Source organism: Dermacentor andersoni, chromosome 8 (genome assembly GCF_023375885.2).
Source record: "Dermacentor andersoni chromosome 8, qqDerAnde1_hic_scaffold, whole genome shotgun sequence".
Classification (NCBI taxonomy): Eukaryota; Metazoa; Arthropoda; class Arachnida; order Ixodida; family Ixodidae; genus Dermacentor; species Dermacentor andersoni.
The window spans coordinates 142,001,222-142,065,847 of record NC_092821.1 but is presented as its reverse complement, the minus strand read 5'-3'; the positions used below and the strand labels follow the sequence as shown (position 1 = coordinate 142,065,847).

General features: G+C 45.4%; 2 protein-coding genes across 2 annotated transcripts; one reads left to right on the top strand and one right to left on the bottom strand.

Moving 5' to 3' along the window:
• Positions 1-16,996: 16,996 nt before the first annotated feature.
• On the bottom strand, positions 16,997-28,848 carry LOC126525881 (uncharacterized). The gene is made up of 3 exons (XM_055067666.2): positions 28,640-28,848; positions 23,099-23,309; positions 16,997-20,136 (listed from the first exon to the last, which is right to left on the bottom strand). The coding sequence occupies exon 3, from the start codon at positions 19,836-19,838 to the stop codon at positions 18,594-18,596; it is 1,245 nt and encodes a 414-aa protein (XP_054923641.1). The 5' UTR covers positions 19,839-20,136; positions 23,099-23,309; positions 28,640-28,848; the 3' UTR covers positions 16,997-18,593.
• Positions 28,849-31,297: 2,449 nt separating this feature from the next.
• Positions 31,298-62,409, top strand: eIF3b (eukaryotic translation initiation factor 3 subunit b). The gene is made up of 13 exons (XM_050173844.3): positions 31,298-31,474; positions 35,681-35,876; positions 36,513-36,632; positions 38,443-38,500; positions 43,647-43,775; positions 45,710-45,867; positions 46,435-46,954; positions 51,093-51,165; positions 51,626-51,827; positions 56,066-56,204; positions 58,773-58,976; positions 60,543-60,651; positions 62,217-62,409. The coding sequence occupies exons 1-13, from the start codon at positions 31,336-31,338 to the stop codon at positions 62,324-62,326; spliced, it is 2,157 nt and encodes a 718-aa protein (XP_050029801.1). The 5' UTR covers positions 31,298-31,335; the 3' UTR covers positions 62,327-62,409.
• The last annotated feature ends 2,217 nt before the right edge of the window (positions 62,410-64,626 follow it).

Sequence of the window (64,626 nt, the reverse complement as noted above, 5' to 3'; positions counted from 1 at the left end):
CCAGTGTTCGCGTGCCCTACATGTGTTTTTTTGCGCCAAATCGCCGATTTCTAGACAGCCGAGTTTTCTGTGGACCACCACGAAGGAATCGCCGGTTGGTAGAGGTAAACAGCTTCGCTGCAAAACAAATGAGAGTTCCGTTTGTTAGTCGAGGCCGCACCTTTCTTCCTATAGTTAGCTGATACCCGTGATAAGGTCGTCTGCGTCCGATGGCTTGCGCTTGTTCGTGCTCGCATTGCGCTTGTTCGTGCTCGCATTGTTCGTGCTTGGGCTCGGGCTTACGATCACGCGCCGCCCGTAGAAATTCTCAAACCTATAGTGAAACGGGCGAAGCGATTATAACTACCAATCGGACCAAGTTTAGTTTCTCCCAACAGGTATCCGAAATTTAGCGAACGTTTTCTTTTGGGCAAGGTCACTTGTATTGGTGTAAATGCATGACTTGGAAATCAACTGAAACCAGTTGTAATGAAATTTAGATGTGTGCACAGTGTCGAAAAGCAAGCTGTGCGCAGGTCGAACGCTCCAAAGCTGAACAAGCGCTGTTTGCCGTCGCCTCTAAATTTCTTGCGAGCAAATCAACTCACAACTCAACGCGTTGAATGAGAAAGCAACGTCTTCCGCTTGAACCGCTAAATTAAAACATGCTATGGAAACGACATGTCTCGCGGAATAGCACGTGTCATTATCAAATTCAGACCTTTCGAGGCAGTTATCATTCTGCTACCGTGCCTGCAGACAAATGTACATTAGCCAGAATATTTCTGCTGCCTACACCATTAGTAACACTAATGCTGGAGCAGGAAGCTTTAAACGAACAAAACGAAATGAAGCTTGAACGTACATCACTGCAATTTATTAAAGCGCCTACCTACATAAAGCACACTCCGTGATTTGAAACGCCAGCACGATACTGAAAGCAGTGTTCTGCCCTTCCGGAGGAAACGAGACCCGAGCGAATTGTTTCGAACAAACCAATATAGCATCAGTCGTCACCTTTTGCTGATGCTATGTTTCTTATCCAAGTCGCTCTCCAATGCGCGTCGTCTGCTTCTTTTTCGAAAAGACGAAATCATACATTGCTGTTTTTCAATCGCGATGACACGCATAATGGTACACGACACGCATAATGGTACACAACAAGTCTAATGGTACGTAATCGCACAAAACAATTTTTTTTTCATTTTCGGACTTGTGCGCGGAAGCATCACGACGATTTGATAATTGCGAGGCATTCAGCGCATGCCGTGACAGGAGGCCCTCTCTCGCTTCAATCTTGAACCTGGATCGACTGCTTCTCAGCAAAGCCGCTAGGGGGCGAGCACTTAGTTGGAACCGCCAGTACTGAAACCCCCTCAAAATTAATGTACCGCCAACTGCGCCCTTTGGCCTCTGCCTCCTCTCCGATGATGATTTATTGGCATCCCCTTTGAAATGGGGTGGTCACAAAAAGTCACCTAGCCTGCTCCAGTTACTAAGTCAGGTATGCTCTACCTGCTTTTCATTCTAGCATTTTTGTATGCATTTCCTTAATCTTTTTTTTTTCTCTCCTTAGAAGACTTCTCTAGTGCCTTGTACCACTACCTATGCCTGTAACAGATAAGGTCGTATCAGTTTCGTATCAGGTCGTACCAGTGATCCAAACAATAAACCCAACAAGCTGCAGCAGCGCCATCTATGGCGTCCACATGAAAACTCCCGCTGCGAGAGCCAGTGAAAGCTGCGGGCACTGCATGTCTCTGGCTGCACATTAACTGTATTAACAATCTACAGAACGCACAAGAGATGAGGAGGTGGCAGCGCACATATGAGGGTGGAGCCAATTTAGTTAATTTTTCAGGGGCGTTGAACTATACAGCTCCGCTGTCCTTGGTGTACGAGTTTCTCGGACTGGCGCAGCGTTTGCCCATTCGAAATATGCCGCAATATATACGGTGTGGTTCTTTCGATGCGGAACACTCTAAAATGAAAGAAAAAAAGAGGTCTCTTATGCAGGCCCCTGCTGTTTTCCCTGATTGGCTCTGTAGCTAGCCGGACATAGCAACGAGAAACATTTCAACAATAATCTCGCTAAACGAATATAAATATATGCTAATTAAATTTTTAATTGCTACCTTTAGGACACGTGTTGTAAGTGCGAAGCAGAAGTCGAGTGGCACAGAAGTAATATCTCCAGGCTCAGCAGAAATCCTAAGACTAGCGCACTTTTGAGACCTTTCGCGACCTTAAAATTTGCTACGTTGCAACAGTTGCCTAAAAGCGTGCATCTAACCGTTCGGGCCGATCTAAAGTGGAACGCTAAGCTACGTTTTAAATCCGATTTTGGGGGCGAATATATCGAAAATTTCTAAACAGACACGACCTCACTCTTTCTCGGCTTCAATTTCGCAATTGTGCACGTGCCTTGCTATAGTTAGTTAAAATTAAAAGAAATTTAATTTCTAACTTCAGGGTGCATATATAATTGCGATATTGAAGCCGAAGAGCCTGTATTAGCACATTTCAGGTAATTAGTTGAATTGTTACCTAAATTATATCTTCGATGCAACAATGTGCGCCCATGGTCACGTAGCCCTTACATCTGGAAAAAAACAACAGCAAAACGGCAGGGGCTTAGAAATGACAGTTTCTCAAGCAGAGCACGATTAATGTGGACGTTAATGCGATCAGCATATTTAGCGACACATCATGCGTATTTCCACCTCGGAAACGTGTCACGTATAAATTCCCAGCACCGGATAAATTTTAGGGGATTTTTTTTATGGCCATTGAGGGGGAGGGGAGGGGAAAAGCATAGTGACCCAAGTTGCCACGAACGAAGTTCATTGAAGAGCGCCACATACTGCAGCGTCATAGAATACTGAGAATACTGAGAGACCCATGTTGGTCCAACGATTGGTTCCGAGCGCGATTCCCTCAGCTCAGCAGCGCGATGCTCTTCCCGTTAGGCCACACACCACCGAGTGGCCCTAGTTAGCGGGGAGGCCGGATAGAGACACAGATATATACAAGGTGTTTCAGCGAACACTTCCAAAAATCTTTAAAGGTTGCCTCTGGCAGATATCACAACTCTAATCCATGAGCTGGTCTACTCGAAGTGGCGGACACTACTTGCACAGGAAATTGAGATGCAAAATCGACTAATTAATAAAAATTCGCTAATTAAGTTATTTAACTAATTACATTATGGCGCATATTGAAATTTACAAATTATAGCCGTGTAGTTCGCAAGGTGGATCCACTTGGAACGAATTTTCAAGATGGCAGCAATTTCGAGATATCAATTCCCGAACTTTGCTGAGAAATGCATTGGCGTTGCAGTTAATTTGTTAACAAAACGACATTTCATGCACTGAAGCACACAAGTAACTGGAACGCCATCCATTTCTCCCGCAAAGTTCGGGAATTTATATCTCGAAACTGGTGTCCTGAGAATTCGTTCCAAGTGGATCCGCCTTGCGAAGTCTACTGCTAGAATTAGCCAATTACAGTATGGTTCATAAGATCATTAGCTAAAAGTTTATTAGTGAATTCTTGTTAATTCGTCGATTTTGCATTTCAATTTTTTTGTGCAAGTAGTGTCCGCCGCTTCGAGTAGACCGGCTCATCAGCTAGAATTGAGCTATCTGCCACAGGCAAGCTTTAAAGATTTTTGAAGGTGTTCGCTGAAACACCCTATATAAACATACATACTGGAAAGTGGTGGTAACAACTTTATTGAGACTCTGCTCAGTTATCATCTGGCAGGCCCGAGTCCTAGGATGGCCCCTCACGAGGAGCGACCCTTTTGGCCCAGGCAACGAGGGCTTTTTGTACTTTTTCATCCGTCGTTCTGAGCAGCTCCTCCCACGTCTGTTGCGAGGGAGCTGGCAGGAGCGACCTGGGAGGGGTAAGCCCTCGCACCCCCAAAGAATGTGATTTTGGGTAGCCAATGTTTGATCTGTGCAGTTTTGACATATTGAGTTCCATTTCCCGTTGGTAATTATGACTAGCCAATGTGGGCTGGGGAATGATTTAGTTTACATTCGACGCAGAATCGAGGCTTGCGCTCGCGTGAGGCTTGCGTTTGGAGGCGGGTAGATTCGCCTTTTCTTGCTTGTAGTAGTTTGTTATCTCGTGGTATGTCGTCGGTGCCTCATCCATGGGATCCGAGTCTGAGGGGCACACCTCCCGGTTGATTAGACCTCGGGCTACTCATTGCGCCACCTCATTCCCTTGATTCCCCGAATGGGCAGGGACCCATACGAGTTCAACAGTATTTTCATTTGTAAAGTCCCGTAGGACTCGCGTTACACAGACGCCTATGCTGCCTCTCGAAAAGTTGACTATTGCCCTTTTGGAGTCGCTTATGATAGTTTGCACGGAGAGATTCATGATGGCCAAAGCAATGGCAGTCTCTTCCGCTTCCACGGTGGACGCTGTTTTTATGGTCGCGGCGTTGAGGATACTTCCCTCTCCGGTCACGACGCTCACTACGAAGTTTGGTGATTTTGCTTTGCTGCATCGACATAAGTGGTGTGCTGGTTGCTTTGGTACCTTTCTTGAAGGGCCTTGGCTCTGGCAGACCGCCTCTTGTCGTGTCTCCCAGGGAACACGTTCTTGGGTAACGGTTTTATAACCAAACGGCGTTTGACCGCACCGAGTAATGTTGTTCTTCCTGCTGAATTCATAACGGGATCCAGCCCGAGTTTTCTTAGAATGACCCTGCCAGTTGCGGTGCGGGAGAGTCGTTCACGTTGGGCTGTTTTATGGGCCTCCACGAGTACGTCTAGGGTATTGCTTATACCTAGCTCAAGTAATCGTTCAGTGTTCGCATACCTCGGGAGACCAAGGGCAGCTTTATGAGCTGTGCGAATGACGCTGTTAACCTTTTCCTTGTCAGAAAGGCGTAGGTGGTAGTAAGGGAAGGAATAGACGACGCGACTGATCAGGAAAGCGTGCGTCAGATGGCAGATATCAGCCTCCTTCATACTACGGTGTCGTGTGGCTACTCGTCTGATTAGGCCACATATTTGGCGGGCTGTCGTCCGTAATCGGGCAATCGCCTCAGAATTATGGGTGTTATGTTGAACTATCATGCCCAGGACTCTTATAGTCAGTACGGGCGGAACTGGGCCGTCTTCCATTACTGACTCGTATAGGTGAGGTGGCGTCCCTTTCGGTGGCGTGTTTGGTTCATTTATCTCGGATGACGAGAAGCTCCGATTTTGTCGGCGAGCACGCTAGACCATTCTGTCGCACAAAATTTTGCACGGTATCCACGGCCGCTTGTAATGCTTCCGTGATTTCTCCATCGGAACCGCTATTGGTCCAGATGGTGATATCATCGGCATAGATGGAGTGTTTGATATGCGGGATCCTTTCCAGTAATGAAGGCAGGTTTCGCATGGTCACATTGAAAAGGAAGGAGGAGAGGACCGCACCCTGAGCGGTGCCCCTTGTGCCTAATTGAAATTGTCCGCTTTTAATGTACCCAAGATGTATTTCTGCAGTGCGATCCTTCAGAAAGCTTGTAATATAGCTATAAGTGCGCTTCCCGACATTTATTTGGGCTAGATTTGTGAGTATTGAAGCATGTGACACATTGTCAAACGCGTTACTCACGTCCAGCCCTAGAATTGTACGGGTGGCTCTTATAGGGCCCGGATGTAGGATATCTTGCTGAATTTGCCACATAATGTCTTGAGTGGACAGATCTGATCTGAAGCCTATCAACGAATGGGGTAGCAGCCAATTGCTTTCAGTGTACTCGTTTAGCCTGTTAAGAATGACGTGTTCCATAACCTTCCCCAGGCAAGAGGTTAAGGAGATGGGGCGGAGATTCTCTAGCTCCAGCTTTTTGCCTGGTTTGGGTATGAAAATTACGTTTGCATGTTTCCACCTGGTGGGTATAGTTCCCTCTTTCCAGTGGACGTTGAAAAGATTGGTGATTTCAGTAACCGACTGATCGTCTAGGTTCCGTAGCACTTTATTCTTGATGCGGTCCTCGCCAGCCGCCGCTGTTGTTTTGGTGTTGTTTAGGACAGCACGTACTTCAGATTCCATAATTTCACTGTCTAGTTCCCTGTTTTCCTTTCCGGTATAAGCTACGGGTAGAGGAATATCGGTGCTTGTGTTAAAGTAGCGGTTTTTAAGAGCATCAAAAAGGGCATCATTATCTCCCGGGAAAGAGTGTATGATCCTCTGATGGTTCTTTTGTGATGCTGTTTTAGTCTGAGTGCGGTCAAGTAGGTGTTTAAGCAGGAACCAGGTGTTTTTGCACCCTAGCTGGCCGTTAAGGCGGTCGCATAGCTGGTGCCAGTGTTCCTGACTACATACTGGAAAGTAAGAGGATTTGATCCTAAATTAAGAATTTTATAATGGCATTAAAAGTGTTCTGCATCATGAAGGAGCACATAGTACAGGCCAGGCTTGCCGTCTTTGTATTTTGCAGTCCGCGAAGTGCGGCTACAATGCCGAAGTTCTCCCCGAATTAATGACCCAGCGGCTTGCCAGAAAGAGCTGTTCATAACCGTCTTCAACTTGCGGAACTTGTGCATGCCGGTATTCAGTTGAAAGGACAGGCATTTTTTTTGTTCTTATTATTTCGAGTACATGTACGAAACGCCAAAAGTTAGCGCCGACCTTCACAGACAGGCGCCATTTCGAAACGCCCTAGATAGCGTTCCATTTCTCATGCGTTTAATTTCACATATGTTGTCTATATTAATACACTGGCATAGAGCATGAGGCTGACGTGACGAATAGATCCATCAGACGCATGCTGCGTCCTTCACGGAGAAAGTTAATGACTCGTCAAACCATCTGTCCGTAAGCGCTCTAACTTCTGCGCACATGTGACGGTGGCAGTGCGTTTGATTTAATTTCAGGTTCGTTCGTGACTCTTCTCTACTGCAGTCTACTGCCGTCTGTCAGTGTCATAAATGCACTCGCAGAGCAATACGTGGCGTGCTCATCCCTGTCCCATATAGTGGCGCCATCTTAGGCACCCTGGACTGAGGGTTCCTCCCACACTGCTCTCGCCATTCAAATACTATTAATAAAGATGTTTTACTCTCTCTCCGTCCTCGTGTCTGGCATACTTACTGGTTAGCTTCCTAGCTCTTTTCCGCCATTGTGAGTCAGCGCTCTTTCTGTATAAGTATTTAAATACCTTAGCTGCCCATCTGTTATCGTCCAATTTCCTCAGGCGCTTTTCGTATAGGATTTTACTCTGAGCTTCCCGTGTTTAGAACGATGCCCAGCCCATATACCCCTGTACTGCTTCGTTTGTGGTTTTCCCGTAGGGCACCTAGTGCTAGTTTTCCAACAGCTCTGTGATTTACTTCTAGCCTCGACTGAACTTCTGCCCTCAAGCACAGGACCGCATTCCCGAAAGTAAGCCCCGACACCATTACTCCCTTCCAAATACCTCTCAGTACCTCAGACCTGTTGTACCCCCCCAATGCCCAGTTCCATTATCCCGACATCTCTTCACCCTTTTGCTATGAGAGACTGTTCGTGCTTTTCCGTGTACATCTGCCCTTTGTTTATCCATACCCCAATATATTTGTATTCGGCCTCTCGGGGTATTTCATGGTCTTGTATTGTAAGCTCCTGATCAGTTGTATCGTTGAAAAACATCCCAGCGAACTTAGCTTCACTAAAACTGAAACATAAACTGTCGCCTGCGTCTCCACAGTAATTAACCAGAGTTTGTAAATCTTCCTGGCTATATGATAACAGTACAATATCATCCGCACACATTAAACCCGGTAGTCGTTGCTCAACAACTTTTCCGCCTAATCTGTACGACAGATTATACCCTAGATTGCTTCCTTGTAGCCTTCTTTCCATACTTATCATATAAAGCATGAACAGCAACGGTCATAGAGGACAACGTTGCCTTAATCCTTTGTGTACCTCGACAGTTGTACTCTTAATTCCTTCCCATGTTATTTCAACACTATTTTCTCGATATATTTCCTGTACAAAATCAATTACCTCATGACCAATACCTTCATCTTTTAATATGTTCCATAAGAGTTTCCTGTTCACGTTGTCGTATGCACCGCTTATGTCCAGGAAGGCTAAATACAGAGGTCTATTTTCCTCCTTAGCTATTTCTACGCACTGGGTAAGAGCGAACAGGCTATCATCTAAGCGCCTACAACTTCTGAACCCGTTCTGAAGTTCTCCGAGTGTTCTATTGCTTTCTATCCCTGACTGCATTTTTAATTTCACCGCCTGCATCGCCAGCCTATAGACCGTTTCATCGGGCGAGAAGGATTGGGCGCGCGGATAGCCTTTCCTCCTCTCTGGCTTGGGCGACCCGGCGCGGCGCTGCTTGAAAGTATTGCTGTCGCGTGCTGCCGAACGATTTCGAGATGTTTTAGATCGTACTTTGTGAAATCTACGCCATGTTCGTTCATATAAGGTCGTCAGGGAAGCCTTTCGGTGCATCGGTAACTACTGTAGGCAGAAATATGTCTTGGGGGCGTAAAAATGTGACGCGCATAATCAGCCGCGGTGTACGCGCATTATCAGTCGCGGTGCGAGTATGTGTTGTTTACTATTTTGCTTATATCGATTCTAATTCAACAAAGAAAACCGGCGTATCTGTATTACTAGCATTAAATGGTAAATCAGCTCACTGTCTGATTGATTAGCGTAGGGAGTAAAACATAAAACATAAGAGCGCATGCTCGTGCACGGCCAACCTAAGGCAACCACGAAACAGCTGAGCGGCAGGCGCTATTAAATATGTGTGATACACTGGCATCGTTCTCACGCATTTCAAGTCTAGTATGCTTGAAATTATGTCTACGCTAGCCTTGCTGCATGAGGCCCATGGCGCTGCTCAACATAGCGATCACTGCGGTTGGTGAGCCAGCACGATACATATATAAGCTGTGTGCTTCGGCATTGCCTTTTTGGCCTGTATACAGCCGTAATATATGAGAGAGTTCGCATAAAAAGAATGCGATGGCTATTTTTGAGCGCAAGATTTCCGTAATAAGTGTCAGTGCGTCGTAGAGAAATGAACGAACACAACCGAAAAAAATATTTCGGTTATCATCCTCTTTCTCTAAAAAGCAAGAGAAGACGGGCTAACGCCGCACAACGTTTGTAAATATATACCCGCTGATGCCGTATGCTTGGACCATGCGCTATATAGAACAGAGATATCTGTAATCCAGCACCTACTACTGCTTAGGACGCTCGCGCAGTTCGTAAACGGTCGCTTTGCTGGACAAGCTTAATTCAGACTGTAAGTATATGCTGCTATTACTAGCCAAAACTATTTTATTCATGGGTGGAAACCTCATCCATCCAACCAAGTAGTCACGCAATGTAACCTGCAGCGAACAGTTTAAACGCTTGTCAAAGTATAACAACACAGCTTCTATGGTAGCAGAACGATCGTCGCGTATGTTTCATGGCTCCTAAACCACCGCTTAGAAATAGAGGATAATACTGCAATAAGGTCACATTAGTGATTGGAACATTCAGAAACACACAATTGATCTCCGACGCTGATTGTAGGCTCATGAATATATGTGCGCACACATCGCGCTGCGTGTTCCGTCCACCTCAGCGCCAGCAGAAATTCCGGCCATGACGCCTTAAACCACTTCAGCACGTCTCACAGAACCGTTTACCACGTAGAAGACGCACGTCATACTAAACAGACCACACGACCGCGAAAACAAACGCCAAAACCTACCGCCGAGCGTATACCTGCCATGCAAAAGACCGCTTTCACCCAAGCCAGTATGGCGCTGCTCATAGGCGGCGCCACTGCGTTCTCAATATGGCGGCGCCTACGAAAAAACGGTCTATATATAACTGATGTTATCGTAATTGGTCGGAAGGATTTTATGTTCTTCTTATCGCCTTTCCCTTTATAGATCAAATTCATTTTACTCTGTTTCCAGCTGTGCGGAATTTGCTTATTTGTTATACTGCCTCCAATGCTTTTATCAGAGTTTCATTGTTTCTTGGGCCAAGTTCATTAACTTGATTGGAATTTCGTCTATCCCTGCGGACGTGCATTTTGGAACATTTGCGTCCGCCTTTTTCCAGTTAAGATTGGTCAGTTCTAAGCTGTTTTCTATTGTGCTATCCTGTGTTGCTCCCTCATTAGGGGCGATTACCCTATCGTCTTTCCTAAATGACTCGGCTATAACTGAACCAATGTAGTTCACAGCGTCATCTCCCTCTAAACAATTTTCCTTGGCATCGTGAATCTGTTCCTGCTTTCTGTGATTCGCTTTACCCAGCCAGCTTATATGGTTCCGGAATTTTCATGACCCCCTTTAGTTGCATCGCGAACTTCAGCCAGCCAGCGATCAGAGGATTGCTTTATTTTAGCCTGGACGAGGACCTGCACTTTTGTTTCTTTTGTCAATAAGATTCCCATTTTTGGCCTATTTCCTCTTTAGATAACTGCGCCCTCTTTGCTCCTCTGTGTTGCCGTGATGCCAACCGTCGTTGTTCGATGGCCTCCCTAATTTCCTTATTCCACCAATTTCTTGGCTTCCTCTTTCCTCTCCAGCGATTTACTCATTTTACTTCTTGGATGGATGGATGGATGGATGTTATGAGCGTCCCCTTTGGAACGGGGCGGTGGGTTGCACCACCAAGCTCTTGCTATCATACTGCCTAATGTCCTACCCAGGTTAAGCAATAAAAAAGATAGAAAAAAACACTATAAACTACCCCACCCAAATTTCCTGATCCCCTATTTCGAACTGTGCTTTTGTACGTCTCCGTTTCTTGCCGTTTCCCTGCTTTTCTTCCACCAATCCTCTAGTCGCCTCTTACTAATGCCTATTGCGGACATGTTTACTTTTCCACTGCTCTCGCTGAAACCTATTGCGATTGTTATGGCGCCTCTAGCGGGAAATGTAGGAACTAACGTAAGCATCCCGAAGTGATTCTACTTTACTGGTTTTGTTAGCAGCAGTGCGTGGTCAATTTTTTCGCCCTCTGTGGCCATTTGTTGAACTTGAGAACGCAAAAAAATAGAGGGTTATTGGCAGAAAGTGAAGCGCCACCTCCTCCGCCGGCTGCATGGTAACTGCACCGCTGCTGGAGTCGCACCTCACATGGCTGTGGTGGTAGCCAATTAAAATGGCCACACGTGCTGCAAAGACTAATTTCTGCTTTGGTTAGAAGCGATCACTGGGCGCTACCCAGTGTGACGGTACATGACAAAGTAATGGAAAATAAAGCGCAGTTTTCTGACCCTTTACTTGTGTATGAATGTTTCCTGGCATTGCTGCGCGCTTACATAGACGGTACGCCCGCGGCGCAGCACTTCCGCGCTAAGCGACGTTCACTTCGTCTTTATGTATAAGCGCGAGCCGCGAGCGATGTTTTGAAAGCCCAGTGCAAAAAGCAGGCGCACACCAGCAAGTCTGTGCGCCTGCAGCAAGCCGCGCCGAATCAATCCAGAGGAAAGGAAAGAAAGTAGCGACAAGCGATTGTATAAAAGCCTAGTGCAGCAGCCAGGCGCACACCAATCTGTGCTCGAAAAAGCGATTGTATTGTTAACAGCCTAGTGTAGCAACCAGGCGCACAACAATCTGCGCTCGGAAATGCGCGCGCAAACACGTAGCGAGCCGCGCCAATCCAATCCAGAAGCAAAAAAAAAAAGGGGGGGGGGAGTAATGTGTGACACTAAGCTCAGTGTTACCGTGTGTGCGCGTCTGTGAATGCGGTTGACTGTTCTCGTGAACCTTGCGACGTCACCATGTATACTTTAATCATGACGCGCATTGTTGTGTCTTTTCGCCTCCGTGCCCCGCTAAAGCCCTTTAAGAATTAGAGGGCCCTTATACGAAACGCACGCGAATTGGCCTAGCTATTACTGCATTGCGTTTTGCTGGCAATCCGTGTATTGCTTTTGGCGTTTTTCTCGTGTTAATTTGCAGTTGTGTTTTTCATCAGTAAATGGCACCGCCGATTACTGAAACATCTTCGAGTGTAAGGGAAACTGGGAAGGAACGAGCTCGCAGCTGTATGTAATGTACTTTGATATATTATATTATACGTTTTATTTCATGGCCAGTAGCAGTGGATATTAGCGGCGAGAATTTGGAGTGGCGCCCTCTCGCGAGTGACGTCACGGCCAGGACGCCGCTCGCTCGGCTGCCGCGCGCGATCGTTTTCTTGGTGCGTGCTTGGGGTATTCGCGGCTTGAGCCGTACTTACAGAAGGAGGTTATTTCGGATTATTTCTGTTGCCGTGCGTGGAACGCAGTTTCTTCTTTGAAACCGCGTGAATCATGAAAATTTGCGACTTGGATACCGCAAGCAATGTAGCGCTGAAGGGTTCTACGGGTCTTTCAATGCATATATGCACCCTGTCTGTTCATAAATCTTGCTTAAAAAGAACGTCTGCAAGTTCAACACGCGAAGATATTTATGATTTTCCTCTAAACACTTAAAATTCCCTTATTAAGTATGAGAGACATAGCATTTTACATGGAAGAAATACCTTGATATTTGGTGTCAACATTATAAATCCGTGTGAGGACACTGCCCAGAGAAGCTTTCATCATAATTATTATCACTCTGGTGAGTTGTTTTAGTCAAATGTGGCAACTGTATTAAAGACTAAATGGAAGAGAGAGGCGCGCATTTTGTGTGAAAAGGTTGGGCACTACTTTCACCGTTCTCTGAAATAGGCACCCAGAAGCGCATTGGCTGTTAACACGATGTCGCATCGTGTATATATATATATATATATATATATATATATATATATATATATATATATATATATATATATATATATATATATATATATATATATATATACACACACTTCACGAATACCATAACAGCAATCACATAAAAGAAAATTTCGTGTTTCGGATCGAGAAGCAATGAAACGCAAGCACTGAAATGTGTCATAGTGCCCCCTACTCGACGATATGGCACAGCCCTCTCGCAATGGAAGCAACCGACTGTCGTTATGGCGAGGCGCGCATTGTTCGCGAAACCCAGCAGTTCATTACAACTTCGAATTGAAAGCATGAAGTAGCTCTTTACAGCTCCAATTGCAATGTCTATAGCATACTCGAGGCACTACAGCGCAGCTTAGGCTGCGTTGAAATGGAAAAAGCACACACATTCTGCCGCAACATGTCTCGATCCTGCGTTGTTTAATTACACAGACTGAAAACTATTTGCTTCGTCAGTGCATAAAAGAAAACCTCGCGTACCCGCCTCTCAAAGAATACACCACAAGTCACATGAACACTTGACCTCCACTGGGGAACAATTATATCTTCAATATGTGCAACACTACTAATGAATGGGCCTTCGGCTTCTTGCTGGCTGCAGCGAACCGGTCCAAAAGGCATATTTCACTCAAATATTTGACCCGAGCAGCCTGTGTCAGTTCTCCAAACAGATTCATCTTGTCTGTTTCTCAAGCAAGAAGCATCAGTAAATTGCTCAAATGAGTTGAACGTGTAGCGCGGAACGGGAATAAATATTGGTACATTCTTTTCTGTGTGCTGCAAACAGCTATAAACCTCAATCAGCTTTGCTTCAAGTTACCGCCACTTAAATTTAACCGGTGAAGAACGGTCTAATTTTGAGGACCAGTTAAAATATCAAGTGGTGCTGGCCGAATGTAAATTGCAGTGGCAGTTAAGCCCTCGTGTTACTTCCGAGGGCTTGTGTGAACAAATAGAAAAATTCGATATTATACTGTGAACTATTCGTCGTGAGCAAACATCTTTTAGCGGCTTAAAATCAAGATAAATGTTGTAGAAGTCATATATAGTCAGCGTTTAATCGTGACACGCATATTGCACCATGATGGGTATGGAATCTTAACTAGATTCTTAAGTGCTGTGCTTTTGCGTCTATGCTATCATTATTCACGTGAGCTAGCACTGGAAAGTGTAGATCGGCGCTTGAAAAACCCGTAATCGGCTAGTCTGAGCTCCGTCGGGTGGCACTATAGCGTTGCCTTCGAGAAATATATTGTCGTCTAGAAAATAAGCTCCTTGATTACATTTTCGCGAACGAAGACATCGTAAAATATATATTTGAGAGGCCCGTCATAAGTATACAAGCATTGGGAACGAGAGCGAACAAACGGAAACACGGCAGAAGGCGTCCGGACACCGCCCGAACTGCAGCGACGACAGGCGCGAGTCCGTGCCCTGACGTCACGCGAGCGGCGCTCGCAGCGCCCCTCTAGGTCGTTCTCGGGGCTAATGCAGTATTTGTTTTTAAAAGCAGAGTAATGTAGTCACTTAAGAATATATTTATTCACATATGCAATGCACAAAATACGATTAGGATATGCAGAGTTCGAAATTACTTCTTGGACATATTGTGAAGCGCATTTAACAACGCACGCACAAACACAGGAAAGTGTAAAAGTAGAATTCGCTGCTGAAATTTATTTTTTATCGCACATAACGCAATGCGGGTATTTGTCAGCGAGTTAATGCACTTTTGCCCCACTATTTACTTGCATGCTAGGTCATACTGCACTTGCAAAGTCAACGGGCTCATAATGCACTAAAATCAATGATCTCCACTAATTTCGGCCGCCAACATTCATGCGCGAATGAAATACTAACGCAGCTCTGCACACACACGTGTATACTTTATCTCGCACCTTCGCATCGCTCTACGTTACTTTCCTCGCATGGTCGTGTCGTTACCGACGGTTCAGTCCTTCCGTCCAACTCTGTGCAACCATACTTTTCTTCTGGTTAGGTGAAACGCGCTCTTCGCGCGGCGCGCAGGAACTTTCATGGCGGCAAACGGGCGGAGCAAGGTCACATGTCACCGATCAGCCCATCGCTGGCGTCGTCGGTTGGATCAAAGTATGGAGGAAGGAAACTGAGGAGAGGCCCTACCCCTTCCGCGCGCTAGGAGAAAAGTGCGGAGGAAATGACACAGAAGGTTCTCCTTTGTTTTGCTGTTTTTTTTTTTTTATTTCTTTGCTGTAGTGGCCCCACCTTTCGGGCCACAATGGCGGCTTTATTATTGTTTCGTGCGCTAACGCGTACGTGTTGCCCCGTAGGTTTCGCACCGCAGCAAAGGCGCCGTGCGGGCTGGTTTGCGTTGGTCTCCTTGTTTTGTTGCGCTGCGTTATCTGGACCATGCTCTACCGGATGTTGCTGTGGCCAGGTGGGACAGGAGGAACTAAAGTTCGTGAAATGAACGCGCATGCAACGCTGTACGCAATGTACTGAGCCATGGCAATGGCAACGAGGAAGGAATATCCGCGGGAAATTTTGCCCTCTTTGGCGGAATCATGCTAACGTGCTAACGATTGTTTAGTATTGCTGCGGAGCGCGCGGGTCCGAGCAGCACGGTTGCGCGCAGCGCGGCGTGATTTCGCTAGAAATGTAAACAAGAGAGGAGAGCTGGCCCGATAGGCGGAGCAACGCCATGAGCAACGCCAACTTCCGGCTTCACTTTCGCTTCACAAAGAGTGACGTCAGGGCCTCTCCTCAGTTTCCTTCCTCCGTGGATCAAAGCCTTTCTGTACTTTAAAATTATTGAAGGACTTCCGCACTGCCGCCGGCGCCGCTGGTGGCGGGGAAAGAAAAGCACAAGAATGCACGAACACCAAAATGGCGGCGCTCGGGGTACGTAACGGTGGAGAAATGGCGTTCGCGCCAAGTAGGGGTGTTTTGAGCACTCGCTCGCCGCTCAAGGGCTGCCGCGGCTCGTTATCAACTTTATTTGAAAGAGTTTCGCGATGAATTAGACGTTGATATTTACAGAAATGGTAGCTTATAACACATACTACCCGAATATGTGGTTTCCCAAAAATCATTTTCGCTATTTTTCTGCTATCAAAGGGCGCCCCCCCCCCCCCCCCCTAAGTCTGGGTGGTACTCAAAGTAAGCTGCAGGATTGTGTGGGGCAGTTACACACAGACAGACTTTTTTCGCCATGCTCAGCAGCATGCTGCGCGCTCGGCACTAAGGCTGATAGACTAGCCGCTACCTCCATAAAGCCAAGCAGGCTGGAGGTGCTGGCGGATTGGTTCAGAAGAGGATGGTTCCATCAAGACAATTTTCAACGTATGCTAGCTGATCTTGACCTCACCGGTCAGAAAGGCCTTGGCATTCAGCTGGCACTGCTCCCCAGTGTCAAGAAAGCTGACCTCCATGAGCTCAGGTGGAGCACTGGAAGAGTCAGGAGCAAGAAGGTGGCTGTCTTTCTAGCAGTTTTTGTGAAATATTCTTTGTACCAAGCCATACATTTGCAGCAGGGCTCTAGGAGGTGGAGGTCAGGGTCGGGTCAGCAAGGCCATACTAACATCTTCCACCAACTAGAGATAGTGCATACCAGCACCAGTGAATTGCATCGCCCTAGTTTACACCGAAAAACTATGCACGACGAGACAATTTTTTTAGGTTCTACCTAGATTACCTTGTCCCTTTTTTAAACATTACACATGATCCAGAGTAGGCTGCATGCGGACTGCTGTAGTCATGGCACTTTGTGAATGCATTTGCACAGTTTTCCAATTTATATTGATGGTATCATCACTTCGCACATTGAGTTTCCCATGACAGGAATGTGAGCTACGCCCATATCGCTGGCTTTTGAAACATCTACTTGAGTTCAGAATTAATAGCCTGACTGGACAGCTGAGAAAAGCTAAGCTATCTCATGCAAACACATTCGGTTAACGTGAGGACTAGATCGTTGTGTTTCTCCATTGCTTGCCCTTTTTATTGTTATGCACCCAACTGCAGCGACTACTTGGTCAAGCAGTGCATATAGAATGACTGTCTTTCTCATTTAACAAATGTCTTTTAAGTAGGTTATAGGAAACGAAAACAACAGTGTGAGGACCATACTAAGATTGCATGTGTAATGCACATACAATCCATGTAATTTCTTCCCTTTCAAATAATCGAAAATAAGTTTTCTAATAAGTGTTTCTTCTATAGTATCTGGGGGGAAGAAACGACACTGAAAGGGTTAAGGATGCATAAAAATTAAAGGGCCTTCAATCCATGAGAACAATGTTTTATTATGAAGCAATTTTCAAGGTTCTCAAAGGTCTGCACGGATCTTTACGAGCGAAAAAATTTCATACCAGTTCATTTAGCATCACTGAAACCAGTTGAAACATAGTAGGAATCGAAAATGCACATAATAATTGCATAATTTCAATTCCTGAGAAAATGTTGTTTTAACTACATTAAACAGCAATAGTAAATAGCCACTCAAATTCGCTTGAAGGGTTCAGCACAATAAATGCGAATGAATTGAAACATTACATGCTATTAGTGCAAGTATTGAAATATCAATAATTAACAAAGCCCAATTCCAAATTTTATTTAGTGCACTGAAACGAACTCCCACAACTGATTTAGTAAAGAGCACTTCAATTCAATTCAAGTTTATTTGCATCTATACGTGTACAGATGATAGGAGTACAGACAAAAAGCCAAATGAATTCGGCTTGACGGGGTCTGTACCCCCTACAAAATATGGCACTGTGCACAATAAAGAGAACACAAACATACAATAATGGATAAACGAGAAAAAAAGTGGACATTAGTGAACATTGTATAACAGAAATGCATACGGGTAAAAAAATCAACAATAAAATGCTGCAAGAAATTGTATTACAGAAAGCGAATAGTATGAAATGACAAATAATACAGCCTTGAAATTCACATATATGAATAATAAGCTATTGAGAAGAGGAAATTGAAAATTGGTTAAGCATTCATGGCGTCAGTGTAACCAGAGCAAAACAAAAAAAGAAAAAGAAGGAATACACAATGAGCCTATTAAAAGGATAGGTGTCTATTGAGTTTCCAATGAGTTTAACAAAGATGGCAGTTTGTGGCGTAACATTTCAATGCAGAAAGAATTGTCTGCAACAAAGAGATAACACAATAGATAGAGATAACAACAATCATAACGAAAAGTGAAGACTTACAATGTTTCATCCTAGTATAAAACTACAGGCCTATACATATGCTGAGCTTCCATGAAAAAACTAAGAAAAAGATAAAAAGCAAGAAGGAACAATGAAGAGTGCACACAACTCTGCTGCTGCACTGCAGGTGTTAGGTGCACTTGTAGTGGCAAGGTGCCTATTGAGGTGGCTTTTATGTCCGAAGGTATCACGGTAGAAATGGCACTGAAACGGCCTCTCGCGTATGTGGGTTGTGCATGTGTCAGTTCAGTGAGAACTTCTGCAAGTAACTCTGAGGGCATGAAGAGCCCTGACATGGTGTCTCCCTGAGTGGATACACAGGTGATCCTTCACTACGGACTTCGTGTGGACAAGCGGGTGTCGATACAGTGCAGACTTCCACGACAAGTTCTCAGGACATGAAGGACCCTGAAACAGGCTCTCACATTGGTGGAAGTGAAGTTCAGTGCGAACTTCCATGAGTACATCCGAGTACACGAAGAGCACTGACATGGCTTCTCGCTCAGTGGATACACACGTGGTCCTTCTGTAAGGACTTTTGAGGATTGCTGAGGGCATGCAAGGCATTGAAATGGCTGCCCGTAAGTGTGGCTGTTGGTTTAATGCAGACTTCCACAAGTTCTCGGACATGAACAGATTTGAAACAGCCTCTCACATTAGTGGAAGTGCAGGTGAACCTTCCACGTCGACTTTTGTGAGAAGCTTTGAGGGCATAAAGGGCATTGAAATGGCTTCTCTCCTGTGTGGGTGTGCAGGTGTTGGTTCAGATGACTCTTTCGTGAGAAGCTTTGAGGGCACGCAGCACACTGAAATGGCCTCTCACCTGTGTGGGTGTGCAGGTGCTCGTTCAGATTACTCTTGCGTGAAAATATCTGTGGACATGAAGGGCATTGAAATGGCTTCTCGCCTGTATGGGTGCGCAGATGTCGGTTCAGAGTATTTTTCTGTGAGAAACTCTGAGGGCAAGATGGGCATTCAAATGGCTTCTCACCTGTGTGGGTGCACAGGTGCTGGTTCAGATGACTCTTTCGTGAGAAGCTCTGAGGGCACAAAGGGCATTGAAATGGCTTCTCGCCTGTGTGGGTGCACAGGTGCTGGTTCAGATGACTCTTTCGTGAGAAGCTTTGAGGGCAACAAGGGCACTGAAATGGCTTCTCACCTGTGTGGGCACGCAGGTGCTGGTTCAGAGTACTCTTTTGTGAGAAGCTTTGAGGGCAACAAGGGCACTGAAATGGCCTCTCGCCTGTGTGGGTGCGCAGGTGCTTGTTCAGATTGCCCTTGTGTGAAAATCTCTGAGGGCACGCGGAGCACTGAAATGGCTTCTCACCTGTGTGGGAGCGCAGGTGCTCGTTAAGATTACTCTTGCGTGAAAATCTGTGAGGGCACGAAGGGCAATGAAATGGCTTCTCGCCTGTATGGGTGTGCAGGTGTTGGCTCAGGGTACTCTTTTGTGAGAAGCTCTGAGGGCATGAAGGGCATTTAAATGGCTTCTCGCCTGTGTGGGTGCGCAGGTGCTGGTTCAGAATACTCTTTAGTGAGAAGCTTTGAGGGCATGAAGGGCATTGAAATGGCTTCTCTCTTGTGTGGGTGCACAGGTGTTGGTTCAAATTATTTTTCTGCGAGAAGCTCTGAGGGCACGATGGGCATTGAAATGGCTTCTCACGTGTGTGGGTATGCAGGTGTTGGTTCAGAGTATTCTTTCGTGAGAAGCTCTGAGGGCACAAAGGGCACTGAACTGGCTTCTCACCTGTGTGGGTGCACAGGTGTCGATTGAGATTACTTTTTCGTGGGAATCTTCGAGGGCACTCAAGTGGCTTCTCTCTTGTGTGAATGCACAGGTGTTCCTTAAATGTAGACTTCATCTTGAAGCTCCTAGCACATAAATGGCAATGAAATTGCATCTCACCTCTGTGGAAGCACGAGTGTTGCTTTAGAATAACTTTTAGTGAGAAGCTCTGAGCGTGAAGGGCACTGAAATGGCCTTTTGGCTGTGTGAGTGTGCAGGTGTTGCTTCAGCTTGAACGTTCGCGAGAAGCTCCGTCGGCACAAACGGAATTCAAACACATGTTGGTCTGCATGGATCCTGGTGAGCACTTCAGATCACAGTTTATCCATCCAGACACAGGAGTTACAGCGGTAGCGGTATCCTTCATGAAACTGCACCATCTGCATTTGCTGGACAGCTCGAATGCTTCAATGCTGCACCAAGAAAAGAAGACAGGTTACCCGAGTAATGCTTTTCACTTAAAAATAAAAATGTGGTTATAAAATGCCGAAGAAATGAAATTACATAGATAGTAGTGGTAAAGATCAGCCTTTTCTTCATTCAGTGTCTTGGTAGTGATTTCAGATCAAATCAGAGCACAGCAGGTCAACCATTTTGATTTGGAGAATAAATATATTTCTATGATTGGTCAATGACCAAGTTAACGAAATTAGCACAAATCTTTGCTTAAGAATTTTTTAAACTGTAAGATATAGTGAAAAGACTAGGAGCATGGTATTAGTGCAAGCGGCCATTGCAGTCAAGTGCGACAGCCCAAACATTCAGTAATACCATCATAGCGATGACCAAATTATGAACAGCAGCACTTCATCTCGAACTAGGTTTCGCAGTATTGGCTGTTGTGGTAGATAGTTACATTTCTGAAATTTATTTATAAATGCTGCCGACTCACGTGAGTCCAAGGAGAAATGAATATACAAAAAATGTAATCAAGGGACAAAAAACATTGGAAAACAATATTATAGCCAAACAATACAAATCACAAATATGACAACATATCTACTTTCAACAACGCTCTTAGGCTATTCATTCCATTCTTTGTCTTAGAAATAATTACTATCTATAAGCATTATTCGCAGCACATAGGTCCTGTATCGTTCTACTGTGGTACTGACGAATGCTGGCACAAGAAGCAGGACACAGGCAATATTATTTCAGAATGCTGGACTCTGCGAAAAAAATTATGGAATTTTATGTGCAAAACCACTTTCTGATTATGAGGCATGCCGTAGTGGGACTCCGGAAATTTCGACCACCTGGGGTTCTTAACGTGCACCTAAAATCTAAGTACACGGGTGTTTTCACACTTCGCCTCCATCGAAATGCGGCCGCCCTGGCCGGGATTCGATCCCGCGGCCTCATGCTCAGCAGCCCAACACCAAGCCACTGAGCAACCATGACAGGGTTGCTGGATTTGTTGTACACTAAATGCAACAGTTGTAGCCTGTCTAGTGCATCTTCCCTGTAGTTATTCAAGATGGAGAGCACTCAGCATCTGCAACACACTATCAGTTTTTATGCAGAAATTGCAGATGAGCCTAACTTCTATTTGCTGTAATAATTCTAATTTAACAATATTTTATTGGCACATGGATTTCGCAAAGTTTATGCATATTCATAAATAGGTCTAACAGCATAGCGAACGCCCCTATACATTTACCTGTATAGGGGCTCCTTTGAAATTGCGACAAAGGTCCATAAATTTCTGAGCGCTCATGCAAATGTTTTCAATATGCTCGTCCCACCTCATATGTTCTGTTAGAATTACCTCAAGGTACTAATAGGTAGAAACATCGTTAGGTGTTGTTGCCAATAAAATAGGGAAAGTGTAAATGTCCCCTTGCTGCTTAACTTCATAACATAGCACTAATTAATGTTCAAGCTCATTTCCTACCCTTCACACGAGTGGCAAATCTTATCAAGATTATTGCTGAGCTTAGTTTCATCAGCTTGTGATTTAACTACTGTGTACAATGCATCCAACCACATTTGCTGTCACTGACTATTAGGAACAGAAAAGGTCCCAAGAATGACCCCTATCCTATGCTAGACCTGAGATGAAATGAAATGCCTCAAATACGATTGCTGACTTTGACATACTGAACACGGTTTTCAATATAGGCTCTGATAAAATGCACAGATTTGGTGTCTATTCGACTGCGTAAAGCTTACATGGAGCTTTATGTTCAGTCACTTAAAGGCGTTGGCAAAATCTAAAAAATACTGCCTCTATTTGTTCCCTGTTATTAACTGCTACGTCATTACATGAGGAAATAAGCTGAGTGACAGTAAAAGCCTCCCATAAAACCATGCTGGACTCCAAACAGCATGTTGTCTTCATCTAGGTATTGTTTAGGGTGCCAACAGATCATATGCTGTAACCTATTGTAGCAAATTTGGGTCAGTGAGACAGGTCGATGATTTTGCACATTTAGGGGATGTACCCGCAGTGTTGGAAGCCGGTGTATTTGGGAATCAATGGGTGCGCCCATTCATTACCAAATACACTTGCTTCCAACACAATATGCTGTATGGTCAACAATAGTATATACTTTGCGAATACTACTGACTGACAGCTTCATGGAGGATATGTTCTTGTTCAAGACCAAGAGCCAAGCCAATAAATGTTCCGCAGTGGCCTGCAGCAGCATTCATTCGATGATACGGCACACATCTCTCCCAATGGCACCGACTGTTCTTACAATGAGTCACTTATTGCTTGTGAAACCCATCCGTTCACTACAAGTTTGAATTAAAACCATGAAGCAGTCCTTTAGGGCACTAGTTGGAGTGCTAGAGTATAGCCGAGGCAGTGGAGCAGTTTATCCTGCGTTGACGAGAAAACGTAAGGTACCTTCTGCAGTGATGGAACAGCCATTTGACCCTCTGGCGCAGATCTTAGCACCAGCAAGAAGCTGATTTTGCAAAGCAACTAGCACTTCTGGCAGTGTCGAACCTACGTCAATCTTTCTTTCATTTAGATTATTCAAGGCAAATTCGGCACAAAACTATATAGCGTATTTTTAACTGAAATAGGCAATTAATATAGCTGACAGCTGTTTATGTGCATAAATAAGGCATTCGGCATAAAAAGAACCTAACTTTTAAAGTAATGGTCAACCCTCTGCATACATCACTGTATAAGGCTGTTTATTGATGGTATTGCTCAGCACTCATTAATAATTGGAAGGTTTCGTCGTCAGCAGGTGCTGACAATATTAACTCTAAATTACTAAAGAATATTGTCTCTGAGCAGGTTTTTATTTCATATTTTTCATCAATCCTTAATGACTGGTCAGATTCCACAAGATTGGAAACTGCCAGTCATACCAATCTTCAAAGACGTCAACAAAAACATGGCTGAAAACTACCAACCGATATTGGTGGTGGTGGTGATGTTGAAGCAGGCGGGGTTAGCCTGGCATACATAGCCGGCAATTGTTCCGCCTGATCCTCCTTTGAGTTGAGATTAGGGGTGTGTCACCAGGTGTCAATGAGCCCCGTGTCTCGCAGGAAGGCTATCAGCAGTCGTTGCGCTCTCTTCCTGAATGCCGCGGGCCCTCCGGGGAAAACGTCTTCAAAGGTCCTGCACGTGAGACCGATTTTTTGTAGGTTGTCGACCATCGCTTTTCTTTCTGTGTCAAACTGCGGGCAAAGCCAAATGAAATGTTCGATGTCGCCAATGTCACCACAGAAAACACAGAGTGGGGAAGCGCGAAGCCCAGTTTTGAATAACCAAGCTGGGGTGTACGCGGAGTCGGTCCTGATGCGGTATAAAAGCGTCGCTTGTTCGCGTGTAAATCCGAGTCACACAGGTTTCGTGTGGATTCTTGTGCATCTCTCTAAAGTGAAGCCGATTGCACCCTTAGGGTTTTGAAAAGCTTTTGGAGCTTTCACTTTTGGGACACATGTCAGCGCTAGGTGTGCAAGGGCGTCACCTTTCTCGTTTCCATCAATTCCTACGTGTGATGGAATCCATTGAAACCTTATGTTAAATCCTTTGCTCGTTAGGTCGGTAATCAGTGCCAGAGACCGATATTGTTGACGTGTAATGCTGTAAAATGATGGAACATTATGTCACGGTGCCATGGGAGGCACAAAACGACGATCACCAACAAGACGTAAGAGACGACGTAGTGGGGCTAACCTAACGTTCGGCCATACTCGTTTTACCAGCCATATCTTCTGCAGAGTAATACAGTCCCATTTAACCTTATATCTCGCTTCATTTTTGGTGGAGGTGCTGGGTATTGCAAAAGACGGAACTCTGCAGTGGGCTTGTCCTCAGCCATCCTGCCATGCTGACAGATGACCAGGCCTTGCGAGCATCACTTTCGGGTCCCATCGGTTGTGTGCAGCAACGCGTTTGTATATGCCAAGCCATTCTTCGACGTTGACTTTGTCGGTGCCATTACTAGAGAAGGTGTCGGGGTCACGTGGATGGGTCAAGACGACTGACAGTTGCGGTGTCGCGGATGCTGATGGCCTGAGTGCACCGGGTGCTGACGCCAAGCACGGGAAAAGTTCTGGGAATTTGAGGGCATGGGAATTTTGACAGAAGAGGACAGTTTAGAAAAACTCAATGCTTTTATCAGTCCTTGAACTGTTTCAAAGCAAAGTTGGATTTGATGGTGGTCGCTATGAGGTAGCCTTCTCATGGAAAGAAGATTGTGAGTAGCTAGACAGCAATCAATGAGAAGCTTTAAAGCGAGTTTAATAGGGATTTCGCTGAAGAATATGGCTCGACCATTAAAATTTATATGAAGACATGCCTTGCTGAGTGTAGACCGGAAAGAAGTGGTGCGCCATGTCTTGTATTCATTACATTCCACATCACGCTGTCGTACGTAGTGAGTCAACAACTACAAGAGTATGGATAATCTTCGAAGAGTCAGCATATAGACCTCACTTGTGCCACTGAACGAATGCTTAGAAAAAGGACCTAATCTTCCGATTGGCTTTGTTCTCCTCTCACACGTTTTTGTATTAACCAAACTCCTTTGACTGCCGATATTTAAAAAAGAACCTTGGCAGATCGAACCGTAGCTTGATATCTTTGAAAGTGATGGCTTGTGCATTACAAGAGATGACTGCAAATTTCAGTGACGAAAGAACTCCTCAACTACCATAATAGACCTTACACAGAAAGCGGTACACTTATACAGCACAAAGCCTTCCTCAATCATAAGACAATGTGCTTAACCTTGACTTTGCAAAAACCTGCCGAAGCATAACAGTATAATGAGAGACGTGCAGCAAATTTCTTGTGGCCCCAAGAATGGCTTATACCTACTACGGGATATTGGCCAGCAACTATGCAGCTTTACAAGTGTTATTAGGACTGTTTAAAAGAAACTTCAAACATTAGAGTGTAATTTCAGGCACGATTGCATCACATAACTTCTTCATCACCATCAGGAAAATATGTGCACTGATGTTTTATAAAGTGCTGCTATGTGACACGCAAATGCTGACTTGCATGAGTTTATTTCCCCCTTTTCATGCATGCGTCCATGGTTTAATGGGCAGAGCATCGAGCTTCTGTTGCTGGGGGCACAGTTTTAATCTAACCAACGAACGTTTTCGTTTATTTTATTTCTAGTGACAACAAGACATCCAGTGAGCTAAGCTGACCATAAATGGTCAGAAACTGACAAACTGCAAAGTGTGGGGAAGAGGCAAAGAAAGCTATCACTTTAGAAGCTTTGCTACAGATTAATATCAAGAAAAAAGATAGTGCGCAGTGAGCTGAGAATAGCAAGACAGCTCTTTGGGACTGCAAAAAGCCTTTTCATGCTAAATGTCATTCTGCAGCAAAACGTGATATCAGTGTAAGGCCTACTATAAACGACAGTCAAGCTATTAGCTCAATCTTTCCATGTACTTGGCCTCCGCATTAGACCTGAAACAGAAAACGAAGCACGACAACTCTACAACGCCCCGATTGAGTCTATGGGTATGCGGCTGAGGAAACGGCCATCGCAGTCTCACCATGAGCTAATTGCTGCAGCCCATGTAACCGCCATTCCTGCTCGAAGTAATATGGGACCCTGTGACACAAGTTTTGCCAGTTGCCTCAAGATCTGCACTTAGGTTTCTCCAGACAGAACGCAAACCATGCAAGAGGTCTGTTCTGTAGACGGTATCAAGAATATTTGACCCCCTTGGAATGACTGCACATTTCAGTACTTAAGCGAAGCTACTGTTTTAAGAACTGTGACAACGAAAGATTGGTTGAGACAGCGAGCCGCGAGAACTGTAGAAAGTGGGGAAACTGGTGCTCAGAGCTGCATCGTATTCGTGCCCAGGCTGTGCTTTGTTGGGTGAATGCTAAGCCAGGGAATCAGACCGTTCAGGTGCACATGTTTGTAATACCAACTAAAGAGCTTATAAAGCCTGCACATTTTTTCAGGTATTTTCAACATGGGCACATGTCCAGGGCTTGTGTAATGGCCAAATCAATAGTACCAAATATAACGAAGATCCTGCCACCGAGACTGCAACTTTCTTGCTAGGAACCAGGCTGGTGAAGTTCATGATTAGCTCCCTCAAGTCATATAATAGGTATAACCTTTTTGAAGCAATTCTACAGTCATACTGCATTGCATCAGAGGATCACCATCCCAATGGCAGCATTTCGTTGGCCAGCAGAGTGTCGGAAATTCAATGACTCTCACAAAACAAGTGCATTGTTCAACAGTAGTGCTCTCAAAGGCGATTTGAGTGGAAGCTTATTGCAGAAAAGGCAGCATGGTAGGGAGGCTTTTGGGAGAGGATGTTAAGAACTGCAGTTCCAGCTTCCAGAAAGTTTTCAGCAAGGTGAAGCTGATGCCTCAAGAATTTGGGATAGTGTTGTATAAGGTAAAGACAAAATGAAACGCAGGTCCCTCACTTAGTATATGTCCTCGTCACCAAAGAAAAGGGTAGTTACACCAGCCCATTTCTCTAATGGTAACCGACTCAAAAGGCTTTCTCTATCACAAAGAAGAGACAGATATTTCAGTTCCAAATTCCACAGTGACGAGAAGATGCTGTCATGGCACAGTTCATTGAGCAATTTTGGAAAACATGGCAGAGAGAGCACCTACTGAGCCGCGATTCTGCACACCATGCAAGTGTTCAAGCTCAAGCTTCGAACAATCTAAATGATGGAGCTTGTGCTTGTTTATCAAGATTAAGCATCATGACTGCTATTGAAGACTGCACAGATCGCAGAGGTACATTGAGGACATGATCAGAACATAAAAATCTGTTAAATTAAGCTTTCAAAGAACTAAGTAAAACACAGACCAATCCAGCATTTTCTTTAACTGAGACTTTATCGACTCAGCAGATTCAAACTACATGCCTTTCAGGGGCAGAGGATAGTGAATAGTTTTGCTGCTTCTTGCGCAAGCATAACCATCAACTCTAAGAAAACTAAGAACAGGGACAGCGTTCGCCATGAACTCTCTCACAGTACTATGGTTGAGTTACTTGAAAATTTGTTCTCGCAACGGCCATGATCATATTTTGTACCCTCTCCCCTTCAAGAATGAAAGAATATGATTGAATTAACCAATTGCCACACATAAATGACAACAAGTCTGCAGAACTAGTTGCACAAAAGGTGTCATGGATGCTACTCAAGCTACAAAAGGTCTGCCTAAAAGTGTACCTGAAATGAGTGTAGAGAACATGCAGATTGAATGAGCCACTGCTTTATACTAAAACAATACTTTAGCTTCTTCATCCAGCTTTTCTAAAACTTATATTATGGCTGCCCCATTATAGGCCATACGCTAACCTTGAATCGAAAGGATATCAGCACCATACAATCAAAATGAGGACAAGCAGAGCTCTACAATCATTGACATTACATGCCGATGAAATGAACTTAATTTAGGACCACTTCCACAACTGGGAAAGCTGCATGCTTGACTATGAAGGTACAGACGCCAGCTCTACCCAATACACAGATGTTGAGTGGGTGTTGGGCAGTCATGGCAGCTGCTGGCACCATCCTGCTCTCCGAGATAAGTATTCTCCACTGATGTATGAGCAGAGTGGCTGAGGAGGCACAGTCCTGGACTGCCAATCTGTTGACTGTGAGTTAATGTCCTTCCAGCAGAATGAGAACATTTCGTTCTTTGTAGTTTCCTTGCAAAGGATTTTGGGATAATAGTGATGGGCAGGCGGAGTCACCACTAAAGATCAAAACAAGCAGGGGAGTTCTATATCTCCTTGCATGAAAACATCTTGTACAGGGCAGCCTGCTTAAGATGAATTTTCACACACGTCACTTGAGAAATAAACTCCACTGCAAGCTTCAGAACTGCTGGCACCGTAGTTGCAGCAATGAAGGCATGAAATCAGAAAATAATTTTTAGCACTTCCTTCAAAACTTAAACAGCTGATGAATAAGTGTCGCAACAGGTGTCATTGGGTGACAATACAGTTAAACCTCGATAAAGAGAGGTCGGTAAGATCGGCACTTCGTTAGATCAAAATTTAGCTAAATTGAAATTAAACCTTTTCGCTAAGTGCTGTGGCCAACTGATTCTTTTTTACTCGGAAGGGTCGTAACGATCCAACTTAACTCCGTTTCCCCACTCCCCCTTTTCCCTAACACACCGGCGTGCCATCAACTTACCTAATAAAGTTTTTTCCCGTTACATTATATTTGCAGTAAAATCGTCTGATAGGTTTCACCCTATTTCTCTGGGATTTGTTGTTTTCTTCAGCGTGTCGAGGGCAGCTTCTCTGAACTTCAATCATGGACAGCGACCTCGGTGTGGTATCCCGAAAGGAGCGGCGAAGTCCTTTATGTCGCGCCAATCGAGATCGCTTGCATGATGCTAACTGGCCTTGCTCACAGGCGAGAGGGTGTTGCATTTAGTCAAATTGTTTAGTACTACCGCCTCTACCGGTACTCACGTTTGTCATTTTGCACACGAGGTAGGGAGCATTGGCCTTCGGAACAGCAGCAACAACCAGCAGCACACACCAAATCCGGTATCCAAACACGCGCGGATTTGGCGTACACTGTACGGCGCGATTGGTGCCGATGTTGATAGACTATTCCATTTGTGAGAGAGGCCCATTTTCTTACTCCGTACAATCTTCGGCCCAATCGTGTAGAAAAGTGTAGAATAATAGGTAGCGTCGAAAACGAGCGAGCGACTAAATCAGTGAACACCTATATGTCGTACAATAGTCGCACAAAAATCCCTCACGTGACCTGATCCTAGGTGCACGTCTCGTAGCTTCGTTCACTGGGCTAGGGTGGCTGGAAGGTACAGTGAACTAGAAGTATTTTCTAGTGCACTGTACTGGAAGGGGAGGTGTGAATACCGGCGGAGCTTTCCTTCGGGCGCGAGTGACCCCCTTGCGCACCGATGCCACCAGGGGGAACGTGGCGCTGCTGCTCGCGGCGTGGTATTACGGCGTGGTACTCCCGCGCTGGCCTGCGCCCTCCGCTGCCAGTTGGTCTCATCGCCTGTTTTGGAGTGTTCCTCCCGACATTCCGTCATTCGAGGGCGAGATGCTGTGGACCACCAAAGTTATGTTGAGCACCGCAGCGACGCACGGCTAGTTTATTACATTGCAGGTTATGTGGCGAGAAGGCGTGTTTTGCCCACACATTGTGAAGACTGCGAATTAAGCACCATAAAGGCAATATCCCCAGAGAGCTTCCACCAGTGGCATCCAAAGAGTGGGACCTTGAGGGCCTTTTATATCCCTCAGAATCGTTTTATAAGCTGGACAATGCCCTTGAAAACAAGCTCACTCGTTTATTCAGTGTAACACCCGCCGTGGCAATGCTCAGTGGCTATGGTGTTGGGCTGCTGAGCACGAGGTCGTGGGATGGAATCCCGGCCACGGCGGCCGCATTTCGATGGGGGCGAAATGTGAAAACACCCGTGTACTTAGATCTAGGTGCACGTTAAAGAACCCCAGGTGGTCAAAATTTACGGAGCCCTCCCCTACGGCGTGCCTCATAATCAGAAAGTGGTTTTGGCACGTAGAACCCCATAATTTTTAATTCAGTGTAACACGTCGCTAGCATGCCAAAGCTGTGGCCGAGATTTTGCAGTCAATTGGTTAAATGTCAAAGATTGGTTGCCTAGACCATTCTGCTACCCTGACAGCCTCAGTTATACGTTTTTATTGCCTCACAAGGATTCACTTTTTGCTTAAAGGTGTCAATCAGCAGAGCAGTGAGAAGAAACGGAAAACACTGAAACCTTGTGCGTTGTAAATTTTTTTGCTCACTTGTAAATAAACGATTTCATGACCAGATCTGTTGCTTCACTGTCTGCAATCATAGTAAATTCCTTATATGAGCGTCAAAATGACATGCTGCAGGTCTGCAAGCGCAGACAAAAAGTGGTTTGTAAATACGTCCAGACTTTATCAGGTAATGTCTGCAGTTTACAGGTCACTGCTGATCTCGAGGACGACGGTCGCATTTTCAGGGAGGCGATATGCAAGGCGCCCGTGTGCCGTATGATGTCAGTGCGCGTTAAAGAACCCGAAGTGGTCGAAATTATTTCGAAGCCCCCACTAGCTCCTAACACCCAAAGTCAGCTCACGAAATGCGCACAGACAAAACGCGTTTGAATCTCGGTACAGTGCGAACTGGGCCCGTAAAATTTCACAGGAGTAATGATTTGGGCTGACATAACATTGTTTTCATGATAAAGATTCATTCTTTGACGCTCGCAGAAAGCGCGGGATGCCCGAAACGGGCTCACTTTCACTTCGGTGGTAGAGATGCAGCCGACGCGAGGCTGGCGATGCGCTCATTTCGGCTGCGTGCTTACCCCGCCTTAGTCAACAGCGCCGCCCCGCGGCATCGGTGCGCTGTGGGGTCACGTTTGTGCCGCCGGTATTATTCTAGCCACCCTAACTGGGCCGCAAGCAAATGCCAGTAGTCTAAATATCGAAGTCAATCCGAAGCCTGTACTTCCCAACATTCTTAGGCAAAGTACCCTTTGGGGTGTATCTCTGCCACACAACGATAATCGTCATATCTGCCTTGCTTGCGTTTCCTTTCTTGAAAACGCCGCGCTCGCTACTTTCCTGTCGGGAATGCCATGTCTATATGGTGCCTATGATAGCGCGCATGCCGTTCGTTACTGGAAAGTACCAAGCTCGCCGCGGTAAAGAAAGGAAATGCGGTCAAGACAGATGACGATTATCGTTGTGTGGCAAAAGGGTGTAATTTTGCTTAAGAGTGATAGGTTGAGGCAACGCTCATGAGAACCGCCGTAGACACTAGCGCCCCATTTCCCTCTAGGGAATTTATGTAGAAACTCTATGCGTTGAACTAATACCTTATTTCGTGCTCTTAAAAGGAGTGTTGGTACAGCTGCGACATGTGCCACAGTTACATTACAAAACATCTCGAGCATCCTATCTGTGGCTAAACTTCCGCACAACAAGGCGACTATACCCGATTCCGTGCGGCTTCAGTAGTCAAATATCATGTCAAATATCAAGCGGGTCAAGCGGATGGTACGTAGTGCCCCTAGCGGGAGAATGACAAAGTACCTTGGCAATGCCCTCCCGGCTCGCGCATGCGCGTTGCAGAATCCTTTTGGCTTCCCTCATGGCCACGGTGCGATAAAATGGTCGAGAAAGGAGACATGGCTCACAGCGAAAACGAGTCGGAGAGCGACCCTCAAAAGACTAGCGTGCTAAACGGAGACGATGAGCTGCCGAGCTTCAGTGATCCCGAGGACTTTGTTGACGATATCCCTGAGGAAGGTGCGCATACGCTTTGTCCAGGTGCACGTGTTGCTTCTGCCCCCCCTCCCCATCTTCCTATGGGGGTGGTCGTGTCTTCGGGCTCTGACGCCGTTTCTGTGACACGATCGGCTTCTGTGGTGGCGGTGAAGTATTGGTTCTCCGATTTGAAGTGCCACTTTTACTAAGCGCTTCGCAGGAACCCATATATAATCTCGTGTTCAACGCTGTGTCTCGCCTACCCCTGAGCACGTCACTTTCTTTGATCAAGCGATCACGTCCACGCCGGCAATGTGGTAGCGACGGAAAGGGATTACCCTGATTCCGTAAATTTTTACGCATGTCGGGCGCCCTTTCTATGCAAAGGCGGCGATTGCTCATCGAAGTTTGGCGATTCCTGTTTACTTGTGAGCTCGTAGTCGTCGTCTGTCTCAAACTAGCGCGAAAAGTTCGGTGTCGCGATACGTGGGGCGCCTTTGACATATTTCCGGCTTTCCTTACTTTTTGTACGCGCCGTAGGCTTAAATACGTGCCGGCGGCTTTCGTACAAGCTGTTTATCGGCGCCGGTGCCCGAATTGTTTATGTCCTGCCGTGCGATTGCGTATCCGTTGTAACTTTCCGCAGTTTACCCTTGACCAACGATACATTTTGCTTTCTTTTCACTGCCGTGTCCCTCGTTCGTAACTGAACCATATTGAAAGCCTCGTTTCGAACTACCTTCTTGCCACATTTTTTAAACCGCATGCCGGCTTTCGGTATGTGTTTTCCGGTGCGTCGGGTGGCCTTAGCTGCGAAATAATCGCCTCTTAGAGCGGCGCGATTGTTTTGTTTACTTAACGAAGGTTGATTCGCGGTACGTCACTCGCCTTCGTAATAAACCTGATCAGAAGACGCCGAAATTGGTCTGCCGCCTTGCGTAAATATGAATGACGTCTGTTAGGTTGCGTGATATATTAAAAAAGGTACCTTCTGCTTGATTTCATGCTGTGTAATGCTGATCGCCGACACATCGATCGGGTTTTTTGGCCGTGGTGGACAACACACAGACGACGTGTGGCGTCATCGCGCTAGTGTGCTAAAATGTGCAGGTGTGAATACACTCGATACAGGCGTTAAAAATGTTGTCTGCCGTACGGCATAGCGACCCACGCACACTCGGGAGACGCGTCTAGCAGAAATTTGATTGCTGCTTAATGCGATTATGGTGTTATGGCTGGCATTTCGGGACACCGTCGCAGTGTCGAATACATTAGTGTGGCTGATGCTGGAAAGGGGCTGTGATGTGGACCGGTAAAATGGGAGGCCTCATTACTTAAACTGCACGGCCTTCTTGATTTTATGCAACTGATTCCTCGGAACAAACCTACATTTTTGAAATAAAACCAAGGTTGTTGGCGAAAGATTTCTGTCCACAGCAGGCTGTGTCATAGGTGTTTTTCATTAGCATATGGCCATGATGTAGTGTCAGCATACGGTTTCCTACAAGACATACAAGTTCAGCGTTGATGATTGTTCAGTGGCTGTGAGAATAGTGAGCTGTATACATAGATTTGCTGGTTCATGATGCTTGTGGTGCTATGCTTTTTCCTGCTAATATCAGTCAGTTCTTTGTGCAGAGCAAGCCAATAAGCGTCTGTGCGCATGCATAATCAATGCAAATTGCTACGTTCAGAACGCTACATTTTCAAAGCAGTGAATTTTCACAGTCGTAATGTTGTGTGAAGACATGTAGGGAAAGTTCAGAAAAAATTTGTGTTCCACTCATTGTTCGCATGCTGGCTGAAGGTACATAATTCATTTCACAAAGACATCAGCACTGGAGTTCTCTCAGGTAATTTTGGTAGGAATCTCTGATGTTGAGTACAGCCCTGCGAATAGTGTAGTTGCTTGTAGTTAAACAATACCACAGTGTATGCCTTTGTTTTGACTGTCAGTTCAGAATTTGTTGTTGCATACCACTTGGATTGCTTATACAAAGGCAGCTTGTAAACATTTCTGTGGATGTCGGCACAACACATCTGGTTGAACATAATATAGTTGTCACTGGCATACAGTGTTTAGTCAGATAAAGGAATATATGTATATTTGGGCACTTGGAATCTGCTGGCCAACCTAAGTATACAGTGCTTGTCCATCTGCTTGGCAGTTAGTGTAGCAAAGCCACACAATGCCCTGTATCTATGCAGAAATAGTTCACAATATACAACATTATGCAAACATTATACAGCAACACTAAGCTTGATATTACTACCAAATTCTTCAGAGATCTCTTTGAGGGGAAAAATATTATATCAGAAATGCTATGGGTTGTGACATGACGCAACATGATGACAAATTGTTCGAATGTGACAGCTACATCCCTGCAACCATAGCTACGTTGCATAGTATAGGAATTTGGTGGTGACTGAGCTTACATTGAAACATATGTACATTGCCGACCATCACGTAATGTCACACTCTGTAGTGCGGTCTTAAAGAGGTCCAGCAACACGTTTTGACAGTTATCATTTCAGATTCCACTTGGCCCAGTCATTTTTACTTGCATTTCTCAGAGATTAGTGCAAAAGGCAGTGTGGAAGTATGCCAGCAGAACTTACTGAACCGGGAGATTCCCGGATGCAAGTTGACAGAGTGCTAGCATCAATCTAAATTTTAGTGGTTTTCAGCTTCATGTTTCAGCTTTCTCTGTAACATTATATGAATAACTGATTGCAACAGCCTTACATGTGTCTAAATATAAAGTCACCGTGTCATGCTTGTAAAACTTGCTGACTCACTTTGGTGCCAACTGAAACAAACAACTGCTTACTGCCACCGAGTTACAATATGTGCGCATTCTACCAAGCACGCAGGAACAGCATTAAATGGCAGAATTGTGTGATGCTGGGCTCATTGGTACAGCAGAGGGAGGACAACAATAAAATGATACAAAATGCTTGCCAGCTACTGAAGGTTTTTAAAAAAACCAAGTTATTAGTCGGGGGCTTTACGTTGTGTTCGTACTGTTTCTTAGCTCTTCCAGTCGCGGGGTCTCTATATGTAGATGCAGCATACTTTTGAATGTTCCAAGTGACAACAAAGGAAACAACAACCTTGGAATGTAAACTAAAAGCTGAATGTAAACGTTGGCCTCTGCCAACCAAAAACAGTCTCATAAGTCACTGCCAGACCTGCAAAACACAATTGCATTGTACGAAGCACCTGAAGCAGCAGACAAGCAAGTTGCACTTAGTTGTGGTGCTTAGATTATATGCTTGCAGCACTGTGTGTCTGTGAACATCGCGCTGCTTCTGTGTTACAATTCTCTACAGAACTGTGTACATATTCTCACTCTATCTTTCTCCCTGTTTTATTATTACTTTTTGTAATAATGTAGTCTCCTGCGCCAGCATATTGCTCGATTCTGTATGTTAAAAGAAAGAAAAGAATAGGTGGATCCCACGCTTCTGTGGGAATCGACGTTAAGCAAAGCTTTCGTCAATGTTTGTACAAATGTTATGCAAAAAACAACGCCAATTATGAACATATTAGTACAACAGGAGGCAGATGTAGCGTTAACTTGTGCAAATGTATAGCTTATGACACAGATGCGATGTAGTGTTTCGGCAAACTTAACATGATCATGCAAATCTTTGCCAAACTTGGCTACCAACTCCTTTCTTTCACTTCTCCGTAGCCAACACCTTCAATTTTCTGTTGCCAACTTCACTTCTTGCCTGTTGTTCCACTTTTGCATTTCCATTTGGGCACACGCCAAGTCATGCAAATTGTTTACTCGGGAAGATGGCAGCACAACCAAAGTGGGTAGGCAAAACTACAGAAAGCTTCGCTTACAAACAACCAAAAATGTCATGTACTGTTGCACTACAGCACAAGCTTGTTTTGCAACCTGGTGTTGGTGCGAAAAAAAAATTGTGGGTCTGTAATAATGCATTCATGCCATGTGAGAAGTTTCTTTGGTGTGATGCACAGCTTCTTGAATGCAATATTCCTCATTGATATATTTGGAGCAACATACATTATGCTCACTTGCTGAGCCAGGCCACGTTCAAGTGTAGGTAACAACTGCGAAAGTGATAAGTAGAAACTGAAGCTTTATGCTTTCATAGTTTCAGCCTGCTCATTTAGGCATGCGATGCTACAGGCATTGTCGCTGCAGTCATCGCTCATTTTAAAAAAATCGTTTTTGTCATGCGTCATGCTTGCGTCCCATTATGTTTTTGCAGAGCTCTTAGGGGACATCTTGCAGCACAGGCCCGCGGAGGCTGATGGTGTCGAGAGCGTCATCGTTGTTGACAACATCCCCCAAGTCGGGAGCGACAGGATAGAAAAGTTAAAAAATGTTCTCATGAAGATCTACTCTCAGTTCGGCGAGATCAACACAGAGTACATACCTGTCGATGAGACGGGCAAGACGAAAGGGTGAGTTTCGGTGGCGGGCCTGTGGTTTTCATCACTCTGGGTCGTCCGTTTGTAGTTGCTTAGTCGGCGACCAGGAACGGCATAAAGCATTTGAATTGGGTGTGCATGTGAGGGAGCTAGTACACGAATTCCAAGTAAAAGTTCTGGTATGCACTCTTAAAAAAAACGTTCGCACCCTTCGAGGTTTATCATGTACCCAAACAATAATTGCCACCTCTCTTGCTGCAAGGCTTTCCTGTCTCTAACGTTGTGTACCCTGTACCTTCACATCTTGAATGGCATGTGCTTATCAGTATGACCTATCATTCCTGATAGGAAAGTAGTGAGCACAGAGTGTTAGGGAAAGGAAATGCATGCAAGATCGATGATGGTTGTTTGGGGATAAGATCGTCGCCAAAGATTAAAAAAAATTTTTTTTTTTCTTAGAACTGTGTCTCTGCCCTGTCCACCACTGTAGTTCTGGGGCTACGGTATTACGAATTATCCACTGCCAATGTAGTGGCCTCCGGGTTTTCTTTGGAAGCCTCCTATCACTTTCGAGGTTGATGTTGCCTTGTAAAAGTCGAAGCTGACAAAACGGGCTTGGCAAGGTTTGTCTGTTTAGAGATTGTATAGTTCATTTTTTCTTTGTTGCAGGTACATGTTCTTGGAGTACAAGAATCCTCAAAGTGCACAAGATGCTGTCAAGGTGACGAACGGACACAAACTTGACAAGCAGCACTCGTTTGTCGTCAACCTCTTCACGGACTTCCAAAAGTAAGCGGCCACTCCATATCTAATCGTACCTTGATGCATATTATTTCGTTAGTGCAGATTTCATGGGGATCAGAAAATTTTCTCGAATTTACCGAATGTGGTGTTTCATCAAATGTGCCACGACATTAGACAAATGTGCACGTTTACATCAGCACGCCACTAAAAAAAGTTTTGCTAAAATATTCACTACCCTCGCTTCTGTTTTCCACAATATCCAAACAGAAGCACCAGTTATCAACTTATTGTGGCTGGTCAAGGTTTGCAGCAGTGAAGGCCTCGAAACTTCCTTCGCGGTTTAGTAGCGGCACATGACGTGCGAATTTGTCCAAGTAGATGAGCTTCTCGCTGCTGCGCACATCCTGATTGTATTTTGCCATTGAGCTTGTTGGCAACTAATTGTCCATCGCGATGTAGCTAGCAGGTTTGATGCCAGAATTTCTTTTCATCCTTGACAGCTGCTGCGGTGCTCGTGACATTGCACTGGTTTTGTGCTTTGGGGGCCATCTGAATTAGCTGGCATGCAGCTAAGTTGGGTCAGAGTTGATGAGAGTTTGATGCCATTAAATGCAGTGGAACCTCGTTCATACATTTCGGGAAAACAACCAATGCGAGAAAAAAATGTACTAACCGGGAAGACGAACGATCTGAAGTAACTAAAAAAAAATTTTAGGCTCAACGATTGTTGACGTCTGCGTAACGCGAAGTATCGCACGGATTGCTGCAGCGCAGGATGCCAACGCACATCGAGCTAGTGGTGCTCCGGCGGCCTGAGGCGCGTTTGGTTGTTTCCTATTGCGTGTTCGTGTTTTGAGAGGGTGACGGGAAACCGAAACGAAATTGAGCTGTCGGGTGATGCCGCCGAAGCAAAACGTGATGTCCACATCGCTCCGCCTGCAGCAGGGAATGGCAGCACATTTGGACTATCGCCTACTAAAAGCGTGCAGTACGCTACCAATGGCACTATGCAGCACGCCCTGTAAAACAGATAGGTGAAGATGCTTATCACAGTAGGTTTGGCGGTGATGCCTGTGAATGCAACTTGCGACAACCCAGGCACAGATCTGCTGGGACCGGAATAAGAAACTGAGTGCGCGCGGGCGTTTTCACGCTGGAAGGGCTGATGAATATAGCAGTGAAGTTGCTGCAGCGGGCAGCTATATACTGTTCTCGATCGCACACGCCCCTCGTGCATTTTCTTGTTTACACAGGATCTAGCGGAGTACTGAATGTTCGTGCTGAAAAATTGTGTTTTCCGGGAACGAATGAACCAGCGAAAAAAATGAGCGTAACTCTATTGGGTTTTCTGTGTTTCCGATTGTGAATGTTGGCACCAGGAAAATGTACGTAATGGGAACGTCTCAACGACGTTCTACTGTAATGAGTAAACTAGTCGTGACTGGAGTTGGGCGACGAGCCCGCATTGTTTGCATTGCAATGCTGTGCCAATTGAGCCACCTTGGCAGCTGTCGCCCCCGTACACGTCTTGAGGTATTTTTGTCACTTAATGAAGCTGTCGTTTAATGAACTGTCGGGATTAGCCCAGGGAAAAACACTGGGACTGTACGTTTCAGCTTCGCTGCTCAACCATCTGTGCAGAGTGCTTGGGCGGTGATCCTTTTTCCCCTGATAATTTCTATGTTTAAATTAAAACTACATTTCATTTTCCCTGTGCTTTTCTTGGCTTCATTATGAAGCTCATAGGTTTCACACATTACTTTGAAAAATGTCTGGCCTCTTTGTACTCCTTCTAGTTAATTTTTAGTGGTATCGTGTGTTTTGTGACTCAGACTGTGTTTTCTATCTCTCACAGGTATGAAAACATCCCAGAGGAGTGGAAACCACCTCAGCCACAGCCATACGTTGACCACGTGAGAAGCTTCTCTTTTTACCTTTTTTTTTTCTGTTGCACCTTTCGCTTCTTTTTTTCACATTCCTCACATTTCTGTGCAAGCAAAACAGAAAAAGCGTCTCTAGATACGACAGTGAAGTGGCAAGATTGAGGGGGATCAAGGGACTCGATTTCTTTGCTATCTGCAACCACACAGTGTCAACAGCCATCACAGCTAGAGAAAGCACAATGGGAAATTGACTTTTCATTGTATATTAAAAGGACACTCAATAGAAGAAAAGGTTGGCTGTATTAGTTATGCCCCTGTCATGTGGCAGATCTAATGTAATTTACAACAAATGCCATTTGTTCATAATGATATTTGTCTGCTGTCAAGGGAAAACGCTAGGACAATTGTTCAAAATGTCATTTTCAACTGACTGAGTTCACAGAACTCATTTCCATTTGATCTAGAATTGAATGCTTTTGTGCCATACCAATATAAATAGTATGTAAATACTGTATAAAGTTTTTCGTTTCTTCTTCGTCTACGGAACGAGTCCATCTTTTGGCTTCCACCCTGAAGTCACAACAATGTGTAGTCTCGACACCAGGGGGACACTCCTAAAAGATAGCTTATGACATGTTTTTCTTTATTATTTGTAATTAAAAGCTAGTTTTTTTAGGATGACCAAGGGACTCAATTTATTTGCTGTTTGCAACCACACAAAGTCAGCAGGCATCGAATGTAGGGAACGCATAGGGGGAAATTGACTGTTCGTTGTTGCGTCGTCGGCCATATTTTTTTTTTTGGCTTGGCTAAGCTTGACTTGACCTGGTTTCTGTTGTGCAGCTGGGACAAATTGGCCTGAACGGTTAATGGCCAATCCACATGACGGACCAAATTGCTATTTTTGGACCGGTGTCCGCGCATCACGTGATAGGACATCACCAGTTCGTGCGTACCGCTGTTGTACCGAGTACCGCGTACTGCCCTCGCGGTCCAACAAATCGCCGAAGCTTTTCCCGCTTCAGTTTTGGCGGTGGACCGCATGCAAACCGCAGCGATTTTGGCGTAGCCAATGAATGTTGTCCGGCAACAGAGTGTCTTCAGCCGAATCTAATCTAGTTTTCGGGTCAGCAAAAGCCAGTCAAGCCAGTCGTTTCATGTCCGCCGTTCCGCCTACACGTGCGTGCAGCAGATATATTTTTTAAACACCGTGTCCTCTTGGAGTGACGAGGAGTTTTTTTTTATTTTGTATCCCTTGTTGAGCAGTTCCCGGCTGTGTGGGACTCGAGTCGGAATGATAACAATGATAACATTCTGGCCGAGAGTGTAGCTGGTTGGCCTGCTCTACCGTCTGCTATGGCGGTCCACCGTGTGGATGTGCTGTGCGCCAAACCAGACCGCCGCAAGCCGCGACGTCACATCACGTGACCGATCAGCCTGCAGGTTTGGTCCGTCGTGTGGATCGGCCTTAAAGGAATTATTAGGATTAAAAAGTGTTACTTAGAAGATATACACATGTTAAATGCAAGTTTTGTTGCCTTTTTTCTTTCTGCAAAGTCATGGTCATCATTTTCAAATAGCATTTGTTTTTGCCCTGTGACAAGGGTATAATTCACCTTTCTACAATATCGAAAAGGCCACTCATACCATCAGAAAATGCTGAGTAGGCCTGAAAAGACACAGAAGTAAAACATGGCTGGCACTACTGCTTCAGAAGTTCCCAGGCTAGGTTTCCTTAATGTTTTGAACTTTGATAGCGCCTTCTCCAGCATAGTTACTCTTTTTATTCATAAAAAATGGAGTACAGTGAAACCTCGTTAAACCATAGTTGGCCAGAGCTCGGAAAAAGTATGTGCTAAACAGTAGTACTGCTTAACCGAAATAGCATGAGATCACCCACTTACCTGTCAAAGACGGAACTTAGTGAGAGTGCGATGAAAGGGAAAAAAACATGCAGAATTTATTCACTTAGCGCGACAAAAGCGTTATTTTCGTTTGATGCTGCGGTTACCTAGTAGCGATGACAGTGGCCTCAAACTTACTGAAGCTGCGAGCCAGCATTTCAGCCAGCTACCTCGGCAAACACTCGCATAGCAGATTCCTCGTTGGTGTTGCATATTCTCCGTGCACAGGCGAGGTAGCGTTGCAGAGGTCACGGGCGCCTTTTCATTGCGAGGTGCTGTTCTCATCGCGATGATTGCATTCATGAGGCTGACGTAATGCACAGCTTCTGCCACTGTCGGGCCTGAATCGCCCGTGCTGTTGATTTTTGTGTCGTCCTCATCACTGTCACTAGTCGACACTTCGGCAACAACAGAGACAACGATGGCGAAAAGCCGAACCTCGTAGCCAACACCTTGTCACGGTCGCAGCAGCGCTTCCGAGCAACTTCTTCACATTCCAAATGCCACACATCGTAGTCAACAGTAGATTCCTGTACTGTGCCAGCGCCAACTTCTTCATGTCACATTCGATAGCACGAACAATGTGTAATTTTTCTTCTATGCTAAGCACCCGGCGTCTTGTTTATCTGAGCTTTGGCAATGGCGCGAGTCCTTGCTTGCACGACGCCACAATGGTCTCTGGCCCAGCGCCGAAATGATGCTGATGAGGCTTCATGCACAAACGTACAGGGCACTTGGAGGCCGTTGTTCCGATCACTGAGGCTTGTTCTGCCGGGCCGCCTGATGGAAACGACGCACCACCGTGTTTGCGCGACGAAAAGTGGAAACACTACGCGTTAACCGATACGTACGCAATCAGCTGGTATGGTTTATGCGGATACAAAACACTATTATGTTCTGTATGGCCGCTGAGTCGGGGATTTTACTTTACTACTTTTAAAGCGAAACTACTGTTTAAGCGGGTACAGTTTAACGAGGTTTTACTGTACATTATGTTCCAATGAGCAAAAACTGAACTTGGCAAGTTCCAAGAACCGATAGTGCGCCGCTATGGCCAAAGAAAAAAAAAATTATTGCCACGATTTTGCACTGATCTGCTGTTGCTGGGGTTTTAACACGAAATCAAAAATATTTAACATTGACTTTTATTGCCTGTTCTAATAGCCTATTACTGTGAAATTAGCAAAAGTAGTTTTGAAAGAAAAAGTTCTTCCAGAACCCGTCTCGTGATGAATGTTGACATAATGCGATTACCATTAAAGCAGTGAAGCTGTGCACCGTATTGGCGCCGCCAAAACGCGTCATGTATGAGCCATGTACTTCAGCCAGGCTCCTCTCACACTTCTTCTCCGGACACCCTGTGCCATCTGGCGGTACCGCCATGAAGCCCGCATGTGGCTCATGTGTGAACATATATTCAGAGGTGTTTGTCTGAATGTGCGTTTTACCTTCCAATCCTCTGGGCTTACCGCCGACTCCTTTGATTGACCAGTCTAAATATCAGGCTCCTTTGTCTGTCTATTTTTGGAATCCTCGCATGTTCCTGTATCACATGGGAAAATATTGGAAAGGTGACGAAGTTGAGAAAATCGCATTTATCAAGTGCGCTGTCGACAAAAATTGGGTACAAAGTCAAGCATCGGGAGGTGCCGTCGCACTGCAGAGCGTGCAGCCAGCGCAACTTTCCGTAGATGCAATGCTGCCATTTTTTAACCATTCTAAAGAGGAGGGATCGGAGCTTCAGGTAATAACGGTGCCGTATTTCACCATGCACAGATAATCACAGTGCCATATTCACCATGCACAAGTAAAATCGGAAGAAGGGTGGAAAAAAACGAAAAGAAGAGTGGAAAAAAATGAAACTAGCCTAGCGATTCGTTGCTGCACTCCACGCCCACACAGGAAGCGCTCCCATTGGCTGATGTAGCAGATTTGAATCGCCGGTTCCTGTTTCCTGCACATTTGGACTGCGGCGAGATGTGCATTTCTTTTTCTCTGAAAAGTTTTGCTGTTGTTGTATAACGCTTTGCTGGCTCGTGTTAGTTTTGTTCGTGCGTCCAAATCACAATATTGCAGAATTTGCAGTTCAGAAATGGCAGATAGGCCTTATGGGAAAAGGAGAGAGAAAGAAAGGGTGGTTTGTTTGCACATGATACATCTGCTAGCACTTTTTAAAATTTCATGCCAAGGAACCCCAGTGCAAGTACGTCGTTGCAGTGTCACGTATTTCAAAGTACTTTGTGGTATTGTGATCGTTGGGGCCCAGTAAAAGATCTCGAAGCTTGCGAAGTTCTGTTTTTGGCCTGTGTGGAATATCGTGTAGTCTATCTTTATTGAGAAAACATTAACTAGGTCCTAGCAGGTGCTGTCAAAATTCGTGCCGTCAAGGAGGGAACTACAAGGTGGCATTGCCACCTGCCTTGTTTTGATGTCTTTTCTGGCTCATTGAGCTTCTCTCACAGTAAAGAGTGGCTTTCTTGATTTTGTAGAAGCGTGATTTACTTACATAGCACAACTTTCCGTATTTATTTGAATTGGGTCGAATTTTTTTCCTTCTCTCACTCCCTCTTTTCTTTTTCCCTGGAAATGTTACACAATACCAGCTATCAACCTATATGCTTGACCAAAGAGTCTCGACCTACACTTGGGAACAAAGTTAGCAAAAGTACTGAGTTAACGGAGCTCCTCCGCCGTGCCCACCATAAGGCCATTCCCAAGATTATCGAGTCTGGTTTTAAGAGAAATGCTGCATATCCAACGCACTCGACGGCATCGAGGATGACGTAGTCTGGGGTGCCCAGGATGCCTGGGAATCATCCGACCAGGACAACTTCCCTGGCAGTAGTTCTGTCGAAGATGCAGCTTGCGGCACTCACTAGTGAGATTCTGTTGTTGAGCTTATGGTAGGTAATGTTTGTCGTGTTCAAACTTTTCATTTTTTTCTAAAAAGGTATGTGTTGGCCTATATATTCAGATTAAATCATTTCCTCAGTGAGTTCACTACATAGGGGTCGACCTGTACTTGTGTTCAAGCTATTTTCGAGTAAATTTGGTGTAGTACTTTTAGTCCCTTGACTTGCGCGTATAAGAGATGTATATCAGCCACCGAACTGTTGCTTTGGCTTTTCCACACAAACAACTTCGCTTGCTGTGTGCAGTATTAAAGGTGAAGCTTTCTTTGTGAGCCCCCCCGAATTTCCTGAGCATGACTGCTGGATGCAGTTGCTGTCTTGCCTTGTCCCTGGCTTAAATCTAAGCTCCGTCATTTGCAGGGAAACCTGAGGCAATGGCTGCAGAACCCCGACTGCTACGACGAGTACAGCGTCATGTACTGTGGCGGGGAGAGGGTGGCCATCTACCTCAACAGCACGCCGGAGCCGACGGTCATCAAGGACAGAGAGGTACGTATGCTCGGAGTCGCTAACCTGTTTGCTTGCTTGCTTGCTGCTGGTTTAGCTGGTACAGCTAATGCGGATTTTAATTTTTCCATTGTAAGTTGTGGCTATATTACTTCTAGGGATGTGGGTAAGCATGACAGTCTTGGTGTACTGTGTTGGAAATTTTGTTTGCCACTGCATGCACTTTGTGTTGCATAAAACAGGTGCACTGCAAATTTGCATCGCTTCTGTTTTCTTTTTTTCTTTTCTTTTTTTCTTCTCTCCAAAGTGCCCAGTTGTGCATGGGGGAAATGTAGGCTCATTTGTGAGCGGTGCAAGAGGAAGCGATTGTTCTTGTAGAGCAAAAGTAGGTTCCACACTCGTAGAAGTAAACCATGCAGATTGCATTTATCCAGCAAGCTTGTGGCACCAAAGCACCCGCTGACCAACATGGGTGAAGAGACAAAAAATGTGTTATTGTGTAGTGAAACATAGCTTGAAAAATTGCCCATAATTCTTTGTGTCTTCATATGTTCCGAGGTGAATGCGATTTGAGTGGTCCTTTTCTACGTATTAATAGCTTCCTCTACTGATTCATGGCTCCTTCTTTTTCTTATATTATTGCTTCTTTCCAGCCTTACGCACTTATGTAGCAAGGTCCATCTTGAACTCTGACAGGAGGAAGAACTTATGCGTACGTTCATTAAGTTCATCGCGCTTGTTAACTGCATTTCTTCTATACAGTTTACACAATCGTTACACAATTGTGTTTACTACAACTTCGAGTTTAAAAAAAATTAACTGAAGTGTACAGTCACTGTCATCTTTGCTTCAACACAAGTCACTGTGTTTATTCTTAGATGGTATTCCACAACCATAGAAATGTTCAGAACTCATTTCGCCCGTGCTGCGAGAAACGGGCATCGTGGTGTACATTGTTGCATTTGTGCAACATAGTAACTTTCCACTGCCGCAAATCGCTCGGGTATAGTAAAGCTCTACTAATATAATCAGTCAGATGATACTGATAGACAATAATGTAATAATAACGTATTATTACACGAAGGACGAGTCAGTAAGACGAGCAACTATTTACAGGTTATATTTACAACAGCAGTTGCAGCGCTGACAGCGCAAGCCCAGTTTGTTCTTCCTCCTCTTTTCTCGAGTGATGGTGCCCAGGCGCCTCGTTCAAACAAGCAAATACCACACTCATGTAGCAAGATAATAATAATAATAATAATAATAACAACAACATAATGAAGGCAATAAAGAAATGTTGAGAACAAATGAAGATATAAAAAAACATCTTGTTTTGCTTCGTTGTTCCCCGAAATAATCAGCTTACAACTGGCAAAACTAATATATGCAGAACATGCAACTTTTGGCCGTCAAAGGGTAACATTATCCTATTTTGACGTACTGTGAATCATAGTCTGGTACAAAAATTACTAGAGGAAACGCTGACACTGGCTGCAGTTGTTTCACTACTATGAAAATTATGATCAGTATGACATAGATCTGTTTCGTGTTCATGCTTGCTGCTTTCAAACATTGTGTTATTTATTACGCTTTATACTCTTCTAAATTTCCAAGAAATTGTAGCTTTCTAAACCAAGCAAGGCAAATAGTGTATGCCCGCATGCGTAATCGTGTGCCTTGTTGCATCTAATAATGCAAAACTTCATTGAAAGTGGTCAGTCTGTGAAAGTCGCAAGGCCGTCTCAAGCCTAAATGACAGAGCTTAAGCAAATCCACGTGTCATTCCTGTGCTACCGGAACTGCCATGCTTGCAGTTTGAATGGACACTCTCACCCTCTAGTGATTTGTGCGGGAAACGCTATGCTTTGAGTGATAGGAGTCACTGCTGTGTGTGCGTGCTACTGGCTTCGACCTTCGGTGAGGTCATGGTGAGGGGTTGTTGTGACACCCTCTTGGTCCCTCTTCCCTTTGTGCAGCGTTGGTCCGACAGCGGGGTGATGTGGTCTCCGCTGGGATCCTACTTTGCCACCTTCCACCAGCAAGGCATAGCCCTGTGGGGCGGGCCCAGCTACGCCCAAATCATGCGGTTCAGCCACTTTGGCGTCAAGTACATCGACTTCTCACCATGTGAAAAGTGAGTGTAGGACATCCTTTCGGTTGTAGGTGTTGCGTACAGCGCGTGAGCGGGCGACCGGACGACAGGCCCTCGTATGCCATGTCATGGCATCAAGGCTGCCAATAGCTGTGTTACGTAAACCCAGTGAAGTTGGGTCAAGTCGGCGTGTCGGGCCGGCATCTGGTTGTCGAGTTCACATCAGCGCTAGCGAGTCGGGCCAATCTAGTGTCGAGACAAGTTCTCTCTACCACTGCAGCAGCGTGTGCTATGGAGTTCTGCTGCAGCGCTCGAGGTTGTAGGTTCGATTCCTGGCCACTGTGGCTGTATTTGGATGGGGACAAAATGCGAAAACGCTCATGTACTTAAGTTTAGGTGCACATTAAAGAACCCCAAATGCTCAAAGTTAACCTGGTGCCCTCCACTGAGGCGCCTCTGGCAGCTCCAGTTTTGCTTTGTGACTTTAAAATTCTCAAATCAATCAAATTAATAAGTAGATCAACTCATGATGTTATCTCATAAAGCATGTCAGCTGTGCGTGCAGTGAACATGGCTGAGGTCAGTCTCTCTCTCTGTTTTTTTACGCAGCTATCTGGTGACGCTGAGCCCGCCATCACCCGAGGCTTACGCAGCGCATCAGAAGGGCCTACCGCCGCCCGACGACGGGAGCCAGACAGTGATAATCTGGGACATCCGGACAGGCCTCAAGAAGCGCTCGTTCATTGCCGACGCCGAGATCACCAGCTGGCCCCTGTTCCGGTGGAGCAGCGATGACCGCTTCTTTGCCCGCATGTCGGTGGACATGCTCAGCATCTACGAGACGCCCTCATTCGGCCTGCTGGACAAGAAGTCGCTCAAGATCGCGGGCATCCGCAACTTCTCCTGGTCCCCAGTGTCGAACATCCTGGCCTACTGGGTGGCCGAGGACAAGAATGTGCCGGCGCGGGTGACTCTCATCGAGGTGCCCTCCCGCCAGGAGCTCCGTGCCAAGAACCTCTTCAATGTGGCCGACTGCAAGATGCACTGGCAGAAGTCGGGCGACTACCTCTGCGTCAAAGTCGACCGCTACACCAAGGCCAAGCGGGAGAAGAACGAGTGGAAGTACAGCGTGAGTAGTGGCCGTCTCTGTTTCCAGTCGGCGTCCGATTTTTCAGGCTCACTAGGGGATGCGAAAATGTACGCAAAATAGGGCAGTCCGAAAAAGTGAATGCGTGCACTTTACTGCCCCCAAGGGCTCAGATCGCCGCACGCACGTCCGAAATAGCCGTAAAGGCCTGCCAGTACACTTAATAGTTGTGTCGGTGCTCATACTGTGACAGGAGACGGTGGGTGCATGCGTGTATAAATAAAGGAACACTAAAGCAAACAAAGATAAAGGTAAAGTCAAGGTAAAGTGATATATCAGTGCTCAAGAATCTCTAAGGCGTCAATATTATCGCGAACAGAGCCTTAATACAGTAAAATCTCGTTACTACGAACACCACATTAAGAACTTTTCAGATTTACAATTTTTTTTAAGTCCCCGCCAAAATGCCTATATTTTCAATGTAAAAAACTTTCAGTACTACGAATTTCAGATTATCGAATATTTTAGAATATTGTATGTAATTTAATCCTGTAATCACCAAGATGCTTCATTATTACGAAGTTCCAGTGAAGTTTTGGTACCGGATCACGGAGGCGCACACCTATCATCATCATCCGCAGCAGCAGCCATGCGCTGGGGAACCTGTTTCAACTGGTATAGCCCCAGCAGCATCGGCATCAGCGTGAGCGTCGCGTATGGTCATGTTCGGACTCTCTTACTACGTCGTAGGCCTAGCATCGCCACGTTGGTAGCGATCGGCAGGAGCTGCGAAGTTATCGGTGCTGTGATTGTGTCGTGCGTTCACTTTGCTGACAATGAGTTCTCCTGGCCCCCGCGTTAAAGAGAAGCCACGCCAGTTTTCGCTCAAAGAAAAAGTGGACATCTTGATGCAGCTGAATGCTGGAAGAAAGCAAGTCGACCTGTGCAGGCAGCGTGATATTCCCCCGTCAACATTGGCATCGATGCTCAAGGATCGGGAAAAGATTGTGAAATCGCATGGAGAGTCGCAGCTGGCTCCCTCAAGAAAACGCTTGCGGCCTGGCAACTACCAGAATGCGACGACGACGTCCTCACGTGGTTTAAGGATGCCAGACAAAACGATGCGCCCTTGTCAGGCCCAGTTATTCGAGAGAAGGCGCCACAGTTCGCGGCTGCCGTAGGCATCTCCGGTTTCGACGTAAGTGCCGGATGGCTTGTACCGCTTCCGGCAAAGGAATGGCATCACGTGGCAGGTTGCTTGTGGCTAAGAAAAGGCAGCAGATGCCGAGAGCACGGTTGCCTGGCAGAACGAGCGCTTTCAAGAGGACAGCAAGTCTTTCTCTCCAGATGACGTTTTCACCGGTGATGAAACGGCGTTCGTTTATCAGTTTTACCACCCTCAGTCACAATACAAGCACCGAGAGGTTGAATAACTGTACTGGCAGCCGTTCATAGCTGTTTCTGACATTGCCGTGGCGAATTGCGGCTTTCCTCACTGTTACGTTTTCACTGCCGTTACATTTTCACTGCTCTTAGTACATTCCTCTTTCACGCTTCGTTGAAAAACGTATAATGGCGTTCTACTGTACTAAAGTGAATTACTGGGTACAACAATGTAGAGTCAAAATATTGTTGAACGATATTCTTGGTCACTCATCTTTGGGGATGCGATCGCTTTCATATGACTGAGCACCAAACATGTCGACGTCTACAAGCATCAGTGTTGCTGGCTTAGTACTTAGATGGCAAGCTTGGCACGGTTGTTGTCGCTCACTATTGAATGCATCTAGCAGACTGTAGCTCCAGCCATAACTTGCCTGCAGTGCGCCTCTGGCGTCTGACCGGACCAGCTGTGCTCTGTTGTGCAGTGCGCTTCACTGCAATGCACCTTCAGTGGTCAGCGACTGCAACTGCATCTTCCTTTTTTCAAATAAATTGACACTTGCGGGTAAGGTAGCGTTCACGTGTCATGCTGCGCAGTGTTGTTTACGTGCAAATGATCAGTCGGCGAACTGGCACGAGTTTTTCAGGGCTCCGATCTGACTGGCACACCGTGGCAGAGTTGTACCGTATTTACTCACATAATGATCGCACTTTTCTTGTAAAATAAATTGACGCAAATTCAGGGGTGCGATCACTACGCGGGTTAAATTTCTCACGAGAAAAAAAATTTGTTTTTCATCCCGCGCTTGCTGCGGGATGACAACAGGTCAACAAACAGGTGGCTGGCGCCTTTCGATTCTTTTCATCTGCACTCGTGAGCACGCAACAAATCGCGCGCGGCAATGATAGTAACCACGTTTACACTGATACGTTAAAGGTGTACCCTATTCATGCGCCGACGCTTTTAACACAGCTAAGATATTCGCCTACCCTTAGCGGAAACGTGCCGTGTTAGGATAGTAGTGAAGACAGATGCCGCAGTTTCCGCAGCACGCCGGCCATGTGTTTCTATGTCACTGGCAGCTAAGCATGCCCATCTCTGTTTGTGTCCCCTCAAAGTGGACATGGCTACGTTATTGCCGCAAACTTGCCGATATTAACGATATTATTCATCACTGATACGGAAGAAACTGTTTCAATGCACGTAATGTACTCACGAGAAGAAAAAAAAAGATCGCGTTCGGCGCGTTCGGCTTGCTCCGCCGGCCGCCACTTTTGTTTTGGTGTTCCGCACCCGCATCCCGCAGCAAACGCGGAATGAAAAAAAAAAAATTTTTTTTTCTCGCGGGAAATTTAACCCGCGTAATGATTGCACCCCTGAATTTGCGTCAATTTTTCTAACAAAAAAGTGCGATCATTATGCGAGTAAATACGGTATTCCTACGTAGTGGCAGCACATGACAGAAAAGAAAAAGTTAGGAAATTAGCGCGCTTACAGACGACGCCGTAAATGTACAGCATCGACCATTTTTGGACTTGTTCGCAGCACCGTATACTTGTCGACGGTGGTGGATTTCGCTGCCTGCCTCTTCACTCGTTCTGCTGTGTTCTTCCGTTCCCTTACTTCATCCGCGGTGTATTGGCTTGGATGGTTACGTTTCGCTGCTGCTGAGGCTGCGGACGCCAACCATGTAAATGCGTCAGACTCCATGGCGGTATGCGCTGCCTGAGCCAGCATCACCTGCCGGCAAGGCACGCTCGGGATGTGGCATCGCAGCCAATGGGAAGTTAGGTGCCGTTCTTTAGCTGCTACAGACGCTGCCGGCTTTCTCACTGAATGGGCCGTCTGACGCTTATGCATCAAAAAAAGAAAAAGGTTATTCAGTGCACTTAACTACAGCACACACTTTATTTCATCAGTATACTCGATTCGTTGTGAGAGACGACAACTGCACGGGAACTGTGAGAATTCTTGTCCGGGGATGGTTGCTAGTCATGTCTGACATCCTACAGCACATCACCGGCGATGTCCAAGGCGCATAACATTGTCATCAAGAAGCGAACGGCACACACTGGGCACCCAAGGTTGAATGCCAAAAATCACTGCAGCTGACTCACGTCCTTACGTGGCTGCCAGCCATTCACTTTTTTTGATGGTATAGTTCCTTTAATTGCAGCTTCAGGCGTTTCGTGCCATGTTGGCACACTACGGAGGCCGATGAGGCTTATCTTCTGCGCTGTTGAATAGCCCCGACGGGCAGTTGTTCTCGCGCACGATGCTTGTGAATAAATTGCACCACAATGTCTTCAAGTTTAACATGAACAGCGTAGTGACCGTGGAAGGAAGTTTTCAGCGAAAGCCAAAAAGTTGGAACTCGCCGTGGTTGCACAGTTTCGTCGTTGCCGTTCCGCCGTGCTCCCGTTTGCATCTGAGTATTCTTATCACATCGTTTCCGAATGCACCGCTAAAGTCACGCCAAGACCTGCTAATTGCAGTCAATTTCCCAACATGTTTTCTTTTGGGGAAAGTGGTGTTCACTAGATTTACGTAACGGTACCCATTCGTGCAATTTGTGCTGTATTGTGGCATTTGTACGACATTGGATAGGTTACACTTGATCTGTTACTTTATTTAGACTCGTATACAGTGTCTAGTACATACTAGTTCATTTTTCTTTACAAGTATTTTTTTTATTCAGACATGTACGCAGCGAATTAAGAGTGCTTTCTTTTTATGAATAGTACTTTACTTGCACAAGGTGTACTAACAGCGTTTTGCCCGTCTGTTTACTTGCAGGGGATGTACTTCAACTTTGAGATCTTCCTCATGAAGGAGAAGCAGATTCCCGTAGACAGTCTCGAGATCAAAGGTACGTGTGCACGCTCCGAGTTCACCTGAGGCTGCATTCTCACTTTTGCACAGTAACATCCAGTACGACGTCTCGGGAAAGCGACTCTTGTTCTGTCCACTGGCTTAGCCCATCAGCATCTGTTCCATGCGACACGTTCAAAAGTGGTCAACCTACAACACAGACTCCGCAAGTGTAGCTTCGTTGCCTGTGAAGAGCTATTGGACAGCGTCCTTGTCTGTTTGTGATTGGGCGGTTATACGTGGGTGCATTTAGAGTAAAATGCTCTCTCCACTGCTTGTTTAATTGTCAAAGTCGTATGTTCCGCTGTCACTGAAATAGTAAGTCTTCACAGTTGAAGCCACCAGACATATCAAACACCCCTTGCAGCCAATAGTTTGTCCCCATATTTTTTGCAGTGCAGCCGTCCGCTCTGACGGCATCTTGTGTTTCTTTCTCGCAACCTTGCCCCCGCGCGCAGACTCAATTGTGGCGTTTGCCTGGGAGCCCGTGGGCAGCAAGTTTGCCATCATCCACGGGGAGAGCCCGCATATCTCTGTGTCCTTCTACGGGGTCAAGCCCGGCGCATCGGCTGTGCTGCTCAAGAAGTTTGAGCGCAAGCAATGCAACCATCTCTTCTGGTCGCCCAGCGGGCAGTTCATCGTGCTCGCCGGCCTGCGAACGTGAGTGCACCTCCTTTGCCTGTCTGGATTGTCTGCTGTGAGCCGCTTCAAGGGAATGTGTTGTTTTGATAGTTGGTTCATATTTGCAGGTTTTGACAAGCACACACCTTTAAAAGCCGACTGCAATAAAATTTTTTGGCTCGGTAAAAAGCCTAGTTTCAGCTCGTGTTGTTGTCAAGCAGCCTCTGCGGAAAATCTTATGTTTGAAGCACAAGTGGCTGCGTCACGGAAGGGTAGCAAAAGTAGACGTTTCATTGTGGTGACAATTGGGATGTGGGACACTTGAGGCACATTTGTGCCATTGGCGCTGCTGACACTGTTGTACCGGCACGGTACTGAGGCAGATGTACAGACGAGAGCTTGTTTCTCACGTTTGCTCGACCGTTGTGCGCATGTGTGAGTTGCAAGAGAGCTACCCGGGAGCCTTTCCTTCTCAAAATTTGCCTGTGCCTTGGTACTTCGGAGGAGGATGCGCTTTCCTCTGTTTGTCCCTCATCATCATCACCATCATTTATTATTCTCCATGGTGGGGTATTACATAAGGGGTGGGGGGGGGGAGCAAAACAATAATAGAGACATCGAAGGAATGGTCATGTACAAAGCTACACAAAGCAACAATAATTAAAAAGACACTAAAAAATACACATAGAAAAAAAAACACAGGTTTTTGCATTATAGTTGAAAATATGGGCAGTTAGTAACACGAAATTTCGAAGGGTTTCGCTCTACAACAATGCTGAGCTGCTATGCACACTATGCAGCAGCATACAAATGTTCCCTAAATAGACTTGTTCTCCGTTCCTGTTTCGTGGCGCTGCATAAAACCATTGCACTCATGGCTACGAGGTCCTCAGTTTGACACGCATGTTTAATACTTTCTTCCTCCCTTGTACTTTTTTTTATGTTTCTGCGGTATTAAAATTTTGTCCCAGTTTGCACCTTCCAGGTCAAAGGCATTGTAATTCCATTTGGAAACGTGTAGGTGTCGACGACAGCTGTGCTACGTAGCTGACGACCTTGGAACTGGCTGTAGTAAGAATGCCAAAGGCGCAGCTCGAAGCAGCAAACCTTATATCACATGTGCCCCAGCGACGCAGGTCGACCACTGATAAAAAAAGAGATTAAGCTGCTGCTTCGCCGTTACGGACTCTGCATCGACCACTGTGATCCCTTTTGGATGGAATTAAGCGGTGGTTAATGGAGCAAAGTGCACTGTCCTCAGTGGTACGTAGGCAAAGGCAGATTTAGAGAAGCGAAAGTCCCCTGATCTATCTCTCGCAACTCGCACATGCCCAGGAAGTTGGGCAAAATGTGAGAAAGAAGCTCGCTTATGTAATGGCTGGACGAATATTCAATATGTTCATATACAGTCGCTGACGAATTCTTCGGACTCCAAAAATTCGGACTTGAAGGATATTCCTGACTTCATAAATGCACCGTCAGGGTTTTCCCATTGATCTGATGCATTTTCACAACCGATTATTCGCACGAATTTAGGCCCCAAATTCGATTTTTCCCGACTAAATTGCTCGTTCCGAGCCACGCTACCCCCAATTCTTGGGAGCCGACATGTTGGATTTCCCGCTGGCTTAAGCAATCTTGACTTTCAGTGGCCCGCTTTATAGCCTCCAAGATGAGGACATGCATGTTTTCAATAAAGAGCGTGCAGCATAGAGTTTCTCACTACATTACCTAGAGGGAAATCTGCCGCTGCTGTGCTATGGTATGCATGGGAATGCCGGTATATTGTGGATTCGGATTGGCATCGTTCTCGGAGAGACAGGACACCTTGAAGACACGCTTGGCAAGCGCTGTTCCGTCTGTCACAATGATTCATTTTCTACTAAAACAGCACATGAACAGCTGTTTTAGCTTTATTATTACGCAAGAACATGTTTTGTTTAACTATGAAAACTTGTTAATGCATGCACGATTATCTGTTACGTGAAAAGTATCAGTGGGCCGCTAAAGTTGGAGGACAGACGACAAGGTTCGCGCTCGCTTTGAAACAGTTTGTCGTCTGTTCTTGCTTTTCTTCTCTTAGTCATGCATTGCAAGTGAGTAAAGATGTGATATGCGTGAATGGAAACATTTTATGAAGATTTTACTTTGAGAACGCGTTATTTGTGTAGCCATATCCACTTTTTAGACGAAGCCTCGTACAACACCAGCCAACACGCGGCTCGCAGACACATATACCGTCATTCCCATGACGGCACGCCTATGGGCAAACTCCCATAGACTGTGGCGCCAAATTTCCCTCTAGGTGTTATAGTGAGAAACTCTATGGCGTGCAGTATCCTCAAGTCTCGGAGGCCATGCCCACTCTTCCTTGGCTGACAAAATGCTCTAGAGGATGGCACCTTTTCTCAATTATTTCTTTTTTCAGACAGCACTATCGTCATAATCACTTAATGCATGATCCGTGTATATTAGTTTATTTATCTTTAATGTTTCGGTTGCTATTTGCACGTGGTGTGTCCACAGAGCAGGTGTGTCTCGGAGGCGACGTCGCATCTTTGTGTGTGTTTCTGCAGCTTCGGATTTGCGTGATTGGCGCCACTTGTGTGCCTTTGCGAGAGCCAGGTGGCGTGAAGAAATGTAGCTCTTCGATCTCCATGGCGATCTCCGGCAACGGAGATCGCAGATCGCCAACGCGGTGACGCTCTTGTCAGACTGTATACTGAGACGGCATGACTGTTGGGCAAATCCAAGCAAATCTGATCTGGTTGGCTTCAAGTGTAGTATTAGGCAGGGCATTATAAAAGATTTTGTTAATCCGTTCTAAGCCTAATATATTTTATTTTTCTGGCTGAACAAGTCTTTTGGACTATTTTTCGGTCCCTGCGAGGTCCGAGAAATCAGTCGACAACTGTGTTTGATTGATTGTTATGGTGTTTGGCATCTCCTTCCGTTTGAATTTCAGTATTCGGAACGAGCTAATATCAATTTGAAAACGTACAATCAACAGTTTCTGTTTCGTGACTCATGTCACATTGCCATTGACACGGCACAGGGCCAACCAAAACAAGCTAAAAACGAAGCCACCACTGGGCCACCATGCCACCGACCAATTTTTCAGTTGAAGTTCCGGATTCCACGCAGCGTCTCGATCAATTCGTCAAATATCATTCACATGCACGGTGTTGGAAAAATCTATATACTGATTCCATTCAAGTTGTCCCCCATATTCTCACTTTCCTTCACGACATTATTTCAAGTTTGTGTCAAGTTTTCGCACTCCAGACCTAAAGCTCACTGACTTCTATGTATTATGTTCCCATTTGATATGTCACCATTGTGTAATGTTCCCGCATCTTATGTTGCGTTTGAATGCGGTGGTCACTTAAATTTAACTCTGCAGGGGCAAATTTGGAGGTACGACATGCTGTGCACGATTGCACTTTTTGTTGGCTCCCCAAAGTCAGCTTCACTGCAATACAGCCGTGTTATGCGGTGAAGCATATCTAAACCGGAGAGGGGTTACTGTTATGGAATATTATAGTATGTGTCTCTTAATTGTACGTGCATTCAAAGCTGTTTTTAACGTCGCTGTTGATATTTGTGGACTTTCCTCACTGTTACATTTTCTCAGCTGTTACGTTTATTTTTTCCCCACATTCCCTTCAAAAACATATCAACGGAGTTCTGCTTCATGCTGAATCCCAACATTGGACAATAATAATCCATAAATAGATTTTCTGTACAGCTGGCAATATTGCCAGCATTGTAAAGAAATGTTTAACTTGCGTTTTTGCAGGAATATATCTGGCATAAGAGCACTGGAAATAAACTTGTCATCTATGCAACAAAGATGGTTCTCCCTCACCTTCTTTATTTTCTTTTTCAACTTCTGGCTCCTGTGTCAAGGTTTTATCCAAACACTACAACTATTCACTTTGAGCCAACGGATTGGTATATTTATTAGCCTAATTACAGCAAATACGGTTGCATTTTTCTTCACCAAAATATGTCCCTTACGAAGTGCATTCGATTCAAACCTAAAGTTTACTGTTTGCCCATCTCTGTGCTGTACCTGTTACTCTCGGGCTGGCCGAACCACCATGCTTGCAACTCGCTCGGGCACCGGCAACCAGGGTTCCTCACAGTAATTTTCGTAAGAGACTCTTATGGCCATGTTCACTTTCTCACTGGGGCTGGTTGTGAAAGCTGTCTCCTGATTTTCTGGGTCATGCTTGAGATGATTGAGTGTGTGACCATGTACTTCCTGTTTGCAGCATGAACGGAACCCTCGAGTTCATTGACACTGCCGACTTCACTATGATGAACACAAATGATCACTTCATGGCCTCGGATGTGGAGTGGGACCCCACCGGACGTTATGTTGTTTCCGGGGTCAGCTGGTGGCTGCACAAGGTTCGTTCCTATTCCTGACCCGCTTGCAACCCGTCACGTCATTGACCTTTGATCTTTGAAGTTCTCAGTGTTTTTTAACCCCATCGATTGTCAGTGTTTTTCTAGAGTCGGTTCTCAATTTAACAAAACTGCAGAAAAGCGCCATTGTCACGCCTTTAGTGGACGCCCACGAGTGACATGGCATTTTACACCTCACTGTTGCGCGGGCATGAAGCGAGCATCCTTATTAAGCTGTGATGTGGTTGAAATGCTGTAGGCACGCATGCTGCCTTCTTTTTGAGTGCAGTGCTTGGACTGATCGTGCCAGTCCAAAGCACGAATCATCTTGCTCAAGGTCACGATTAATATGCTGTGATTGCATTGATGTGTCATGGACAGCACTCTAATTGAGAGGGGTAAAGAAGGATGTTGGCTACCAGCTCACCACTGCTACGCGAGGCCACAGCAAAGTGGCAGCGAGCAACTGAGCAAGCGTGCGTCAACGGTGATAACAGAAAGAAGGGGCAAAGATGGGCTTGGAGCATGTCCTGGCCTTGCCTGGCATCTGGCTCGGCTAGCAACCTGCCGCCGGGTGAAATGCAAGCGCAAGCGACGCTGCCAATACTGCCCCGTTGAAATTTTCCTGGTATTTACGAAGTCGAGATTTCAAGATATCCGAGTCGGGCTCAAAAGCTTTTCGAGGTAGGAGGTGAGAGTTGGATCGTGGTAGGGAAGAAATGGTGACCCAATCGATATTTCAAGACATCAGAGTTTGACTTAACGAGTGTATACTGTAAGTAAAAATTTTGTTGCCCATGCATTACTTGAATGGGTTAAACTACGGTTATAATGAAATGAAAACTACAAGATCCACCGTAACATTCGATATGATGAAGTGAATTTTTGTGCAATTACAGTTCAAAACATGTTCCCCCGAAGGCAGTCATACTAGAGTGTTTCTTTTTCTTTTTTTTTTCAGTAAATGACTTTTGGGGATACAGTTGCTTTCGCGTGACTTGGCATTGAACACATCGTCTACGGGCAACAGCCTTCCTAGCTCAGGGCCGATGTAGTGTGCTTGGCACTGTGCGAGCAATGCTGCCTCTCGTAGATGCCGATGCTTCAGTTGCAGACTAAAGCAAAATCTCGCAAAAGTAATCATATCACCTAAAGAAATTGACAGGGAATACAGCCCCCGAGGCAGTGACTAGAATAAGATGGCCAGTGCGCCGACTGACGCGCGTAGCTTCTTATTGTGTATTGTGTGTGTCACGTGAAATGGTGCTCGTAGCAGCGTATTGAATGCGTGTTACAAACCGCCGCTCTAACCACAGCCTGTCTGTAGTGCGTGCATGGCCAAGGGCTCCTGACTGGTCGGGCTCCAGTGCGCTTCACCACAATGTACTCTCAGTAGTCAGCCAGTGGTGCAGCCAGGAAATTTCTTTTGAGTGGGAGTTGGGGTGCTTCCCCGTTGTAGCTACACCCCCCTGTACATCTTAATTGCATCTACGCCATCTAAAAAAAAATTTACGTTTGCAGGTTAGCTAGCATTCATGTGTCATGCCACGGCGATGTTGTTCGCATGCGATTGATTGATTGACAGGCAGGCATGACTTTTGGCGCGCTCTGATGCGACTGGCGTGCCACCGCACAGCTGTTATCGGTGAAATCGGCCACCTAGCACCGAGTGGTCAATCTCGGTGATAACGGCATTTCAGTGGCTTGCCAGTCGGGTCATGTTGAACAGCATGCTTGGCATAGCGTCGAAAGTGTTTTGACGGCTGTCGACACCAACTAGTCAGTTGCTAGCCACGTGAAATGTTGAAAAAGCTACTTTTATCTCCGAGAGCGAGCAGTCAAAAATACCACCCTTACTGGGTGAATTGCAGTGCTGACGTACGGCGTCAAGCTTGCATTTCACTCGCGTAAGCGCAGTCTAGATTTTCTTTCGTTGATATTGCTGTTTGATTCTGTATAACGAATAGTGGATGTATAACAAAGTAACTTCAGCGGCAGCTCCGACTTCGTTGTGTTGTGGTTCACCTGTGCTGATTGTTCCAGTACTGACTGTTCCTGTACTGACTGTTCCCCTGCCAAGTTATTCATCTATTTTCTTACTGGACTTTTCATATTACTTAGTAGCTGGTCCCCTATCATCAGCTTCTTTTGATTCAGAGTTCATCAACAGTTCCTAAACTTCGCGTGTCAAAGTGCAGATGTGCTTGCTGCACTGGTCCACCATGACTGCCCTGCTGAGTCAGACTGACCGTACGCTGAGACACTGGCTCCACCTAGTCGGAAATATAACCTAACAAGCTTTGTAGGCTTTGTAGGATCACCCGTCCACAGACAGCACAACATGTAGGCAATGTTATTTCTTGCACGAGTTGCTTTTGTAGAGGCAGGTGTAATGTGCTGTTTAGGCAGATCGAGTATACTCAGAGGTAGCAGGGGGTGGTGACGAGAGTGAAGGCACTAGTATACGGAGTGGCAGAAAAAGAAAGAGTTAAAACTGTGAGCCCGCACCAACTCCTCTTGGCTCTTCTGGTGCTCTCGTGGCTGAGTGCTTGCTGTCGTCACATTGCGCAGACGGACAATGCCTACTGGATCTGGTCCTTCCAAGGGCGGATCCTCCGCAAGTGCAACCTGGATCGCTTCTGCCAGCTGACGTGGAGGCCCCGGCCTCCTTCTCTACTCACCGAGGAGAAGCTGAAAGAGATTCGCAAGAACTTCAAGAAGTACTCGGAGCAGTTCGACCTCAAGGACAAGGCCTCGCTTAGCAAGGCGTCCAAGGCATGTGCAAACAACGCCTTTCGTGAAGTTTCGCGACAAATTTTCAGATTTCCGAAGCAATATCTTGCGGGAAATGTTTGGATATGCAAGCATTATGCATTCCTCCACTTTGAAGTTCTGTTTTGAATACATTGAAGTCCACATTTTGCAATGTACGAGCACGCGGCAAGAAATAGAGGGAAATAACTGAATTTTGGAGCCAGAACTTTGAAATGTGCTTGTGTTATAACACATTATACCAATCGTACATGCAGCTACATATTGCAAAAAAAAAAAGCGGTTCTAGCTGCTTTGGGTGCTGAGTTATCAGCACTGGCAGTTTACAAGGAGCCAAAAAAGTCAAGTGTCAGAAAATCGCAAGAAAACTACTCAAGACGGGAGGGTCACAGGCTTGTAGAGTTCATTTTGTTGCTATTATTGATCTATGAGTATTGAATCGTGTAGCAAGATACTTTACAGGTTAGTGCAAAAAGAGTAGTAGATTTAAAGAATATCAGTTTTAAAAAATTGATTTTTTTCTATGATTTTTGGCCTCCTAGACTGTGACTCCAGTTTTGTTTCTTCTGCAGTCTGAGCACCAGAATATCTCTTATTGAACAACATCCGCTAACATTCAGTGCGTCTTTGCACTAGAGGCAAGGTCTTGGACAACGAAACAAGTAGTTTTTCTTTTTTTAACATTTCAGTCACTGAATAATGAAAATACATTTTGTCGCAAATACTCCTGCATGGGATTACACGATCACATTGAAATGTTTTTAATTTCTTTTTCAACTGAGGTGTAGCAAGCTTTGATTTTACGCAGTGTGATATTTAAAGAAGTGCTTTCGATTCCCCATAGCCTGATGCGTTGCAAAGTTCGAAGCAGCAAAGGGAACTCAATGTCATGCCTGATTTACCATAGCTACTAAATGTCGCCCTCAATTGTAACGCACACCTGCTTACCGTGACCTAAAGAAAGAAAAGTGATTTACAGTACCGCGCACCTCATTCTTTCATACAGAAATACAACCTTCTCTCATTTGTCAAAAACAGATGTACTCCCAATGCACTAAAGTTGCGATACACTAAAGTCACTAAAGTCACAATACTACAATACACAATACACTAAAGTCGCAGTTCCGCCCGAAAGGCGAAGCATCGATTATGATAGCAAATTATGACAGCTATACGAAAAGTAAGGATAGTAGTTTTATCGGCCCTGTAGACATTTAAACATTTGTTCACTAACTAAATACTGGGGGAATATCAGTCAGATATTCCCCCCGTATGTGATCATGTGACCGGTACCATTGACCTGTTAAAAATGTTAGCTACCCTGTGGAGGAATACAAGATGCACCCAATGCACTCGTTTTCCACGAGGAGTGCATACGCAAGAATTATTCATTTTTTGGTTTTGAATAAATTGAATATTATTGGCACGGATGTTCCTAAGTTCTGTGAATTCAACTAAATAGTTTTCCAGTCCCATTAATTTCGTTGACTTCGTCACATTTCTTCCGCCCGTTTTCTTTTTTTTTTTTTTCTTTTTTTAAAAATTGCTGTCGGCATGGTCATCTTGCAGGAGGTCATGGAGAAGCGGAAACGGATGTTGGAGGAGTACCGGGCCCTCCAGGAGCGCAAGACGCAGGAGTACAACTCCATGCGCGACATCCGTATGCAGCTCCGAGATGGTGAGTTCTTTTTATACGCATAGCAGGCAGTGCTGCGGAAGCTTGCACTGTAGTGTTGCAACGCAAGTGCCACTCCAAGCATGTTGTAGTACAGTCATTGGACAGGGATGCTTTCTGCAGCGCAACTGTATGCAGCTAGATCTCGATTTGTGAAGTCGGTAAAATAGGCGCTTTACTCCATTATATAACAATTTCTTTATAATGTCGATCCCGGATATATCAAGCTTGGATTAACTAAGTCGGCAAAACCAGCAATTTGCTTCGTTATATTGAAATTTCATTACATTGAAATGCAATCATGCATGCGAATAACTGCTGTCTCCGATAGAATTTTCATACATGCAAGGGGGCCACAAAATTTTCCAAATTATTGTGCAGTCAGAGAAAGCAAATCTAAATCAGAAAAATTTTGTTGAATTTGAGAGTCGGCGACAAACAATATGTTTTCACGCTGTTGGGCGGTATCCTCACATCGGTGGTACAAAGCAAAGGCAGCCGCTTTTGCGTCCACTCTGCCTCGCAGCTGATAATATTGCCCACAGTGGAATAACGATTTCATGAAAAGCGCTGGCAGAGGGGAGCGAATGCTTCATCTGCCTCTCACTTCAACGCATCTCTGAAACTCGTGATTACGCAACCTCTAGTACTAAATGCACGGAAAGACAGCGCACGTGATACCACGCCATCTTGGCACTTCCCACACATTGCACATGTACACGACAGATTACCTCTAAACCGAGCATGCAGGACTTAATACCAGACTTAATACCGAGCATGGACTTAATATGGAACAGGAAGCTGCTCCGCTTCTGCAGTCGCTGTTGATCACGTGGTGCACAATTTGAGAGCTGCATTTGCAAGCAGCCGCTTGTAATTCGCTCTTTTTTGAGCATCTGCGTCCACAGAAGTTGCTATTGATTGTCTCGGTACTCCTTTGATGCGGCAGTGGAATTTCATTGTGTTTAAATCATGTATAAACACACTTCGTTATATTGAGGTTCTAAATATATGGTGTTCCAAACGCATGGCGGAACGGAACTTGCACGAAAAATTGCGCAACGCTTTTACGACTGAGTGCCTTGGCTTGACTGTACTGCAGTTTAGGGGTGGTCGGTGACTAGTAGGTCAACTAGGCTTTGCTAGTTTCGGTTTTCGAAGAGGCACTGGTGATATGGCCGATGACAACGCTGACAACATATCGAAATTAAATTATCTCTATTTCTGCTTTACGTGGGCGCCAAATAGGCACAGAGCCATAAAGTCAGAATTACCACACAGCCAGCTGTAAGGAGTCCAAAATTTTGGTCGCCCTTGTGCATTAATATCTTGTGGGCAACACAGCAGGTTGCTGTTAAGAATTCAAGAACCCCCGTGGTGATCCACAGGGCGGGCTACCAGAGCAGCTCAGTTTTGTTTTCGCCTATAGGTACATTTCACTTGGAGTAGTATTTGTCGTGTGGATGGCATCATTTTTCAGAGTCTATATTTTAACCCACCTGTCTGAAATCTTTGAGTTTTATTTTTTTTATGAGACGGAGACTCATTGTGCTAGCATTTGCGTGCAGGTGTGGACACGGACGAGCTGGACAGCAACTTGGAAGACTTGGAAGAAGAAGTGGTTGAGTTCCTCGTGAAGGAAGAAGAAGTACCCCTAGACGCTGGTGACACAGACTGAACTCAGCTGAGAGAGAATGAGCCATGTCTCCTCCAGGCCATCCTGGTAGCTGCTCAGAAAATAAATGCCTCCTTGTTTATCAACATGTTTGTTATTTAAGGGAATGCTGACACCACACCAGCCAACTCTCCCTCGAATCTTCCGTAAAGTTTACAAATTTGGTTTCCTTCACGATGTTATGAATGTTGCACCAAGTTTTCCGGAAAACAATTTCTCCACAGAAAAGCTTTGCTTGTCAATCTCAGAATCTTCTGTTGCAAATCTTCTGATGAAAGAAATTAAGATGTTTGCTTCCTTTGAGCAAGTTTGTACCGACAATTTCCTGAAGCTAAGGAAATCGGCAACAGCAAAGTTGCCAAAAGAGTAACTGTGATCTAAAATCAGTCTGTTGCTTGTCAGTCTTTATTGTTCTAAGTTTGCGGCTGGTTGTATGCTGTCTCCAAAGGTAGGCGATCGTTAATGAAGCATGTATGTATCCCAGTTCAGCAGCATGCTGAGAGGAAACTTTAAAATAAAGTGCTTCCCCTCCCCCTCGCCCCTCTTGGTGTCATGTCTGCGAGACATGAGTTTAGATGTGCACGGGTTGGCAGGTATGCTGACACACATATTCAGAGTTGTGGACAGTCTACTACAAGCTTCTTGCACCTCAGAAGACTCTTATAAAGTATGAGTGTTGGGAAACATAGAACAACTTCATTGATATCTTCCACCTTGCCCAGTTACTTCAATATACAAGGCTGTGTGAAAACTGGGTAAGAGTCATTATTATTGAAGACCTGGCCTACGTGCCCGATGAAAATTACACGCATTTACTGTGATTCATGGCTTAGCTCAGCTCCAAAAAAGCATTTATAGTTCAATCCTAAAGGGACAGACAACTGATTTTCAAGTATTCCCCATTTCTTGGCACGATGGAAAGCCTACTACCTGAAGCATCTATATCCGCAACAGTTTATCCGTGGAATGTTGGTAAACGTTTACAATGAAAATGTGCGCCTCGTCTGGTAGGCATGCATAAGCATTGTGCCACTTGCTCATGTCCACGCAGTCGGGTGTCATTATCAATGTTATGAAACTTAATCCAACCAGTATAAGCGCTTATTGGTCGTCGTCAACCTTATTGGACATGATCCAAGCCTTATGAACCCTTATCGCAATCTGTTTGGTCCTTGTCAACCCTCATCTGTCATGAACCTTATCGGACATGATCCGACCCTTATCAAATCTTATTGGTCTTGATCTGGCCCTTATCAAAATTATTAACCTTATCAGAATTGCACCAACCATTATAAGCCCTTATCCATCCACATCACACCACTATCAACTGTGATGAGACCATATAACCCCTCACTACTCCTTATCATCCTTATGAAGTTCACTGCTTACCCGTCTGTGTTGTGCGACGTGAAGCGCATGAGCCCTCAGATGGATGGATGGAAAGTAGTTATAATTAACCACTAAGCGGGCTGCTCCCACGTCGGGACCGGAAGGCCAAGCCTCACGGCCACGTCGCGAGCCTGCTGGACAGCCCAGAATTGTTCATCCAGGTCCGGGCTGCGAAGTGCAGCCTCCCACCTGAACGTGTCCTTGATCGCCGAGTCTTCAATTCTTTCGCAAGACCAGAGCACGTGTTTGAGCGTGGCTAAAGCACCACAATCCTGGCAATAAGGCTCTGTATACGTCTCAGGATAAAACACGTTCAACCTCCGTGGGCGAGGATAAGTTCTAGTCTGTAGTAAGCTAATGTAAGTGCCTGAGCCCTTTTTAGTTTTAGTTTGCGGCAAACCGTAAACCCTGCGATTAAGAAGGTAATACTTCGTGATCTCGGGATTGACTGTATTTTAGTTGATGAAGGAATGCCCCAGTGGAAGGCATGCTGCGACAACCTAAACACATTGGGGATGTGGCGTGTGTGGCATTAAATTTTCGCAAGATCGGAATTTTTCTGATGTCTACAATGCTCCAAGTCAGCTATACATGGGGTCCTGGAGGTGACTTTTATTCCAGCATCACTAAATCTTTCAATAAAACCTTCATAAAAACTTCTATTTTTTAACATTTTTTGTACTACGGGTGCAACACATTCATGTGGTTCAGGTATTGGCAGCTGCAGAATCCATTACTTGTGCTGGCAACACTGTCCAGATAAATAAAGATGGCTACAATGCCCAGGTTCACGGCCATGGATGAAGCAAAAAATATAGGAGGGAGCATTACATCACGCAGCCAGCATTGGCAAGCCAACGCACTGAAGCCACAGTGGTGGCCTAACATGTGACCTCTTCCGTCGAGATCACTGA

Bases quoted from the DNA above. Each gene is read 5' to 3' on its own strand.
- eIF3b (XM_050173844.3), top strand. From the start codon at position 31,336: ATGGTCGAGAAAGGAGACATGGCTCACAGCGAAAACGAGTCGGAGAGC. The intron at 38,501-43,646 runs GTGAGAAGCTTC...CGTCATTTGCAG, and splicing joins CACAGCCATACGTTGACCAC to GGAAACCTGAGGCAATGGCT. The intron at 46,955-51,092 runs GTGAGTAGTGGC...GTTTACTTGCAG, and splicing joins AGAACGAGTGGAAGTACAGC to GGGATGTACTTCAACTTTGA.
- LOC126525881 (XM_055067666.2), bottom strand. From the start codon at position 19,838: ATGCAATTTCATTGCCATTTATGTGCTAGGAGCTTCAAGATGAAGTCT.